This window comes from Gymnoscopelus microlampas, assembly GCF_963454915.1.
Source record: "Gymnoscopelus microlampas genome assembly, chromosome: 15".
Lineage (NCBI taxonomy): Eukaryota > Metazoa > Chordata > Actinopteri > Myctophiformes > Myctophidae > Gymnoscopelus > Gymnoscopelus microlampas.
Window position 1 is genome coordinate 17445105 of NC_139952.1, and position 72089 is coordinate 17517193.

The following is a 72089-nucleotide window of genomic DNA, read 5'->3' on the forward strand; positions in this document are numbered from 1 at the left end:
GTAACCTATATATACACAGGTCGGACAAATCATTATTAGATCTGGAAATTATAGAAATATCGGAAGCAGTCTTCCTGCCAGCTCATTCAGATTGATTCAGCCTGACATGGCTGGTTGGGAAGTGACTGAAGGTGAAGGTCAGTGTCTCTGATTCTGTCCACACAACATAATCACATTATTTCTGCAGGCCACATTTTTCAAATCGGCCTTATGATGACGCTATAGAGCCACCGTTTTGGCCAAAACAATATAATAATAAAGAAATAACTGTATTGTATTGTTGTTTTTTCTAAATTACTATTACATTTTTCTAGTTGGTAGTGTAACTTGCTGCTCAGAAGGGGAACAAGTAGCCTAAATGTATTGGATTGTCTATTAAATCTACGAAGTGACTAGTAACTAAAGTTTTCAAATAATTGTAGTGGAGTAACAGTATAATATTTGCCTCTGAGATATAGTGGAGTAGAAGTAAAAGTACTGAACATTGGAAATACTCCAATACTCCTTTAAGTTGATCAACCTGCCGTCCCTATTTTGAGCATGTAAATAAATAATAACATATAAAAAAATAAAAAAATAAAAACAATAAAAAAAACGAACGTAGGGAGCAACAATGATATGAACCCTTCCGTTTCCAACTGGAATGCATCTCACCATGAGGGACACCCAGACAGCGTAGAAGTCTTTGTAGAGCTCGGTGTCTAGGTGAGCTACCTTACGCAGATATGGGCCTCCCCACTGATGGTCCCAGCCACTGCAGTTAGTAGGTTCTGGTGTCTGCTCAGGGATAGAAGTGGAGCTAAGGTTTGTCAGGAGATTCTCCATCGTATACGTAGGATGACCAATGGTTTCTGAATGGGAGAGAGGAGGGGAGGCGAGTTATTGATCCAGTCCACAGCTTTTCCTTAACTGTTCCACGTCTCTCAGCTACCCTATAAATGCTGAGTGAGAACCTCTTAGACCAGTGGTTCTCAACCTTTTCAGGCCGCGACCCCCCAAAATATTTGAACTGGGGACTCCCCACCCTGATAAGCACTTGGAATTGTAGGGGTTGGGGCATTCAATTTAGTTTGACTCGGTTCCACAAATAGCAGAGATCGTTTGCCTATCTATTATCATTTGACAATTTGGCCAACGTTTGAACAGTATTATGTTGATTACTTTTGATGGTCTTTTTTCTTTTCTTCCTTTTTTTTTTAGGTATTAAAAGGGTATTAAAAGTCCTTAAATTGTCATCTGGGGACCCCCCCAAAATAAAAAATCATGTGGGGACCCCCCTGGGGGTCCTGACCCACAGGTTGAGAACCACTGTGTTAGAGTACCTGCAAAGAAATGTGCCCTATTTGGTATACATATAGCTCTGTATGGAAAGCACACTGAATCCCTGTGCATATACTATATGCAGATGTTTGACTGCAATTGACTCAAACATTTAACATTGAATCACGCTGAATAACAGCTTCCGTCAGATAAAGGTGAGGTAATGTTTAGAAATCTCTCAAATCTAAAGTGTGGAGTAAGTCCCAAATACACACACACACACACACACACACACACACACACACACACACACACACACACACACACACACACACACACACACACACACACACACACACACACACACACACACACACACACACACACACACACACACACACACACACACACACACACACACACACACACACACACACACACACAAAGAGGAAGAGTAATGACCCACAAGGATGAAAAATGGTCAACATCAGCACAAGTTAATCCAGAGAGGGAGACTTACAAAGTCTCTCTCTGTCTTATATACACTCTTATAAACACTGTTTTCTTCTACTGTACGCTTCCATTGGACGCGAGAAAATACACACTCAGAAAGGATGTGACATTTTCAACAAACCCGCGCACCGACTGAGTAAGGGGCAAGATACTTTATTCTACATGGTATAGTGTGTGACATGTCAATGTGTGTCTGTATTTAACACACCTTTCACAGTTGACGTAAGACTTGTTGCTGCCTAGACATTTGAATGTGATAAACATGGCACATGCTGTTAATTGTGTAGGATCTAAAACACAAATTTGTTTAAATATGTTCCATGACGGTAGGTTGGGGGGAAAGACAAAGAGAATGAAAGAAACAGAGAGAAGTTGAGCAAGGAGGTGGTAGAACTGCTCAAATATATCTGAATATTAACACTGTTTCTACTCAACACCTGAAAGTGATCATTCAGCTCTCTGTCTGTCAGTTAGTCCAGCATTGTAAGATGTTAGAACCTTTAGCTGCATGCACACAGGCCTGAAGACCAGCCACTCAATGGAGCAACTTAAATCATTAATTATAACTGTATATCCAACATTAGAAGTAACTACGAATAATAACAGACTAATAGTTCAGGTTGTTAGTGTACCAGTTTACACTAACTAATGTCAAAGAAAATGTGGAATAGGCTATTGGCTAGATTTACACAATCTTATTTCAAACTACTACTACTACTACTACTACTACTACTACTACTACTACTACTACTAATATATTATTATTATTATTACTATTATTATTATCATGTATTTTCCTAACTCTTTAAAATGATTTCACCAAAATCAAAGCAGCAAACCTCAAATGTGATTATTCTGCTAAATTTGCAGCTGGTTAAGGGAAACAGACTCATTGGTTATGAGGGAAGTGTCTTCCTCCTTACAAAAACCAGACGGATGAGTTCCTATCTGTTAACATGTCCTGCTGAAGAAGGTCTTAACACTCTTCATCATCACACAGACAGCTGGATATAACATGGCCAGGGTCCTACAGTAGATTCACATCAACATCTTCTTATAGCACTAAGATAAGATCATATAAATCCAAGTTATGCCATTAACATGGATGGATGATCCATAACAGTTGTATACCGACCATAGAGATTTACTGTATGTCATGTTATGTGGCTGATGCATCCTGTTTTTCCATTCGTCATCACGCCATTTTAGATTTAACACTCACAGTATATGATGATGAGATGGATCTGTATCCTAAAAGTCAAAGGAAGGGTGACAGTTCAGATCTTTGGAATAGCTAGGAAAGTTTGGTATGGAAATTGATAAATCAGTAACCTTCACCCCCTCCCTTTGATTTGTCAAGTGAACATCTCAGTAGTCAATTGTCTATGTTATCGCCCAAATGCTGGAGAAAGACGATGCACTTAGATCTATCGTGCACACTACATAAAGGTAAAACACATCTAAATAAATAAGTAAATATGCATTTCAGTCATCTTTTCACCACAGTCTAAGTAAACTGGAAAAAACATCAAACCAGCTTTAAAGTCTGTTTTCTTTCCTTTTCGTTTTCTGAAACCTACCTAGTGAAGAAAATTAGGCAGATTTTCTCAGCAGAACTTGAAATGTTATCGGTCTTCTTCTGTATCCCTTTTGTTTCACTCCCTGCCACTCTCTCTGTTCCCCTCTGTTCCGTAGCCTAGCGTAGTGGTTGTTCAAATGATTGGAGAGGAGTGAGTTGCGTTGAGAACCCATGTAGCCTACTCACAGTAACTGAACAGTTATCTTTCTGGAAGGACAGAAGAGCAGCGGTTTTAAGCCACTACTACAGTCATTACCCTCTGCTTCACTCTTTTTCTTTCTCTGTTTCACTCATATCACACCCAGCCCCTCAGTGACACAACATAGTACATCAGAATTAGCAGAGTAGAGTACACTATAGAGCATAATAGAAAAGGCATAAAGCAACTTTGTTTTTCTTGCTTCTTTTCAAATTAGTTTTTTGCCACTTTTTCACTCCCGCTCCCCTCTTCTCCCCCTTTCCTCTCATCTGCCCCCCAAGAACCCTTCATCCTCTCTCGCCTCCCTCCCTATAACCCCCTCCTGCCCTCTTACCTCCTTTTCCTCTCATCTGCCTCCCAAGAACCCTTCAGCCACTCTCCCTCCCTCCGACCCCCTCCTGCCCTTCTCATTATTTACCACTCTCTTCTTCTCTTTATGTCAACACTGTCAATCTAGGTTCTCCCTGGTTCTGTGAAGTCTCTCTGTCTCTCGTTCGCTCCATTATTTTCTTTCAGACTCGCCTCTCCCGCCTTTTCTGCCTGCTCTCTCTTTCTGAGGCTTGGACACTTGATTTATAATCTGTGCAGACTGTCCAAGGGCCTCGTGTATAAAATATTGATACATGAAGGCAGGAAGGAGATGAACCGAAGAAAAGCAGGCAACCACAAAGAGGCGAGGAAAGCAAAAATTAAAAGAAGGTGAGGAATAATAGGAAGGAAAGGAAGGACAGAAGAAGGGAGTGGGAATAAAGAACTGAATAGAAAGGTTCAGCCACAGAGTCTAATGTAAAGGTTTGCTCAGAGCATAAATGAAACCTTGAAAGAACAGTTTCACTCAAGTGGGTTTTCAATAAAGTCTATTTAAAGTTGTCTCTGGGGTGGTCCCATTATATGGGTCTGAGGAAAGATATCCCACAGCACTTCTGTTTGTATCCATATAAATACTGTCTCATTAGGTGAGAGAGAGAGAGACAGACAGACAGACAGACAGACAGACAGACAGACAGACAAAGAGAGGGAATCACAAAGAGACATGAATAGTCCCCCAGCTTTACATAAACATGTTTTTGTAGAAAGAAACAGAGAGCAAAAGAGATGGAACAGAGAGAGGCCTACACGTGGAGCGAGAAACAAAAAGTAAAACATGGAGATAGAAAATGAGAAAAAGAGAAAGACAGATGTAGGCAGAGAGACACTTCTTTTGCACTTTTCCTAACAGAGAATCTATTCGGAGTGAAGCAGCACCTCATAAAACACTGTGATATAAACAACTTGAAGAATGGGTCCCTCTCATGGAATCTGCATGAGTGAGTGAGTGAGTGAGTGAGTGAGTGAGTGCTCCGCGCGTGCGTGCATGTGTGTGTGCGCGCGCGCGCGCGTGTGCGTGCGTGCGTGCGTGCGTGCGTGTGTGTGTGTGTGTGTGTGTGTGTGTGTGTGTGTGTGTGTGTGTGTGTGTGTGTCAAACAAACTACTGTGCAGCACAGATTTAGCCAAACTAGTTGTGAATTTTCTTAACTAATAATTAATATCATATAATTGCTTACTGTATCTTTGATGTATGTGATATCAGCACATTTAAAGCCACACAAGAGTCTGGCTAATGTTTAATTCAAATCCCCCTTACTTGATCCAAAACATTTGAAACTGATTTTGCCCAGGTTCTATTAGCTCCATTGAGAAAAAGGATGGGATCTTTCACTTTACTTGACACTTTGGGCATTTAGTGAATATTCCACAGAAGTTGAGTGTGCACTCAAATCTCAGCTACAACATAGTTGCAGCTTTTTCAACACTATGATCTCATCTGCATTCTGTTGCCACGCGGCACCAGAGATTCAGATTCGTCAACACTGTCTGCATGTAACTCTATCCATATCCACACAGAGCTCTGAGTGGGTGTGAGCTCAGGACGCATTCCGTCTCCTAGCAACACAAGGAGCTGAGACAGTGTTGCCACGTCCGCTTATTATAAGCGACTTTGGGCTTGTTTTTCTGTGAAGTTGCTTGTAGTTGCAGTTTTTTGGGCTGGTTTCTAAAGTGTAGTTGCTTATTTAGGCTTACTTCCACATTTTTAAATTATTATTTAAACCAGTGGTTCTCAATTATTTTCATGAAAATGTGTTGTGCCCACTGCCCATGGAGCAATTTGTGTTGTTAGAATGTTTCAAAAAATATTCCAAATATTCCAATTTTTTTTGAAAATGTCCGATCTACGAGTAGATCGGCTATTTTCAAACAGGTTCAAAGGGCTCATGTGTTGTTAGTCGCTTCTTTTGGGCTTGTTTTCTTAGACCTGGTTGCTTATTTCTATTGCAAAACCTGGTAATACTGGAGCTGAGAGCCAGCGCAGCCATATCTATGAGCGCAGCTATCATTGCAGAAAGAATAATCACCACCATATTTGTTAATGATCCTCTTCCTCTCTGAGGAAGCGTGTAGGTGATTCCACGATACAACACCGTGCTTTAGAGAAATATATGGTTGCAAACATTTAGATATTTCCCCTCCCTGTAAAAACGGCGTAACAACAGTATAACTAAAGCTGGAACGAGGAGAGTTATTTTGTTTCACACGGAACCTTTGAGGGGCAGATACCAGGGTTGCCATGTCCGCGTATTATCAGCGACTGTGGGCTTATTTTTCTATATATTTTTTTTTCTATAAAGTATTGTAAAAATTGGTAGTTGCGGGTTGCGTTTTGGGGCTGCTTGTTTAGTGTAGTTGCTTATTTTGGGCTTGTTTACTAATGTTGTTTAAAACAGTGTTTCTCAAACATTTTCATATCAAGAGGACACACAAACTATCTGAAAAGATTTTTTGTGCCAGGCCAGGGACCCGCCATATCAACTTTGTGTTAAAAAGATATTAAAAATTTGACATTTCCCAAGATTGTTTTGAAAATAGCAGAACTATAAGCTCACAACGGGTTGCATCGCGACGCGTTGGGAGTTTGTAGATCTGCTATTTTCAAATAGCCGATGCTGCGATGCAAGTGCTCATGTGGTCGCTTCTTTTTGGGGCTTGTTTTCCTAGACCTGGTTGCTTATTTCTCTCGCAGAATCTGGCAACAATGGGGCAGCTACCAATAACGTAAACAAACGTAACGTTAGCAACAGTTGGCTCTTCGACCCAAACAACACATGTGCATATAGGACCATACTAAACACACATATAGGACATATATTAAACACCATAGAACATGTTTAAGAACACGTTTCAAAGCGGATTCTTGTCCATCTTGTACAGCATCGGCAGCAAACCTCTTCAGATCTGGGATAAAAAGGTAAAGCGACACTTTGTAGCTGCTAGCTAAGCTAATATGCTAACTACAGACAAACCACCCCACCTGACAACCATTCATTTATTTAGACAATGATTTGATGTCTGTTAATAATATCTCAGTGTTTAGTTTGTACTAAAGTTACCAGGTCATGGTACTGAACTGAAATTGTGACCTCTGGTGCTATTAGCTAATGTCCACACTTAACTTGGGCTTAAGCCTAAGTTTTATAGTGCAAGTCAGATGGAATACAATCTCAAATCTGTAATTGAAGTGTCTTTAATATGCTTTTTTAACAAAGAAAACCATTTGCTAACGTAAACATAGTATATTTCATCATGTAAACTGTCCTTCTGTTCCCATTGCTAGTATAATATAGCAACACGTCAGTAAAACATTAGATTAAAACTCAATATGCACACAATATGCATGTTGATGAATTGAATACCTAGGACCCCAATGGAAACAAGACCGCAAGGACTTTTTTGGTGTTCTTTGGTATCCTTTTAGACCAAGTGTTTGACTGTAGTACCCGTGCTGTTTTTTACATTTCTGTCTAATACAATATTCAATCAATCAACGCAAAAACTAGCAACTGCTGTATCTCTGAGCCGAGACAGAGAGAGGAGAAACGGTGATCAGCCTAATCAAACCAACAGTTAATTGTCATTTACTGAGCTTTGAACTTATCCATGGAAGTTCCTACTTCATAAAAGCAAATGGTCTATATGCAGGCAGTTTCATTGCTTCTTCTAGCGTTGTTCAGCAGAAATGAATGATTGCAAACCATCAGAACATTGTGTGTGTGTGTGTGTGTGTGTGTGTGTGTGTGTGTGTGTGTGTGTGTGTGTGTGTGTGTGTGTGTGTGGTCACAGGTCAGGAATGGTCACATCAAGAGAATCACAGACAATGACATCCAGTCACTGGTGTTGGAGGTAGAGGGGACCAATGTCAGGTGATATCATTTATGTCCGTCTGCCATTGATTCAGGTCACATCACTAATCACTTCACTCAATGATTCTCATCATCATACCTTTTCCTCAACTCCTCTTGTCCGCCTCATCTCCTCCTCAACGTGTCATTTCCTCCCTACAGTACCACATACATAACATGTCCTGCGGACCCCAAAAAGACACTGGGCATCAAACTTCCATTTCTGGTCATGATCATCAAGAATCTCAAGAAGTATTTCACCTTTGAAGTCCAGGTACGCCATAGGATACTTATGATTACTGAAACACAAGCCAGTCACACATTCACACTTATGACGCTCCTATACGTACGCACACGGACATAATAAACACTGTCTGCCTTCCAATGGTACGGTAACTCTGGGATGTCATCACATATCATGCTCTCTCTCCCCCCGTTTTCCTCATCCTTTTTTTAGGTATTAGACGATAAAAATGTGCGTCGTCGGTTTCGGGCGAGCAACTATCAGAGCATGACGCGGGTGAAGCCATTCATCTGCACCATGCCCATGAGGCTGGACGACGGCTGGAACCAGATTCAGTTCAACCTGACGGACTTCACCCGGAGAGCCTACGGAACCAACTACATTGAAACGCTACGCGTGCAGGTTAACGCTACACACTCTTAACATAGACAAATTACACTTGTCAGATAGAGCAGTGGTTCCCATTCCCAACCTGGGGGCCGGAACCCCCAGGGGGTCCCGGTCCCCAGATGATTAGCGCAATGTGCAACATTGTTTTCTCACTCAACAGTAAACAAGCCAAGTGTATACAGGGTATCTGCACATTTCTATTTTCACAATTTAACGACTTAAGACCTTTTTAATACCAAATTGGCCATATTGTCAAATATTACGTAAGAAAGAGGCAAACTTTTAGCCGATCTACAAACTCACTGCGAGGCGTTGTGAGCTTGTAGTTCGGCTATTTTCACAATATTTATCTGTGGAACTTAGTCAAACTAAATGTAATGCCTACAATTCCAAGTGTTTGTCAGGGTGGGGGGTCCCCAGTTCAAATATGATTATTTTGGTGGGCTGCGGCCTGAAAAGTTTGGGAACCCTTGAGATAGAGGCCAGTTATGTATTGGTTTGCACTGTGCAGTATTTGTTGTCGTAAGACACTGACCTTGATTGATGTAATCACCATCTGGAAGAACACCTGAGAAAGTGATCCAAGTGAGGATTTTAGTACCCGAGGGGCGTGTTGTCTCAACATGCACGGCGTCTTTGCCATCCTTTAGTGTGCAAGAGCCGTATTAAATAGTCACATATACACACATCCCCAACTATGTGTCAGATATGACGAGCCTTATTTTATTTAGCACATGCACAAGAGCATTTGCTTACACATCAGCCCTGTTCTTCCTCCATTGCCGAGACTGTGCAACAGGTTGTCTGTCATTTCAATTAAATCTATCGGTATGGATCTCAAAATATGCTATGTGTCTCTATGGTCTATTTCTGTTCTCAGATCCATGCCAACTGTCGCATAAGGAGGGTGTATTTCTCAGACAGACTGTACTCAGAAGATGAGCTCCCAGCAGAGTTTAAACTATATCTGCCTGTTCAAAACAAGGCTAAGGTGAGGGACACGCAATCACATACACACACTGTCGGGCAGAAACTTTGCAAAAATGTTACTTATCAGGAAATGGGAAAATGACCTGTGTCCCAATTAATTGGATGTACCCGTAGTTGTTATTTCACAACCTCTTGTTAAAAGTTGTCATTGGTTACATTTCATGAAATCAACTGACAGACGTAACCACTTTCAACATGTCCGTATTTTGGGCATGACGAAGTATAAAATTGGACATTCATTTTTAACCCCCCCCCCCCCCCCCCCATGAAATATGGAGATACAAGGTTTGTGCCCGACGATATGCTTGTATATACACACATTAACAGGGGTGCACATAACTGGTGCGCAGGTGCGCATGCGCACCCAAAATAAAAAATGCGCACCACATCAGGCGACGCGAGGCGCTTTTGCGCACCAACAGCTGGGACAGGAATTTCCAAGCTTTTATTTTTTAGCAAAACTAAAAAATAAAAGCCTGGAGATCGAGGCTAGGAATTTACTTCCTGAAGCCACACTCACACAATCACTCTAAAGCACCCGTCGGCCCCATGTACAGCCATTAGGCGGAGGGGTAGAGATATGACTCGCGTCGCCTCGCATCGCCTCGCATTGCCTGGCTGCGTGCACGCAGCCAGCAGCGGCTGTTAGAGGCACTCGTCACCGATGATGAACGCACCGTAATGGTGCAAAATATGCCGTGAACGTCCCAATCTGGTGGATAAAATCAGTGCAGCAGCACAGGGCACCAACCTTGGGGGCTTTATATAACAGCATGAGAAAAGAAAAACGGCGAAAATCGGCGGAATTTAGAAGCAGAGCGTCCTTTTTTTCTCGCCCCCCCCCCCCCCCCCCCCCCCCCCCGTTGACAAAACTGTCCGGCGGGCACCGTGCTGAACCCCCCCCCCCCCGTTGACAAAACTGTCCGGGCTGAACCCCCCCCCCCCCCCGTTGACAAAACGGGACGGGCGCCATGCGCACCAAGTCACATGTCCAGGTGCTCTTCTGCGTACCAGACCTAAAAAGTTATGTGCACCCCTGCACATTAATATGAAATGATGTGGACATGGGATTTTGAAACTGTCACTGTGTGTTTCTTACAGCAGTAACCTTTCCCAGACCCCATCTCATTCCAGACGTGAAGTGCATCTGTAAGATTCCCGCAGCTGAATATGTATATGAGAGGAATTAGAAAACTTTGTATTTTGTAATGTTTTGGTGTGGTTGTGGAGCCATGATTTCTTGTGTCACACAGCACAATAAAAGATTTTTTATGCACTAATCACTGTTTTGGTTTATGCATAGCATAGTTGGGGAAACATGTTTATCTTATGGATGCAAAGGTGTCTTTTTAACCACTTGAACTCTAGTATCCCTTGTAAGCTTGTAGATATGCTATTTTCCGCTAAGAGATTTGGTGTAAAGGGAAACGAGCAGACCAAGAACAGAGCCACGTCAAGTTTACGTGGTTAAAGGAACCAAGATGGAGGTTCTTTACAGATGATCTTGTGAAACAGCACTGGTTTCACAAGATCAGAATTGGTGTTATATCTGGTAATACAATGTTGCTTGTCCACAGGGGGAGAAAAGAGCCAAGTCCATTTATTTGTAGGATATAAACAATGTTTATCAAACATCAAATTATTCAATTTGAAAAGCTTCTAAAAAATAATTTCCATCTGTCAAAACATTTGTTTCAGTTCTTCACTTTCTTTATACAACAGATGAACAAATAAGATGAATACATTTGTCAAGGTCACATGAGGAATTTGAGAGAGCTAAAAAACATTGTACAATAGACAGACTTCCCTGAAAGACAAATGTAAAGCTTCATTTCAAACAGCATCAAAGCCAGTGCTTCTCATACCTTGTGCAACAGCACAGACTCATGGTGCAGCCATAAGGGAAGTCTCTGATCCACAAATGTGGACAGTTCCCATGACAGACCTGCACGCTTATTCTTTCAGTTCAGGCTCTGGCGACACCTCCCTGTCCGTCTAGCTTGGAGGTCATTTCCCAGGTGTCTAATTCACTTAAGTACAGACTCAGAGAATAAAGGCAGGGTAGGGGTCAAATTAACATCCAATTTACCAAATGTAGTGCCTGCTGAAAAAAGGATTGCACATATCAAAGTAATGAAGAAAATAAATGAAATGCTCTGTTGAGTAGGCAATGAGCTGATGCGGTAAATACCCTTATGTGGTCAGCACACATACAGTACATGGCAGCATGATGAAGTATACTGTTCTAGAATATACTGTAGGCTGAATACCACTTAGAAGTAATCAGCTCTTTGCACCATTACATACAGTAGGTGGGGTAGGCAGAAGCAGCATCTAACATTTGAACTCGTTAGAGCTATCAAATGGCTTTACAGTTTGAAAAGCCTTTCTAGCTAAGAAACATTTCATAGTGGATAAAATTGTTATGCCAACCTATACTGAACATGCCATGGGAACAGTTTTTGGTACTAAGAACAAATTCATAAGTGTTGAATTAAATAATAGTAAACAATAGTAATAACAGTAAACGCACAGCTACACAATTGCTGCCATGAAGCTGCAGTAGGTCAACAAACATTTCTATGCACAGATGCTTGCTTCTGAATTCATGTTCTGTACTAGAGGACTGGAACCACCAAGAGTGATTTAAACACTCTTGCAGATTACACAGCTGACACTTCAGTTGGCCGATGTTTGGGTCAGATACTTGCACTGCTTGCAATAAAATGGCATACCAATGGAAATGAAAAGCGTTTACAAACTGAGATTAAGCCATGAAGACCAATGGAGAAGATTGCTTTAGTGTTGCCAAGCATTTGACTATACAACCCCAGGTGGAATGGTACATTGGGTCAATTGATAAAGAAAAGTCTCGGAAAAAATACTTTTATCTTCCTATATGCATTTCTCTCAATCATTGACAATCAATTGACAAAAGGGATGACGTCAACATACAGTATCAGGAAGTGGATTCGCAAAAAATCTAACTGATTATTAGACTTTCACTTGACAAAATCTCAGTCATATCCAACTTATTTGGAAACAGTTGAAAAGGAATGCTTTATCATTTGTAGTTATTTGCAGAATATGACAAAAGCAGCAACATACAAGTAAAATACAGAAGACAACTCATGCCAAAAAAAATAAAGTTTCTTAACATGACTTACAGAATATATTAATAGAAATATTCTATTGCTTGTGTCAAGAGCATGCATGATGTTTAAAGTGCATAAACAAATATTCTTACAGACTCAAATCAGTAAATCAACACTAATGATACCCTGGCACAAATCACAAGTTTTGGCTTAAATTAAATAATTGAACAAACATACAATATATATATATAAGACATACGGTATAATCATTCAAGGACAGCTGAATATTACCACAGCCATAGCAGCAAAAACAAAACCATACAAAGCTGAAAATAAAATCAATCTGGTAAGTCAAAGGCAACACAATAAAAGGGACAGTAATGAAAAGGTAGGTAACACCTATATTGTGAGTCACGAGACAGGTGGTTGCATTGATAATTTTCAAGGTTTAACCACATGAACCCTAGTGTCCCTATTCTGGGCATGACATAACGAGCAAACAGTCACCAAAAATAGGCGATCATAGAGACTATTCTCGGTGAAGAGATTTGGTGTTGAGGGGAAAAAGGGAGGGGGCCAAGTGCAGACCCCTGGGTGACCCCAGTCAATGAAGTATAAGGGTTTAAGTGGTTAAGAAACAAGAACAGTTTCCTGTATACCTGGGACCTGTACAAATACTTTAAAATTTTCATTTTTCCTTCATTTGTCCCCCCCATTCCTTACTTCCTAAATATTTCAGTCATAGCAGGCGGCAATCACACAGTCAGGGCTGGGCGGGCTGTTAAAGAAAGTATTTTTGGAGATTCCAGCACTACCGCTTTATTTGGCGCTCTTGGTTAAAGCTCTGTGATGAGTGGCTCAACTGTGCGGCTTGCACTAAAAATGTCAGAATATTGAAACTTTTATGCACTTTTAAAAACGTCTAGAAAAATGTGAAGAGGAGTGTACGAAAACAATGGTTTAGCTGGTGACGTGTTTCTAGTGTCTGTGTGATCACCCCCATAAGTCTGTCTTTCTAGTTTATCATATTTTTCCTTCCTTGTTTTTAACGGAATGAAGGAAATTCAAGTGTCACAAGGTACAACTGTTTATCCAGAAGAAACGTAAGGAATTAAAGAAGGGAAAAAGGAGATAGATAGATATGTATAGATAATGTAAACAAATATTGGGGATGTTCATCACAGCTGGAGATAGCCTCAACACATTATTATTGACATTAATTCTCCACTTCTAAAAATGTTTTGGGGTTTACAGCTAAGGTGGTTCCTCCTACCTTGACTCCATTTCTAAATCTGTCATCTGCAAGGAAGGAAGCGTCACACGTCTTCCATCTCTAAACACGTTTACAGTAGAATCATATATATAGACTTTATATTCACTCTACTCATTTATTCATAACCACAGTCAGTTGCTTTGAGTAGAACATTTTCATCTTTTTAGCGCACAGAAAGATTCAAGAATGGTATGTCACCAACATTGGCTTCTCTTGGGATCCTTAGTCAGCCATTCAATAATTAGTACCAAAAGTCTTTGCTTCTTGCAAATCAAAATGGCTAATGACAAGAGTCTGTGTCCACCAGGATCTCTTTCCAGTGGTTAAAGAGGTGGCTCAAAGCCTACTTGCTGGTGCCAGAGGATCCTCAGATCGGCTAATGACTAACTTATACTCCATCCTATGTCGAAAATAGCAGATCTGCTTGTAGATCGGCTATTTTTAGGCGCGGAACACCATTGAACAACTAAGTATAAATCAGACTTAACGCTGGAGATTTACTACTCCTGAACTTCCACAGCAGTTCTTTAATGAATTATGAAGAAAATTGTTCTTCTGTACATCGAAATATATTCAATCAAGTGCTTCTTGCGGGAAGCCATTTTGGAAATTGTTCCGGTCCAGTTCTTAATAGTGCAAACATGATTAGGTCTCTGAAGTTCTGCTCCTGGGTTTTCCCTTTTCCATAATTTAAATTTATACATTCATTAATTTGCATTGTCCTGCATCTGCGTGTGTGTGTGTGTGTGTGTGTGTGTGTGTGTGTGTGTGTGTGTGTGTAGTTTTGTGCATGTGTCTCATGTACTGTTCATCTCTTCAGGAGTATGCTGCTCTGTTTTGTAGCTTGGTATGTGTGTATGCATGTGTGTGCTTTCCAGTATTACGTAGTTGTCTCATAAAGTAGTATATAGTAGTCGTGGACATACATTAAGATGGCAACTGGCTGGCCAATAATAAGCGAGATCCATACAGCAGCATTGCCATAGTTACCAGTCAGGAAGCGACCCACAAACCAGGCCAGAGGAACCTGCAGAGATAAAAGCGATTAGAGATCAAAGTGTGTGTATGCACAGCAAAATCCTGTGTTAAATATAACTTGGAGCATAAAAAATGAAACCGTTTAGGGTCCATTTGTGTAAATCCTGTGCATACAGTACATGCACGAGGGATGTGAGAGTAGAGGTGTGTTTGAATGAATGTGAGACAGTGTATAATAAACAAGTTAAGAGAGAGAGATGGCATCAAAGAACAGATATGATATGATTGTGTATACAGTATATGCTCAACATGACTCACCTGAGCCATCATACCCATGAAGGCCCACAATCTGAACATCTTCAGAGGAATGCTTACCAAGTACTGAGGAACAAACAGACAGAAAATAGGTTTTAATCTCAATGATAATTTTACCTGGTTAAATAAAGGATATGACGAGAAAGAAAGAGAGAGAAGATTAAATGGATGTAAAGCGGGGACAGAGGGAAGAGACAGAGGGATAGGAGGAGAAAGTGAGACAAATATATACGTACAGAGTTTACGATAGGATACAATGAACAAATATATGAATGTGTGCATAAAATAATCCATTGGGACTTGCTGTCAGTGTACCTCATGGAAGAATGCAGAAACCAGGAAGACGCAAGTTTGTGCCAGAAACTTGTTCACTCCATTCCTCAACATGGGCTTATAGAAGTGCCTGTAACACACACACACACACACACACACACACACACACACACACACGTGTGACTCTCTCCTTTAACACATTGTCCTTAACTGATGACTTTGATTTGTAACTGTTCAGGTTGTGGTTAAAAACACCAGGTTAAAAGGCACATTGACCTGTCATACCATACCATTTACAATCCACAGTAACAACATTATAGAACCTGGTACTCACCGCAGACACCACTTGTGAACTGGAATATTCCAGTTGGACCAGAAATAGGTGATAGACTCAGAGTTCCTGAATCAAAGACAGAAAACAAGTCAGGGGTTTAAAGACAACTTTGTGATTATCATATTTTTTTACTACTGTTCCTACTTCTTAAAAAACTAAACACTACTTACAGTATAGATGTACACTTATACAGATTTGTGTGTGTGGATATGCATTTGTGTGTTTTCAATATGGATGTGTGTGTGTGTGTGTGTATGTGTGAGGGAGTGAGAGAGAAAATGTGTGTTTGTGTGTTATGAGTCTCCACTCACCACCAGTCCCTGTAGAACTCCCTGTCTCCAAACTGCATCAGCTCTGCCACAAAATTCATGGAAGAGTGAAAGAACCAATAGAAGAATATTAACCATATCAAATGGTTAGGGACCTAGGAGAGGAGAGGAGGGAGACAAAGGGGAAGAGAAGAGAGGAGTGAAGAGGATCGGAGGAGAGGAGAGGAAGGGGCAAGGTAAAACGGCAGAAATAAAAAGGCAGAAAGGCAGAAATAAAGAATGGAGAATATGGTAAATGACAGGAGAGGAAATTAGGTGTACAGTAGTGCATGATTTGCAGGTGGAGGAGAGGAGAGAGAGAGAGAAGAGCAGGGGGTGAAATGAGAGAGGAGGTAGAGGAGGAGTAGGAGGGATGGAAGGGAGGAATTTATTTCTTTATTTATACTCTGTCTTATGACGTATGCAACACGTGAGCTTGTAGAGTGGCTATATTCGTCAATCGACACCGTCGTATGATGAAGTATACATCTGGCTTCATAGGGTTTAAGGGGTTTAAGTTGTACATCAGAGCCACAATGTTGGAACTACTGTAGATGGAGATGTGATCTGGTGGTGTTAACAGCATCAAGTTGCTGCCACTTATCATGCATTAACACCAGAAAGCATGTGGATGTCTTTGAGAACACATTTCTCTGTGCTCACTCTTGAATAACTCAAGTCACTGGTTTCGCAGTTCTTAATTGTTTAAAGGAGAATTCCTGTCATTTTAAGTGTTATGTTTGATGTGTGTCAAATCACTTACCAACGTAGGAATGAAAATCGCGTAACTCCACAGAGCCCCCTATCGACCCCCACCGTTGTCATTATAGGAGGATATAGGATAGCCCAAATTCGCCTATTTTAACCAATGCAAAGTCTGTTTTTTTGCTTCTAGTACTCATTGTTGAGTCCCATGATAATGTAACAGGCGCTAAAACTCCCGACAAGCTAACGGCTAATAACAGAACGAGCTAATGCTGGTTGCTGGTTTCTCTCCCGACCTGGCAACCTGGGGCTGCCATGCAGAGAGATAAGCAGCCCCAGCGTTAGCTCGTTTGTTATTAGCCGTTAGCTTGTCGGGAGTTTTAGCGCCTGTTACATTATCATGGGACTCAACAATGAGTACTAGAAGCAAAAAAACAGACTTTGCATTGGTTAAAATAGGCGAATTTGGGCTATCCTATATCCTCCTATAATGACAACGGTGGGGGTCGATAGGGGGCTCTGTGGAGTTACGCGATTTTCATTCCTACGTTGGTAAGTGATTTGACACACATCAAACATAACACTTAAAATGACCGGAATTCTCCTTTAATGTGATCTGTAGTCATATAATTCTACACATATAACCCACTGTTAAAGTCATACTGTGTAACTATTTCAATTAAATAGGTTATTTGTGATATAATCTTTCACGTATATATTTTTCACAATAACCATTCCATATAAATGTGTTCTTCTCTAAACACTATTTTTAGTCAGTGTCACGCGCACGCCAACATGATGCAGGCCATCGGAAATGTACCAGAAATGGAAATGTATTTATTTGAAAGTTAATACATTAACACATTGTTGTCGTATTCCAAAATGACCCCACAAGATTCTTTTCGGAGCGGTACGTCCGCGTTTTTGTTTTGAACAGAATTCCAGGAATCGTTCTAACAGACAATGGAGCATTCAGAATAAAAAAGATTACTAAAATGGACGTTACACAGTGGGACTTTAACCTGAACTATCTTTAAAATGTGGGCTAGTCCAAACTCTTAATTAGAGTAGAGCAAATGTAAAGTGCGTTATAAATAAAATCCATTATTATTATTATTATTATTAATTAATATGACCACAATTGTCTTCATCCTGATTTTGACATCTTTACACCTATATTTTAGCCATCATGGTTACTCACAGCTAGCTTCAGCAGGCGTTCCACCATCCTGGAAAAGTCCATTTCCTGTCAGAGATGGAGGATGAGACAAACATGTTTCAATTAAAGAACATAACATGATTATTAACAGACTAGATATTGTCTGAGATTTTGTATATTGTAGTATCGTGATATGGCATAAGTGTTATCTTTTCCTGGTTCCAGGCTACATTACAGTAAAGTGATGTCATTTTCTGAACATACTGACTGTTCTAGCTGTTCCATTATTTGACGTGACCCACGTATAAGGTATTAGTGATGATTATTCATCAAAAATGTCATTGTGTAAATATTTTGTGAAAGCACCAATAGTCATCATGCCCACAATATAGATAGAGGTATGAGGTCAAATATATATATTGAAGTTTTGTCCATATCGCCCAACTCTATAACAGATGAATCTATGATTAGTGTATGAACATGACATGAAAACAACATTAGGTCATTGTACTGTACGTGGGAATACAATGCATAAATAAATAAAAATCCGAAACAGTGTGTGCATATGTGTGAGAGAATACCTGGAATGGCTTCATAGAATTCTGTATGGTAGGCACCATCCACTGGAAAAGACATACAAATAATGTCATCAGCACCTAGTAGTTTGCTGGTATTGTAATCAGACCGACATTGATACAGAAATTAAAATGCGTTGTATGAACTGACTTTTTGTGCATTATTTATTCATTCAACATACCTGCTGTATTAAACCCACCAGCAACTGTGTGAAGAAAAGCTGCAACAGAGAGCAAGTCATGATAAAGACACGTGGGTGCGTTTATATTTATGTGTGTGCAATTCTGTGCATTCTCACCATTTCTAATAGTCTTCTTATGAGGAATCTCTTGCGTACTCGACGTGACCGAGGGAAATTGAGCTGGTAGCAGAGAGTAGGGGCAAAGACAAAGTAGTACATGTCTGCACACACACACACACACACACACACACACACACACACACACACACACGAAAGTTAACATGTGTCATATTGGTGCGGTGAATACATAAAGTAGGTACAGTAGGTCTCTTTCTGGGTTGAAACCCCATATATTTAAAAAGGTACCGTACATTCCCTGGTTCCCCTACATATTGCACACTCTTGCACTTGTGTACTGTATGTATGTTGCTGGTCCTTGTCTCCAAAACAAATTTCTCGCAAGGGAGACAAAATAAAGTAACCTTGAACACACTACACTAGCAAAGTATATAGGGTTTAAGTGGTTAAAATCTTCTGATTGTGATGTAGATCGTTGACGAAGCAAAGGTTGTCCTACAGCTGTGCTTAAGTGTCGCTGTGTAAGTTGTTCTGGGTAACAGTGTCACCTTAATGCCTGCAATGTAAATACAACTTAAGGTTTATTTAAAACATTGATATGTTATGCTGTCACCGTTGCTGCTGTGGGTGAGTTTGTCTAGGTCTGCTGGAGAATTATGTTGGTCCATGATACATATGCCAGCAAACACACCACCATGATAAAAAGGGAAGAGGGAATGTTGACATGGCTATAGTTCATTTATTTTTATGCTGTACCTCTGTTAAGCACCTTGACATATCTGATATGAATCACTAAAAAGTTGTATAATTAATACAACCTTTTATTAGTGATAACTCAGAAAGGATAATTCACCAAATCTTCGTCTGTCACACTGTGATCCTCATAACATGTATGATGACCAGTGACCACGTATTCCTGACTTCGGACGCTGCTTTCCCGAAGGGCACCAGTCTAGTTATCTTTAACACAAAGGTTAGATCTAATAATCATGTGTTTTTTTGTGGGTGACAGACTTCATGTAGTCAGTCTATGAAGTCAGTATTATTACATCAGAACTATTATGTCAGTCATCTCCATATTTGGGAAAGGTTTGAGCCCGATTAAACCGCCATTGACTTCTGTTATGAACTTAAAGTTAAGTAGGTACTTATTTTTAAAACCTTATAAAGTCAATGCAAGCGTCCACATCAGTTTCGCGAAGCGAAAAAGCATCTTTTAATTATTCGGAACAAGTCCGAATTTTGCGTATATTTGCATATTCGCCGGTGTGTAAGGACCTTTAGGCCTTCTGGCAGCATGCACAAGAAATGCGGTGCTGATCGGTCCAGCGGTTTGCAAGATTATCTCACGGCACAATAGCATAGTGAATGTGTTGTGAATGTGTTGGTCTGTCAGACTGTTGTCATGGTTACCTCTGTGGGTGAGGTTGCCCGGGTAGGAGACATGAGTGTGCACTGTAGAACCATTGAGCATATTGTGAGCTACAGTTGGACCTGGAAAACAACACACGCACACTTAAGACGGCATCACTTCTACTCTGTGTGCTTACATCAGTTCAGAACCAATATATTAAGTAAAACAAATACTTAAAGCCACGTTGAGCATTGGTAGAACCTGTACATGATATAAGTCCAAATATTGTCAATCATCTTCATCTGTTGCTTGTGTGCTCCAAGATCTTGAATCTTGATTGATTTTGAAACCTGGTTTGCCATGCAATGACAGTGAATGGAATCACTACCACTCGTTACACGATCACAGAGCACAGACGCGACAAAGAAAATTGACAATATTTGGACAGATACGATTGATTTGTGTGAGGTGTGCTACACCTCATGGTGTCTAGGCCACAGACAAAGTTATTTACTTCTATTACACTCAGGTAGCTATACAACCCTATGTTCTACCAAAGTTGATCAATTTAAATATTGTACTTTTGTCTATACCAAACCACTGTTTTAGAAACGGTACTGAGCTGCTGGATCTACAGTAACGAACATATTCAAGTGTTGGTGTTCACTAAGAGGCGTTTGTGATCAGACTCAAAATATATAATAAATATATATAATACATAATAATGCTCATTGTGACTAGTGTTACAACTTGTAACGCTTTTTATCTGGACCATTGGACTTCTAGCAGGTTTGAGTGCATGAGCCATTGAGTGCATGTAGCATTTCCACCACAAGGTGGCAGTAGCAACACTGTGGACTGCAGTTAAATGTGACAAATCTGTGCTAGAGCTAGACTGACCTGTGCAGGTCAATCTGTCAATCAATATATCGTAATACAAGTGGTTGCATGTGTTTCCAAGTAGAAAGTTGTTGATTTGCATCTGCTAGGTTAATTGTGTGTGTGTGTGTGTGTGTGTGTGTGTGTGTGTGTGTGTGTGTGTGTGTGTGTGTGTGTGTGTGTGTGTGTGTGTCTGCGTGCGTGGGTATACTTACATGAGTTGGAGCGTGTCAGTTTCCTGGCCTTGGCATGTCTGACTTCTCTGCACCACCTGTTGGTGTCTTTGTAGGAATACAGCTTGAGAAACAGCACAGTGTAGACACCTAGAGACAACACACCACCCACTGACACACACACACACACACACACACACACACACACACACATTTCAAATACTTGAACCTGTGTACATGCACAAGATAGCATCATGCATCTTGTCAAATATTTGAACTTGCACTTCATGTGCCATATCCTAAAAGTGTGTGTGCACCGAGAGTACTCAGATCTACAAGCTCACAATGTGTCGTGAGCTTTTAGATCAGCTATTTTTGGCTTTAGAGTTAGGATTAAAAAATGCAAAAAAATGCAAAAACAAAATTCTAGCAAAACATTGATGTCTCATAAGTATAGTAATACAAACGTGTGTGTGTACCTGGGGTCATGGATGTCAATATGAGTATAGTAGCTGCTGGAAATATTAGTATGGTAGCCAGGTTAATGATGTGCAACACCAATCCTGTTCTTTCTGAGATGGTACCCTGGAAAGATAGCACAAATAAAGAGAGATGGAGGGCACAGATCAAAATAATATATCATTGCTGTCGGATGGAAACCTTGTATGTTGTCCCTTTTTTATTATTATAATTCTTTAAAAGAATAAAGAAAATAGCCGATAGGTAGGGGTGTGCCGATAAACTAATTTCACGAAACGATACGATACGATATTGGGCTCACAACGTCGATACGATACGCACATTTTTTATTATGAAAATATATGGGGGAGAAAAAGCAAATGCAAACAAATAATTCTGTTTTTGCATTATTCAGACATGCAAACTTGTAGCTTTTCACACACCCCTACCGATAGGCTATTTTCACTACTTTTGTGCAACACTCTTGTATGATGAAGTAGGGCAGTCATTTACGAAAATGTTTTGACATTGAAGGCTGTAAGGCACTTCGCAGTTATAAAACCTGCGAGATGTCAGCTACTATACTCCATGCTGTATAGCAGCCTACAATAAGAGACATTGACAATGACATTAAATTGCATGTTTTCACCTCATTAATAAGGAATCGGCACTTGATTCCACGGATATAGTTTGATGTGCTTTGTGCTGCGCTCTCGGCTCTCACTTTAACTGACGAGGGAACATCTTTGTTCCCCCATACATTGCCCAGCAGTAATCTGATCCCTGGTCAGTCAGTATATCATAGCAGCACTTGATTCCTGGAGCCTGAGCCCCCCTTCTTTCACACCCACAGCCAGTTTACGAAGAACAACTATTTGTTGTGTATTAGCTTGTTTGGCACCTAGTTGATCCGAGTTGAGAGAGCAACTGCATGTAGCCAGTAAAACAGAACGGTCATTGCGGCAAGAGGCAAGCATGCAGCCAATACACAACGACGATTGCACAACACAATGGGAAACGGTGGGGTGCTAGACCAGCGCCAGTCGGGAAAAATAAATTAATAAATAGACCAGTCGACCGCTGCTCAATGGTTCTACAGTGCACACTCATGTCTCCTACCCGGGCAACCTCACCCACAGAGGTAACCATGCGGTCCCCCCAATATCGGGGGGACATTCAGGCCCTTGACTCCCCCCCACGGCGCCTATGCACTCTTGGAATGAATAAATCACATCGCAACGCGTTGTGAGATATCTTTTATGCATGACAACATCGTACAATGGAAGTAAAAAATCATTATTTAGAAATGTTACCACAGCCAGACGTCTCTCTGTGTACAAAGATGCCATGATGAACGCATTAGACCCTAGAGACATAAAGAGAAGAGAAAAGAATAACATTAATCAGCATAGACCATAACAGGTTCACTGAAATCATATCTTAAGCATTCAGCTGATGCCTTTATTGAAAGCATGACGTGACTTAAAGCTGCAATACGGAACTTATTTTAATGAATAATCAATCTTTTTATGGTAGAGTATGTTAATACAATACTATGTATGCTCTTTCATAGAGAAATTTTGATCCTGGTGCCCTAGGTAGTACTGCCTGAAGCGCATAAGTGCACAATCTACCATGGACAAGTGGGCATTACATCTTGGAAATTTGGTCTCTCATGCAGGAAACCCGGGTTCAAATCCAGAGAACGTCATAAAAGTTATGGACTACAGCATTAAACACATTAAAGGGTAAGACCACTTTGGTAGAGGTTTGGGTTGTGTATTTACCTTGCCATGATGTGACTCCAAAGGTGGGCAAGAAATCAAAAATAATTGCTCCATTGATTAGAAATTGATAATTATAAATATGCTCCTCATTGACTTACATTGTACAGTGAAACAGCTCTCAAAGTCACTCTTTTAGCACGTAAATTAACCCAAACAAAGTTGATTCAGACAATATAGAACATCACCAAACCCAGTACTGTTTTTTTTTTTTTATAAAAATGTCAACTTCCTGTTGATTTTACTATTTGAAGATCTGGATCCGCGGATCCAGTCCGGGTTTTCTACTTATTAAAAATGGCAAAATCAACAGGAAGTTGACATTTCTATTAAAAAAAAAAAACAGTACTGGGTTTGGTGATGTTCTATATTGTCTGAATCAACTTTGTTTGCGTTCGTTTTTGTGCTAAAAGAGTGACTTTTAAAGATGTTCTACCGTACAATGTAAGTCAATGAGGAGCATATTTTGAATTATCAATTTCTAATCAATGGAGCAATTATTTTTGATTTCTTGCACACCTTTGGAGTTACATCATGGCAAGTTAACTACACAACCCAAACCTCTACCAAAGTGGTCTTGCCCTTTAAGCATTGGTAATGACATTGTCTGGGTTAGGAGCTACCCATTAAAGACGTATAGTATGCACTACACAGTAAAATCATCAGTGTTAATTTAACTCAAAAAGTGTACAAATGTAACCATTTGGTTACTATTTGCTACACATTTGGGAATTACAAATGGAAAATGAATACTAAGGACTTGTGTAATGCTACTGTATGGCTTTTTGGTTAAAGAGAAAGAAGTTATGTAAAGTTGCTGTAGTGAACACCCACAGAGCACTGTGACACAAACAATTAAAATGCAGACATTTAAAAACTTCATCTTAAGAAAAGATAATGCAACGATCCTCCCGGTTGTGTGGGGTTTGTTGCTGAACAACTGTGTCCTTATTCGACCTTATACATTATGGGAAATCAAGTTGATTAATAACTAACCTAGTGGGAGGGAACCAGATGGTAGAAAAAGATAAAGATAGTGAGACAAGTGGTGGAGGATAGCTGCAGAGCGTGGGAGAACAAATGTACTTATGTGCTTGGATGTCAAAATCTACAGGCAACATTCTTAGCCAGTGTAACTACCCAGTATTTTCACCAGTACGTTAAAAGTATTTGGTCCTAATTATGAGTATATATTCATTCCATATTAACACTCAATATTATCCAGTGCTCTTGCCCACCTTATCGATTCCAGTTTTTCTATGAGAGGCGAGTGGGAAAGTAGGGAGGCGGAGTGACAAGCGGGCGCAATTACGTGAAACTGTCATGTTCGTGACTTCGTGCTCATCTCACCCACACGCCCGCCGCCAAGTTGAATTGTGTTTTCTACGTGAAGCGTATTAACGCATCTATTCATATGATCCCATGGACCAAAGCGGGTATGCAGGCTTAATGCCCATGTGAATAGACTGTATGAATGTTGCTATGCATCATCTAACTTTGGTACCGTTTTAGGCACATTTATGGTTGGCATTGTGTATACTGTAAAGGGCTGTCCAGTCCACACCAAGAACGATAACTATAACTACATTTTACAAATCGTTCGAACTTAAATGGATGGTCTTAAATGGAGTCCACACCACAACTATAATGACAACAACATTGGCAAATGATACTGTATCATGGGGATCACTTTCAGAAAAATGTGATGAACGATAGAAACAGTCAGCCAATCAAAATCCCTCGAATTGTACAGGGCTTCACGTTCACCGCAACACTCACATTCATGTTTACACGTTATCGTTCATCAGTGTGGATTCTCACATTATCATCATTCTTGGTGTGGACGGCCCAGAAGTGAGAACTGTGGGTAAACGAAGATCGTCACTGAGATACAGCCCTCAGCCAGCCTTCCTTGAATAAATACAGATTGAACAAACACTAGCTGAGATTAAACACCAATTTCTGTACATGTTTCTATGCTTTAAGCATCGGTTCAATTCAGTGTACTGCAGACCATGCATTGTGTGGACTCAAGGCAGAACCTGATGAAAGTTGCACTCTTTGACTTAAAGGGGAAATAGACAACACCTCTGTTGCATAAAGTTTACCATTTCCCTGTCATCCTCCTATAATTCTACAAAGCTCTGTGAGGGTGGTGAGCCCAAAATCGTGGTGAGACCAAAATCTCTTCTGTCCGGTTCTCCTCGGTGCCTGGAGCAATTGATCTGAATTTGCACACAGCCATTGACCATTACCATGTTCACGGAACAGCGAAGCCCGTTTTCGCGGGGGCAGAATCGCGAGGGGGGGGGGGGGGGGCTGATGGGGTCGCCAAAACAAATCCCTCATAATATGGGGTTGTGGTATAAAAAAAGTTTGAGAACCCCTGGTGTAGTGTCTATAAGGCAGCAATCATGTAGTTTCCAACCTTGAATGTGATGGCTGCCTCAAAGGATTTTTTAGTTTTGCTGGACCGACAAAATTATTAAACGTATTATTTCACAACCATAATGTTTTTTACTATATATAACTATACTCTGATTCCACTTTTTTTTAAAAAGCTCTGTGGGTGTATTATTTTCTTTTTATTATTCATTTAAAAAAATAAAATCTTTCCACCCTTTAAACCTCAGCAGAAGTTGTCACACATGGACCTAGAGATGTACATCATGCCTTATGAAACATCGTTCATTTGGGAAATACACAGGCATCAAAGCGAGTGTTCCATACCAATGATCAGGCAAGCTGCTGGCCAGCTATAGGGGTCCTTTAAGAAGAGAGACACCACTTGGATGGGGTCAACCAAGATCCCATACCTGGGAGGAGAGAGGGCAAAGGGAGAACATTTTACAATGAAAGTGTCGTTAAGGGAGCTTCACAGAAAGACAGATTTAAGTATAGAATTTGACTTTAAGGTATATGACACCATATACAATATTATAAGTGGTCTGCGAGAGGAGTTTAGATGAATAGGGTGGGGAGAGTGATGAGAAGAAAGATTAGAGATAAACATATAGCTTTGACCTTAAACACAGGTGAAATGTACCTTCTGTGTGTACAATATACTCACTTTATAAGGTTCTCCAAGAAGAGGCGTGCATTGCTGAGCAGCTGAGACAAAACCACAACAAAGCATAAAGTTCAGGACTAGATTGTATACCAAAGTTCAAAGTCTAGACTCTAGTTTTATCATTTAGGAGACTCAAGAGTGTGATTGTGAAAATCAATTATCAAGGTCACGCATAGATAAAAACCAACCAACCAACCATACACTACAGAAAGGTTCCCTAGATTATGTTTATGGCACTTCTGCACTGTGGAGACATATGAAAGAGAGAGTAAAGCGGACACATTATAGACTACTAGTCACCCACAATGTCACAACCATTTGGCTTGTTACTTCTCAGGTTACTGAAACACAAACATATTGTACTCGATGTGGTCCTGAGAAAGCAAATGTTTCCACATGGCAATTTTTTCCTTAAATAAATGTAATAGATGCTTTTGATGTAGGGCTCCAGAGTACACCCGTTTTGGGTGCACATGCACCCAAAAATCTGTCCGGTGCATTTAACAATTGTCATTGGTCGGTCTCACCAGTGCACCTTATTTAGCAGGTCTGTCTATGTGTACACACATAGACAGACCTGCTATGTGTGGATACATCTAAATTGTATGCCAGTGCACCTGTATGAAAAAGTTAGCCACACCAGTGCAACCAATTAAAACATTTGTCTGGAGCCATGTGATGTGCATTACAGTTAACTGTTGATGATTATTATCTATAGAAACTACAATATCTAGAATACAGCCTATATTGACAGACATTTGTGTTTTGGTCTTTCACTGCGTTCCCATGATGCATTTCACAGGCAAGTGCCAGCCTTGCATTACATCAACATGATTCACATTTTCACTATTGTGCTGTAAACAGTGAACGAGGATGATGTGCCACCGAGGGCACCAGCTAAAGAAAAAGGAACTAAGGGCTGTAGTTTACATTCACTTTTACTCCAGTAACATCAATGGAGTAAAGGTTTCAATACAAATCCAGCTCTCATACAGGAGGCTGATTAGATCTATGGCTACTAATGGAACATCAGTACTACAAATAAATATACAGATAATGTTGAAACTAAATGATCAACCGTGTAATAATTTGAGGTTGCTCTTTCACTGATATACCAGCTCAGTGGCCTTGCGGTTAAAGTGTCCGGCTGTCCGCCCTGAGATTGGGAGGTCGAGGTTTGATCCCTGGTTGGGTCATACCAAAGACCATAAAATTGGGACCCAATGCCTCCCTGCTTGGCATTTAGCATCAAGGGTTGGATTGGGGCGTAAGTCCCTGCGACATACCAGCGTCATGTCCAGGGCGTGTACATGTACATCAAGCTGCCTCACGCTACAGAAACAGGAGATAGGCTCCTACCCTATGGGATACATAGCTCGGCAAGGCTTACTTACTTACTTTTCACTGATCCCTAATTCCTGATGCTCTTCATCTTGTTTTTAGATTATACAGTACAGTGTACACTATGCGTTTTCATTCCCGGTTATATTAGCAATAAACATTGCGAAATGTCATTTTACCCCTTAGTGGCTAGGAAGATGAGGTTATGGAACATAACTCATGACATATGCAAGCAGATAAAGGAACACAAGCCAGTAATGCAGTGTATTTTGCTTGGGACCCTTATTTTAGCTCCTGCAGAGGACTGTCCAGCTTAACCCCTGTCCCAGTGTCCTTAGGCCGGGACAGAAGAATTACAAAACTCTTGGTAGAGATCCAGATCTGCTTGGCAATAGGCCACTGAAGCTGCATGCCCATCACCAACCACAAAGTCTGAATAGATAGATATTGACAGTAGCTTTAAAATGTTTCAGCGAAGAGCTCCGGGAGAAATCGGTGAGTGTGCGGTACTTCCCACTTAACAGACATGGGGAATAACTAGGGAATTACTCTGCTCCATACTTTGCAGTCAGCTCTTAATTTCTCAGCATTTTGACATTTTGGTTCTCTCCATCCATGTTGGTAGGCTCAACTTGGCTGTGCTGCGTTTCTCATGCCACAACAAAGCCCACATTCTATATTCAGGAAAAAACAAGGCCCTGCATCTTGCTGTATGGATAGATGTATATTTTAACTGGCAGTTACAGTGTAAGTGTAAGTGAGATGTTAATAATTCAAATCTAGACTGGATACAAGACCCATGTTAATGAACAGTGTTTTAGCCACCATGTTTATGAAACCTACATTTCAATGGATTAATACAGATCGTAAACAGAGCAATTGAAAGGGTTACCAGTAATATTATCTACTGAAATCTAGAGCCCAATTTATTTTGGATTACTAAATGAATTATTTAGACCCACTGAATAGTAATAATATATCTGCACTGACACAGTACAGCTAAACAGAGGGGTTCACTTTAGACAATGTACAAAGTACATTTATCAAGGTGAAAATGTGACAACTCTGTCAAACCTTATCTGAAATGGTAGAAACAGGAACTTAACACGAATGGTAATGCAGCGTTTTAACAACTGTTGTTAACTGCCCCAATGCGAAAAGATATTATGATAGTAAATTATCAGACCTCTCACAGCGCCAGGATGGATAAGTGATAAGATGGACACAACGGTTCATTTGTGTGTGTGTGTGTGTGTGTGTGTGTGTGTGTGTGTGTGTGTGTGTGTGTGTGTGGGGGGGGGGGGGGGGGGAGTAGCAGGCTATCAATATCAGATTAAACGTTAAACACAGCATGTTGCACCACAACTTCACCGACACTAGTGAAACCAAGAAACTGTGTGTGTGTGCGCGTGTCTGTGGGAAGGAGACGATGTATGAGTCACTATTCCTGTTCGTTTGTCTGTATTGGTTTGTGAGTCATATTACTCAATCACACACACTCCATGGAATACAGTGTAAGAATGGGGGTAAATGGCAGAGGAGAAAGGTTTCAACATCTCATAGAATTCACAGTTTTGGCACATCTGCGACTCATCAGGGGTGTGAAAGAAGAGCCAACGTCAACGTGCCGCAGTGGTGGGTGGTTGTACTCACCAGCATAACAACACACCAGTTGAGGATCCCTCTGTAATTGCTGTAACCACTGGCAGAGCTGAGGAGGGACTCTTGAAGGACATGACAGCTACACACACACAGACACACAGTTAGTAAACTTTTCAGAACATTGTATTGGCTTACATTCATTCCATGAGGTAAAATCAATTTGTAGACCAATTCTGTCCCCAATTGTCATTGGCCTATCACACACACACACACACACACACACACACACACACACACACACACACACACACACACACACACACACACACACACACACACACACACACACACACACACACACACACACACGGCATGTCTCTGTATGGATTCTGAACCTTCAACCTTGGAGGCCAATAGATTGTTTTTCTCTGTGTACTAAATCTCTCCACTGAACTGACTGTGTGAACTTTGGCACAGCCTGGCAGCAAGGTAAACTACAGTGTTAGACTAGCAACTGACTGGAGCATGCCAGCAGATGAACGGATACTGCGTTGACCCCATAATCTTCAGTTTGATTATGGCTGGACTCTGGAGACCTGAGTTTCATGCCCTCAGCTTCCCGTCTCTCCATTATTGTGTCACTTTTTTCTAATGTGTAGACAAATAACAGAAAGAAGATGGGATAGAAGGAGTATAGGAGGAGACGGAAGGAAAAAGTTGGTGGAGGAGCAATGAGGTCGAGATAGAAGGTTGGGTCAAAGGAAGGAGGGGAGGTGCAATGAGGAGAGCATGGGATGTGAAAATGAAAATGAGGGGATAAATGGAAGCTCAGATGAGAGACACACAGACAAAGACAAAGGAGACAGGACTCAGGAGTTCTGATTATGTGTAATCTTTGAAACCTATCTTATACTTTGTCGTACAACGGTCTGCTATTTTATTGCTTTTTTAAATTTAGAGTAGCCAATTATTTGTACCCCTTTTTTCTTACAGTTTAGTAATTATGCCAATCAAGCCTCTCAGCGCCAGATCAGCTATTTTCATATTAAAACTTGTTTTTTGTATTGTGTTCAGCTGTTCACCTTTAACAACCAACATAGGGACACCGGGGTTAATGTGGTAAAGATTTCATGTGGCTTCTCTCCACTTGACAGCTGTTAGGCGAGGAGCCTCAGAGACGTGCCAACAGAAATGTAGGCAACAACCGAGAAATTATGAAATATGACACTGCTGTTTCACAACCTGTTGTACACAGGTCAGGAGGGTGGGGCAGGACAATTTTGCATTCGCAAAGGGTTTGGACATTACAAAGTCTGACCAACCTATTTGCATCCATAGCCAGCCTGCATAAAGTGTTTTTAAATCTGATCACCTCAGTGGCAGGGTGAAATACTCTAATGTTGGGACATTCTGACAAGAAACCGTATTGCATTTATGCATTACATTTCTGACAGTAAGTTCAAGTTGTAGACTTATCATCCCTGTATCTAAATAAAGATCTACACTGTTGGTTACAATGTCTAGTACGCATTATGACCCTGTTTTGGCTGGGGTGTGTGATTTCTTGTCACTGTATCTCCTTTAGAAACAAAGTCAGTATTTGTGCTGACAGTTTCTAGATGAGACTACATTACTCTGTACTGTTAATCCTGATTCCTGTACATGGACTTATGTTGAGCTATTGAACATTAGCCAGCAAATCAAGGATTTCATTAGCTTCCGTCAAGGGACCTAGAATGGTGTATTTTACAGATTACTGGACAGTGGACACCTCAGTAATCCATTTTGATATTTTTTGTGTGTTTTAATTTGATGATTTTGTGTGTAGTAATCTTCTTGCTGTGCAGCACTTTGGTTGTATTTAAATGTGCTTTCTAAATAAAATTGGATTGTGTAATTATTTGAGCTCGAATTTATTTAATTATCAAGAAAAAACAAAACATGGATGACTTTTCCATAACTGCAATACAACTATGGCAGAGAGACGGATGCTATGTTCAACACACACATCTGATTTAAGAGCACATAGCGGTCCACTCACTTATTTAAACATCCTGGTGCAGTAGGGTTGAGTCAGGACACAACACGCACAACACAGTGCCCACAACACAGACAGGGAGGTGTGGTGTTATTGACATGGGAGGCTGCAGGTTCAAATCAGGACTGGGATCTAGGCTCCAATTGACCTCAATTCAATCAACCTGACCTCAGGTTAATTATAGGGCCCCCAAGGTCCAGAAATAACCCTCACATGTAACAGTATTGAAGAACAACTCAATCAGACACAACTCACAGCAACCAAGGTGTTCTTGACTGTCAAGACTGTCTCAGTTCTGCTTCCAACACATCTTCACACACTATTAGGCCAGACTACATTATATTTGGACACTAAATGGCTTTGGATTTCAAAAGGACGAGCCCTAATAAAGTGTTAAGTTACCACAGTTTAGGGAAAGATTTGCTCACTATCAAAGTGGAAGCCTAGTTTATGAAACCGTGATATAGGTTCAGATTAAGAGATCAGGTCCAGATTAAAAGATCAGCTACTATATGATCTTATCAAACATTCTCTGGCAGCACAAATAAACTCTTGTCTTGACTCCAGTAGCCTTGATTGACAAAACTTAATTATCACCTATGTTAATGGGCACCAAGAGAGAAGCAAAACTCTGAAAACGGCCATATAGTAACTTCATTGGTATCTACGTTTAGGGTGAATTTACAAGCTTGGTCAAAGCACAAGCTTATTTACAGAGCTCCATTCATGCTCATCTAAGTGCCTTTTTAACTTGTACTATTATTGATAATTTGCTTGACTATTTGAGTTGTCTCTCTTTTTTGTCTAACTGTTGCTGTTATATGTTACAGTTTGTATTGCAATTCATTTGTTTTGGTTTCAAAATATATTTTATAACTAATGCGATCATGTCACTATTGTTCATGTATGTGATACAATACAATACAACACAACACAACACAACTGACAATAACAAAAAGAGTTAAAAAAAAAAAGCTGACCAAATATAACTGTAATAATAGCCTAGGCTACATAAAACAAAAGAATCAATTATGCTATGTTTAACTAGCCCCTATGTTTGAGCCATATTGTTGATTTATGATGAACATGTTTTCTTGACATAAATGTTCCGTCGTACAACTGTGTCTCACGCCGAAATAAATAGCTGATCTACAAGCCGCGTTGTGGGCTTGTAGATCAGCTGTTTTCGGTAGCAGTGGCCGCTCACCCTAGTCTCTCGCTGATCGCTTCCACTTTGCTCCTCTCCTTCGGACTGCGTGGTGAGGTGGGACTGGGATGCTCTCTCTCCGCCACCTTCCCATTGCTGCTCTGCATGGAGGACACCTCCTCGGCTGTGATCACTCCAGCGGCCGCCTCGGCGTGCGATCTGCTCCCGTTCATTTGTTTCACATGTGTCGCTGATCCTCCGCCGACGGTGGTGGTTCTCCTCCGGCGGGAGGACATCTCGGCTCTGTCGCCCATTTCAGCCGGTTTGCCGTGGTCAGTTTTTACCTGGTGGTGGACATCGCTGCTTGCTGTTAAAACTGCTGTGAGTGAGTGTGACCTGAAGCTTGTCTGTGTCTCACGTCTGTGCTGTGCTGTGTCTGAGCGACTGTGATTGAATGATTTGACGCCGCCACGCACGACGAGTTGTTGCCAGATTGTGGGAAAAATAACGCGATATAAACACGCCTAGGTGAAGCCGTGCAGTTCAGTTGTAAAACTGGGTTGCCAGGTTTTGGGAGAAAACCGATATCCCCTGTAGGCCGCACTATTCAGGAGACCAAGGTTGTGCATGCATGCATGTTGGATGTTGCAGACTCAGAGCCCAGGACCTCAAAGTGGGGTCCTTGAGGAGGTATAGTATTCTACTATTATACTAGAAATAGCCAATCTACAAGCTCACTACATGTCGCAGCATACGTGTTGATATATATAAATATTTGAATAATGTAGAACGTTTGTAAATTGTAACACAAAGCTTATTTTATTGTCGTCCCTGGCACAATTTCTTTTTTTTTCAAATGGGGGGAGGGGTTCCTGACATTGACATGAAAATATTAGAACCACTGCTCTAGGGCAGTGGTTCTCAACCTGTGGGTCGGGAGTCTCCAGACCCCCACATGGTCCCTAGATGACAGTTAAGTTACAATTTAAGGACTTTTAAGGACTTTTTTAAAAAGCTTGTAGATCAGCTATTTTCACAATATTTATGTGGAACCGAGTCAAACTAAATGTAATGCCTCAACTCCTACAGTTCCAAGTGCTTGTCGGGGTGGGGGGTCCCTAGTTCAAATATGATTATTTTGGGCGGTAACGGCCTGAAGTGGTTGAAAACCACTGCTGCAGATCCAGGGCATGGAAAACTCAAAGGGTGGAAACTCAGTGGTAGCCAGGGCTGGCTTACAAACTAGACTGGTCTGGGACAGATAGTTAATTCCAAGCCTCGCCAATGGTATGAAATGATATACACTGTGTCAGATCTCACGAATGTCTAGTGATCAATGTTACCAGATCCTGTGAAAGTGTGCTGCTGACACAAGTCTTCTTGAACAAAGAAAATGTTATCCCTATTTGTCTGCCATGACAGAAGCACTGTGCGTTGACCCGACTTGACAGCCATTTCACGTGTAGTTTTTTTTCAGTGAGCCATCACTCCAACATAAATAAAACAAACTACACACCGGAACACCAGCACTCATGTCGACACTGCCCTCAGCCTGGCAAAATGACATGGGAAACGGACATATCTGACTCATCAACTTGCTTTTCAGAGGCACAATGCATTTGAAGTGCATGTGTGAGTGCAGGCACCCATGTGACACAGACACAGGAAATCAATCGAAGTTGGGCTGTCTCGGTATCATCCTACTATCTCTGACTGGGATCAATTGCCAGTTTGCATATCCGTCCTAGAGAGAATCAGCGGATATAGAAACCGTCTGTGTACGTGCATGTATGTGTGTGTGTTTTGAGTTTGAGTTTATTAGGTTCCCCATTAGCTGATGCATAATGTCATCAGCTAATCGACATAAAAACATGTCAACAGTTAAGACATTAACAAAAAAACAAAACTGGAAAATTACATATCCAGTTTTTAAGTACACGCAGGCTTTGGACTGGATGGCACTGGTTAGAAATGAACTGGAAACGACCAGGCTTTCCACAGGTATTGTGGAAAGCTTGGTGGCACAAGGTCACCCTCATTTACAAATTATGGTTATATGAATATTCAAACTTGCAAATATCACAGGCCTCACATCCACCCACCACGCTGTTAAACAAAATGCAAGTGGCTAATTTGTATATTGAACCATTAGGTTCATAAGATCGGTGCCATAACCTGTCGTTCATTCTCAACCCAATCGGCAGAGAGTACGTTGCATCTTTATGTTTCTACTATGCCATCAGCAGTGGGCTTGAACCTCAAGTTGCAACCAAGTGAGGGGCTAGCCTAGCAAGTGCCCACACAGAGAGCTGCATACCGGCCAATACACACACAGAAAGAATAGTAAATAATACATTCTCACTTATAATGTAATTTGAAATTTAACAGTGTAGGATTGAGTTCACATGCATGGTCCACAACTGGAAACGTTGATATGCTGTAGGTTTGGATTAAGAAACTCTGGCTGTCATACTAAAAGATGATGTACAGCTGGTAATCACATGCTGAGCTACTCTTTCATAGAAATTTCACAGCATACATTATAGGGCAGGCTGGCAGAGATTTGCACCATTGTAATTAACCGTTTGCGTTTGTCTCATCTATTTATATTTTGTACTTCATCCTGACATAATACTGTACACAATTCTTTACACTAGCCATAGGAGCCGATCTATCATCAGCATGTTTGAGGGCCACTTCTTTTATTCCAAATGAATCCAGCCCTAATTCTCAGGGAGCTGAAGTGTGATACACAATCACATTATTGATCTCATAATTGGTCCTCACTTATAATATGTTCATAATAATATGGTACCATTTTAATCTACTCACCCTGTGTCTCAGAGGAGGGCTGTGGACAGTTCAGAAACCCGCCTACCAGTGACATCATCGATTGGGAATCCAAGCTAATAGAAATGGCAGGATTTCTATTCCTGGAAAGTTAGCATGCTATAATAGAAGCTATTGTTCTCACGTTAATAAAAATCTAAGTAAAAAAAATGCAATCTTGTTTGAAAAAAGAAAAATCATTCTATCATGAGCATTAGTGAAGAGCTGAGGACCATATGAAGATAGGTTGAAAATGGGTGAAGTCGTCCTTTAAATAAACCTCACAAATAAGTAAAGAGTAGTCAATATTATCTCACCAGTCAGTGCTGTTAGCAGATCATGGAAATCAGAATCAGCTTTATTGTCACATCACAGGTTTACAGAAGTGAGTGAAATAGAAAAAACGAAAGGTTTTTATTAAAACCAAATACACTTTTTAGAACACTGTCACAGTGAAATGTTGATCCACAACCTTTTAAATAAAACAAAAAACGTTTTTTAAACTATTTGAAAGTTTTCAAACACTGAAACAACTGCCTGAAATGTTTAAACTGTTTTTACAATATTTATACTGCATTTTACATTTTTTTAACAGAGCAGATAGTGCACATTTGTCAGTTGACACGTTGACGCCGACTGCGTTGCGCCCTCACAGACCACTCTACTGTGTTACCGTTACGGCTTGTGGATTGTGGGACTTGTAGTTTTTCGAAAGATTAGCTACGGTAAGTGGACCTTGCGTTTGGTTATGAACCGCTGTCTGTAGGTATAGAACACTGCAACCTAGTGGATTAACTGCTACACTGCTCGTGCTGTCCTGTAGTGTAGAGTGGGATCAACCGCTCAACTCACTTTTGTTTACAGATCCGGTCTAGAGCAGATACGGAAATAGTTTGAGACGAGTGCGTGAATTTGAGTGTGGAAAACAGAGCTGGAAATGAACGGATACAGTAGGCGGGCCCAAGACCGGATCTGACCACTGAGCATTAAATAGAAACCATACTTTACACGCACAAACACGATTCACCCCCGAAACAGAACTTCAAACAAGGTAGATTGATCCACACATCGAGCAGAACCAATAGCATGCGTGGGTTTGGTGAACCTCAAATTTCTAAACCAATCAGAGAGCAGTAGCAGACCTGCCTTCAGTTCATGCTAGATTGCGCTTGTCAAAGTCCCAGCTGTTCTTTGCGGTTCTTCGTGTGTCTGTAACTATTTGAAACCTTGTTGTATCGTTGTTCCAATCCGTTTAGAAACGGTGCCTCTTTCTATGGCACGACAGCGTCAACACTGTGGTTGATACGGGCTGTTTGTTGGTGATGAAAAAGTCGAGGAGACATAAAATAAAGACAAACGCAGGAGGAGGTAGCGACCGTAGCGTTAAGGAGAATGGCAATGACGGACCTCCTGTCACAAGAGGTAAGACAACAAGTCTAACAGCAGTTAAAATGACACAGATCCAGCTGTAGTCAGTGGTGGAAAAAGTACTCAAATGTTTTACTTAAGTAAAAGTATCGAGAATACTAGAAATACTCTGTTACAAGTAAAAGTCTGGAATTCAAAATGTAAAATCTTTTGAAAATAGCAGATCTACAAGCAGATCCTCAAAACTGTACTTAAGTATAGTACTTGAGTACATTTACTTAATTACTTTAGACCACTGTCTACAATACAACACAAACTAAATCATTGTGCACGGTTTCTTTATTCGCAATCACACTGCTTAAATTGTAAGCACTTATAAGATGTGCAGAAACGTCTTTATCTTGCTATGATTTGTTTGGCGAAATAACAATAAAGATGTGTTGATCATCTTAACATTACAACAGAACTGAGTCAACAAACGTCATATTTGGAAAATAAAAAAAAATATTTTGTCAAACTTCCTCTAAGTCTAGACATGCTCTCTCTTGTCTTCATAATATAGGCTACACACTAGTAGTAATACACTATAGTATAAGGTTCAAGTTCAAGTGCTTGCGTGGCGAAATGTCGGCCAACTTGGAAGTTGCAATTTGAACTGGCAGATAATAACTGAAGTTATCTGGAACTTTTTCAACCTCTGGGAAAAGTTCCATGCAATTTCAGTTATCTGCTACTGCCAGGCCTACACACACAAATCCTCAGTGTTCATTTAACTCCATGAGTGTACAACATGGAACCCAAATAACCATGGCCCCATCCATTTGGTTCCAGTGACCATATGGTTCCAGAATCCAGGCAGTGACTTGAATCCAGTGACCATAGTCAATGGATTCTTATTAAGCTGTTTTAATATTTAATTGTTTTATTCATTCCGACCTACATTTGCAAATGTAGTGCACAATATGGTTTCATAGGAGTGCAGCTGGACAATGTTTTACTGTCACATCATGTATGTAATTGATTTGTTAGCCAGGAAGTTCGCAATTATGAAATTCCAGGCAGTCAGTATTGATATTCACACAAATTCTTCAGATTTATGGTGCAACCCTATACTTTACTAATTATTGGGCCTGATTTTGGATACTAACACTGAATTGATGTAATGTTGCTACTACCATGGAAGACATAGCTAATATGTGTGTGTGTGTGTGTGTGTGTGTGTGTGTGTGTGTGTGTGTGTGTGTGTGTGTGTGTGTGTGTGTGTGTGTGTGTGTGTGTGTGTGTGTGATGACTTACTGGTCTACGTCTACATGTGTGTGCTTGCTCAGTTCAGATGATTAACAGTTTCTATTTATAACTTATGTGTGATCTCTCCTGCTGTCCCTCTCACTCTCCCATTTCCATTTTTTCTTTGTTCACCTGCGCTCCTCCATATATCATTCTCTCTGTCTTTACACCCCCTTCTGCTCTCCTTCCTCCACAGAAAATGAGTCTTGGAAGACCCAAAAGTTGGTTGAGATCCACCAGGCTTTAAACAGGTTGGCATCAATGTTCATATTGTGGACAAAAACATAGTTACTGTATAGTGTATGCTATACCTGTATTATTATGTAGGTATAATATTTACACTAATGGTATTATAATTTCAATATTATAGTAATATTGTTATCAATATTATCATTTCCATGGTTATATATAACTATGGCAAATAGTCTGTGTATGAATGCATACACAGTATGCTGTAACTTAAGTGTTAATGGTAAATGGTGTCCATATATTTGTCCATCACTTTACCCAAAGTGACATTATTTACATTACATTAACCCATTCACACACTGGTGGCAGAGGCAACCATGCCAGACACCAACCTGCTTATTAGGAGTAGCTCTTGCTCAAGGACACTTCAGCACAAAGCCAGGAGGGAGAAGAAGCCAGTCGGGAATTGAACCAGGACCCTTCCTGTTCCCAGACTCTCCCTCCTGAGACACTTTAATCTATTGCTTCCTCTACAGAGTACAGTACTTTTTCTACTGTATATTTTGAGGACATATTTTCTATAGCTATACTTATGCTGGGCTTTCACTACAGAAGTTTCATCCAGATTTATCCCAGGTTCACTCCCCTGACATTCTGAGGAGAAATCTAGTCTGTACAGATGTTTGGCCCAGATTATCTGGTAATGTGAGGGGTTTACAGATCCATCTTAAACCTCCTGATCTGTTCAAAGACTATTCGAAGGCAGCCACAATAATATCAAACATGTTTGAAACTCGTGTAGTATAAGCTCAGCTTTAGATATACTGTAATACAGCTTACCCCCATCTAGAACTCGTCCCTCATTAAAAATAATTGGTGTGGTATAATGAGCTAGTGTGTCTACTGTCTAGCATCACACTCCCACTGATGCTAACAGGAATATTAACTAGCTGTTTTTTGGTGCAAATGCAGAAACGGCTTTTTTCACTACTGTGCATTGTTATAGGACAAGAGTTATCTCACAGTCTCCTCCAACATTGTCTCAGGGTACAATCTTCAGGAAGCAGTCCAAATTGAAATTCTGTGCAGACGCCTCTGCAATAGCCAAGTCTTACAATGTTTTAACTTCTGTATGGGTGCACAGTAATACAAAAAAAACCTAGTCTTAAAGGAGGAGTTACTTATTTTCTATTAATTACACACCCCATGAATTTGATGACTGTGTGTATTTCCGGTAGGAGACACAAATAATCTACTTTGTGTCTCCTACCGGATACATTAGCCGGTAGGAGATGGGAATCAAATTATTAGCTTAGGAATGCGACAAAAACAAAAAAGAATCCATGGATTCGAGGCTTCATAGGGTGTGCAATTGATAGAAAATAAGTCATGTTTTGGGTGAACTCCTCCTTTAACTTAACTCTGAAGAGTGTACCAATGGAACCAAAAAGAAACCAATTTAGACCTGAGGCCGATTCTAAAAATGCCTTCTAAACCCTGAGTTTCTGAAAAACTTCAGATTTTATGTTGATATATATATATATATATATTATTTTATTTTTTTCCCCGGATTGAAAGGTAGGTGTTCCAGGTCTAAATGGGTTAATTGAACACAAAAGACACTTTGAAGAGTGACACACTGATGATTTTCATTTTTAGTGATCCAGTGGACATAGAGGCCCTCAGAAGAGCAGCATCCAGTGAGGGAGGATTGCTTGCTGATGACCTGAGGCGGAGAGTGTGGCCCAAACTACTCAACATCAATGTATATGATCTACCATATAAACCAGGTTAGTAATATAAGCTACCGTATAAAACAGGATAGTAATATATGCTTACAGTATGTTGTTGTTACTGGTATGTTTTTTTATGTATTGTCTAGTGCCATTTGAAATATAATGTATATAATATAAAATAATTACATCATTAATAAGAACAAAGAAATCAATCAAATAAATGATTTAAATATGTATTTGCCATAGCTCGAGATGTGCGGGAGAACCACAAGGACTACAACCAGGTTCTCCTGGATGTCAGGAGGTCAACAAAGAGGTTCCCCAAAGGTAACAAAGAAACAAACAAAGGCTGTGCCTGAACAGAACAAGCTGTCTAACACGTGTGAATGGTAAAAGTTGCTCCAAACACTGCTCAGACTACAGCTGACGGTTAGCTGATGGCACTGTTCTGTGCCTGCATGAGAGTAAATAACTGACTCCTTACCATAATGAGTAACGTTATACCCCTTTTAAATTACATCAAAAGTATATACAAATGTTTTAAATGTGAGAAAACGTGCAAAAAAGGCAATTGACTCTTTCCCCACTGGCAGTAGACCAGTCTGTAGGTTTTTGTTTCTGGTGTGTCACATTCAACCTACGCCATTATGCGGCACAATTACAAGTGTCAATCGTTATATTCCTTTGCCATAAATGAGTGTGTTTGAAGAGTGCAAGTCACTCACTCACTCACTCACTCACTCACTCACTCACTCACTCACTCACTCTCTTTATCTTTCTCTGCTTGCTGTCGAAACTTCTCTGAGATGTCATAGATATGTGCGAACCAGACACAGATTCAACATACTGAATCGGGTGATCGGGTCCAGCTAATGCCTGGCTGGTTGCCCGACAACACCTTGTTGTGTTCAGACCTTAAAATGCAGACGTCTGCTAGGGTGTAAAAATATACAGTATTCACATTATTACTGATTATTTACTAATCTGAATATCCAGAACTGACAGAGCAAATGATACTTGATCAGATATATGTTCTATTTCTCTGACCATGGAGGTACAGTTAGCACCAGTGCATCTGAAACAGTTATTTTTATTCCTTACTTAAAGCTCTGTATGTGTCTCTCTGTCCTACCTAAGGTATGCCAGCATCAGAGAGGGCAGTGCTTCAGGAGCAGCTCATTGACTTCATGCTGGAGATTTTAAAAAACAACCCTCAGCTCCACTACTACCAAGGCTACCACGATGTAGCCGTTACGCTTCTATTGGTGGTTGGGGTCAGGCCAGCGGTCGCCATGTTGCACACACTGTCCAATCACCACCTCAGGTTTGGTGGAGTATTGTTCTCTGTGCATATTATGTCCATGCCGCTTTGTTGTAGACATTTCAAACCAAACAAAACGTAATCGTATCTCTTCTTGTGTTCAATCTCGTGTTGCGTGCGATGTGCAGGTGTTGCTGATCTACAAGCCCACAACACGTTGTGGTGCGATGCGTTGTGAGCTTGTAGATCTGCTATTTTCAGCAAGTGACAAAAACCTGTTTTAGTCTCAAAGTGAGTGACATATCACATGTTAGTCTCTCACGCTGACTGCCTTTTTTCTCAATGCCTCTCTAGAGATTTCATGGATCCTACTATGGACAGTACTAAACATATTCTAAACTACCTGATGCCTATACTGGAACAGGTGGACACAGAACTGCACGACTTCATGGTCAGGTACATGCATGACGGACAAATGAACCGTTATGTGAAAAGTTGTTATTGCTGACCACTAGATGGCATCAAAGTTCTTTTATTTGTGTGAGTCTGTGTTTAATTTTATTATCTCTGAGAGCATAAAAGTAATTTTTCTGCTCCCCATGAGGATTTCATTTTTATGGATAAGAAAGATTTGGAGTTAGGATTACAATTGGGAAAAGATTTTGGTTATTTGGGGGTTTGTTTTACGGATAGTGATTCATTTTAGGGTTAGGTGTGGTTAAGGTTATTGTTAGGATGGGCAATAATTGCTTCCCAGTTCCCACAAAGACAATAATTGTATATGTGTACACGTTACCTTAATGCCTATTGATAACTGAGCTGTTGGTTGTAGTGATGATGAATTAGGAGCCGAAGTTAATTCTATGTATAACTTCATTTTAGAGCGGAGGTGGGAACTATCTTCGCCCTGTCCTGGCTGATCACATGGTACGGCCACGTTTTATCAGAGTTCAGACACACTCTGAGACTCTACGACTTCTTCCTAGCTTCACATCCCCTCATGCCCATCTACCTCGCCGCAACGGTAAGACTTGTGTGTGTCTGTGTGTGCGCATCACAGGTCAGATGCAGTCAGGGTCTCTGTGACTTCTATCTGGTCTCACAGGCCCAAGTTAAGCCCTATTGTGAAAATAACCTACTGTATACAAGCTCACAACGCTTTACGTTGCAACATGTTGTGAGCTTGAAGAACTGCTGTTTTAGCTTTTTTTTTTTAAATTTCTGATTCTTTTTTAAATGTTGATTTAAACAAAAGAAAATTACACTTAAAATGACATGTCATAGTGGGTTCGAATCCACCGTGGTGCATCCGGCTATGTCGAGCGTCTACACGAACACAATTGGCCCGTGTTCGGGGGAGGGAAGCCGGACGGGGAGGGTGATAATGGTCATTGCACGTACTCCTACGGCACCTGTCAGCGGGGAGTGTTGGGCCGGAGGAATAGGACGAAGGCTCTGCGTCCTCCTGGTGGGGGCTCCTCACTGGGAGGAATCAATTGGCACAACGACTAAATTGGGGAGAAAAAGGGGTAAAAAAATAATTGGCTACTCTAAAATGTATTTTTTTTAAATGACATGCCATAAATAAGGATGCCATGTTAAAGTGTTTAATCAACTGACACAAAATCCAGTTGTCTCAGTAACAGAATAACACATTTAGTTTTTATTCTGTGAGAGAGGAAAGAAAGTGCTAACCTATGTTGGTTAATTGAACACATGTTATTAGATAGATACTGTATGTTGTCTGCTTGTCTACAGATGCCAAATATGTTATTTAGACATGCTATGTTATAGATTTACCTGCTAAGCTACAGGTGCTGCAAAGTGTTACTCTGTAGCACTCTATTTACTTGATCATTTACCCTATCATTTGTTGACTAGGGTTCATGCTGCTTGCTCTGATCTTGTACTTTTTAAGTCAGTCTGGATAACAACAACTAATTGAAAGAGAGAAGGGGGGGGGAGGGTAGGGAAACAAGGAGAGGCATTGGCCTTTGTTGTATGACTGTGGGGCTCACTTAAAATACGTTAAGTATTTGGCCATACAAAAGAAACAGGCTGCAAGAGATGTTTTGTTTTGTCAGTAATCGAGGATTTATGTACTGTATATGTATGTATGTATGTATGTACACACACACACACACACACACACACACATGAGCTCTTTGCTAAAGCCCTTGGGGGACAAACATAGGCATACATATGTATACAGTTTGTACAGTATGCACAATACATGCTCTCTCTCTTTCTCACACACACACACACACACACACACACACACACACACACACACACACACACACACACACACACACACACACACACACACACACACACACACACACACACACACACACACACACACACACACACACACACACACACAGTAAGGCAGAGCATTGTGAGGTCACAGGGTTAATTAGATCCGTTCTAATGAAGAGCGGGAAAAAGGGGGATAGGGAAAGAATGGAGAAAGGGAAGGTCAGTGAAAGTAAAGAGAAGGACATAAAGAGAGAGGGGCGAGGTTAGCGCTAGAGGAAAGCAGAGAAAGGAATTAAAGGCGCTTTGGGTTTTTATTTCTCTTTCCTATCCTGGATTGGTCTCCTTCTCCTCGCCTCTCTGACACAGACTGTGTTGGCAATTTCACAGCTGGAGACTTAAGTGTGTGTGCGCGTGTGTATGTGCGTGCATGTGTTTACGCATCCCTTTGTTGTGTGTGTGTGTGTGTGTGTGTATGTGTGTCCAATTATGTGCACGCAACTGATGTGTGTGTGTGTGTGTGTGTGTGTGTGTGTGTGCTTGCGTTGAGGGGCTGGGCAGAGGCAGAGTTCTGTTTGAAGTGTGTGAAACACCAAAGGAGAAGAATGTAGTTCATGTCTCCTTCAAGGTTGGCACTTCACACAGCGTGAGGGTTAACTCTTCATCTGCCTGTTGTTGGGGCTGCTTAGCTGTCACTGGTGAAACTGAACACAAGAGGCAGTAGAATCTACTTCATATTTACTCCATGCTTCATTACAACACACATCGTGGGGGTAGGCCTAATATATATATTTCTAACTTTCCTTCACTTCTATAAAATCTTCCTCTCCACTCCTCCTTTCCTGCCCTCTCCTTTCCTTGGCTCCTCTCCTCAACACAGATCGTCCTGTACAGGGAAAAAGAGGTGAAACAGACAGAGTGTGACATGGCCATGGTCCACCATCTTCTCTCTCGCATCCCTCAGGATCTCCCATACGAACTCCTGATTGGTCGATCGCAGGCCCTGTTTGACCAATACCCTCCCTCCTTACTCGCCAGGCAGGCAGCGCTGCAGTCTCGCAAGAGGTGGGTGTGTGGATCAACACTTATGAACTGCTTAACTTGTCAACTAACAGGGCACTTGCTTTAATGATGCTAGACTTGACTGGGAATTATGATTTAACATGATTTAGAACATTAAAATGTTATTACACACTTTATTATCTCCACTAGGCAGGCAGAGATTATTGCATTCACCCCTGTGAACAGCTAATCTTGCAAACGACTAGGCAGATCAACGTCATATTTCTTGTGCACGCTGCCAGCAGCCTAAGGATCTCTACCTTCCATATTGTTGGGAAGGACCCTTCCCAACAATAAAAAAAACAAAAACATTTACTGTTGTGTCATTTAATTGTTGTGAATTAAAAATTGCAGGGATATATCAACAATTTTGCAGCTGATGAGAGACGGAGAGAGACATTCTGTTATCTGTTTAAGATCGTGCTTGCGTGCTGCAGGCAACACTCACTGCCCTTATCTACTTCCTTTTTAGAATGCCTAGTCATTCTTTTGCGGCTATTTTAGTGAAAGTAACGCAACTAAAGGGACACCAGCATGCTGTGTTGAACTTGCAAGAAAATATTTATTTTTAACGTTTCGGTCCTCAAACCTTCGTCAGGACATACACACAATCAGTGACAAGTAATGCAAAATCTAATAAGTAATACATGACTCTACACTGACAGTAATATTGTAACTTATTACATTACAATATAACTCTATATAATTCTAGTTTAACGTAATTTCCCTACTGACCATGGGGGGCTGCTGTAGAATCTATAAAACCAGATATATACTCACACATTCTCTCTCTCTGCTTCTCTAACACACACACACACACACACACACACACACACACACACACACACACACACACACACACACACACACACACACACACACACACACACACACACACACACACACACACACACACACACACACAGTACATATACATAGTACATATACACACATGATCTAAACAGGTTTTCTGTTCTTGTGGGAAACCATCTCTTTATCAACATCTACAGTATATCTACATTTTTCAGTCTTATTGTTCTGTCTCGCTCAGTGTCCTTCCTTCTGTGCACTTCAAAGTCATTGCTCAGGGCAGGATGTGACATCACTGACAGGAGGCCTTGACTGACAAACGAATGCCAGCGTCCCATAATGCATCACTCTATACTTCCTGTACAAAGGAACTGCTGAGTCAGCAGTTCACTCTCTCTCTCTCTCTCTCTCTCTCCTCTCAAATGTCTGTTAACTCGCTGTTAGCGCCCCTTCTAGCTCTCCACCCTCCACCAGGCACTATCACTCTCCCTCTCCTCTTCAGTCTCACTGTCTCCGTCTGCCTATACCAGTGGTTCTCAAAGTGGGGTCCGGGGACCCGCAGGGATCCTTGAGGGGGCTCCAGGGGGTCCCCAGCTAAATTAGTTAATAGAGCATCAAAATCTGTTTAGCCACTTTGACCCCTATATTTGCATCTCCCAACAAGGTCATTATAGTGAGAAAATGTAGAACAACCAGGTGCTCACAGGAGATATATAAAAAGATAACAATAGTTAAGTGTCAATGGTGATCACGGATCAAACGGGATCAAACATGTGAAAAAACAACAGATGATCCGGGCACTCAGGAGTAAAAAGGAGGAACAGCCTTTATTTAAAAGACAACTTCCAACATGTTTCGAACTCGGGAGGTCTTGAAAATGAAACGTACAGACAGACAAACTAATTAAATGGTACTGGAACACATACTACCTATCAGGTAATTACACAGGCATGCACGGTGTGTGACAGCCCAGAGGAGAAGAACTATTAGGCATGAAAGCTACTATAATCTAAACATCAAAAACAACAAATATATGTATTACCCAAATATAAAAAGACAATGTATTACAACCAATAATAACAAATAAACAGAGTAATAACCAAATAAAATCTACTAGAAAATAATCAATGTCCTCATTGGAGGGTTGAGTGCATCAAGGGAATGAATCCAGAAAGTTTCCCTCTGGTTCAATTTCCTGAGGCGTTCACCACCTCTTGTGAAGGACTTGATGTGTTCTATACCTGTAATCTTGAGTGTCATTGCTGTTGGGACATTGGCTGAAGTGTCTGACTATGGGGTAGTTAGTGTTGTTAGTGCGAGTAGCATATTTGTGTTCAGCCAAGCGGTATAAGGTTATTATAGTTAATATAGGTAATTTCAGTTAGTTTTAATTAGTTTTTAAAGTGTGTTTTCCAAGTTTAGTTTAATTAATTTCTTTAAATTAGTTTTAGTGGTAGTTATTTTTTTTATATATATGGGGAATTTGTTGTGGGTAAGATAAAAAAGTTCAGAAAAATAGCTACAATAGGCGATCCATCTCATTGTGACACGTCATGAGCTTGTAGATCAGCTTTACTTTTAAATTGTTTTGGTAAAACTAAGGACATTTTCTCTAGATTGTATACAGTTGAAGTCAGTTATGTTTTTTTTGTAAAGCCTCATTTATAAACTAAAATGTTGTTAATTTTAGTTTTCGTTATTTCTAGTTAACTATTTTACCTTGCTCTCTCCAGTCTATCCATCAGCACCTTCCAGTCGTTCCAGCTCTCCACTCTCCATCAGAGACCAGACTCTGTTCTCCGACGGCAAAGGGAGGCCCAAAGCACCAGGAATGGTAATATCACAACTGGAGTCTTTGTTAAAGCGATGCCATTCAATGTTGTTTTGAAGTGTGTAGTTGCCCAATTTATATACATAAAATCGTATTTTAAAAGTGTCACCCTCATAGCCGAGAATATTCAATGTCACATTTCTGATCAACTGTGCCAACAGTGGTGTTTATATTTTGAGGATCCCTTGTTTCGGAAGGTGCTGCCATCGGACTGTCTGGATGAAAATTATTATTTTTTTCACTCTGGAATTAGTAATTACACTAATTATCCAAAACCTTAATAAAACATAGATATGGCTGTAGCATAACGGAGACAAATGAAGGTGCACTGTATGTAAGTTTATTCTAACTATTACAATAAGCCTCAATTTTCATACTGGCAGCAGCACAAGTTCCACTGCATTCAGATGTCAGATATCGCTGTTGTCGGGCAGAAAAGTCTTATCTCCATATTCGATTTTCTTTTTTTGGTAAATTAACACCTTTACTTAATCATACTACAGCGTCACTCAAAAGTAGCAGATCTGCAAGCTTGAGACACGAGGCAAAGCGACACGTTTTGAGCTTGTAATGTAGATCTGCTACTTTTGCTATTTTTGAATCCTGAACAGTAACAGTTTTCACCAGGTTTCCACCTGACAGAGACTATATGTTTGCTGCTCCATGAGATCGTAATAATGTGTCTTTTATCGTTTATACTGGTTGACCCCTCCTTCGCTCCTTGCTTCCTGTTCCTAGCCTCCAGACGCCCAGGCCTGCAGCCAGCTTTACCGAGGGACGTGGGTCCCATGTGGGGGCAGGGAAGCCGCATAGTGAGGATGGCAGTGTGGGGGTTGTCGGCGACCCTCGGGGCAGCCGTGTTCGCTGTGGCTCAAACCGCCATGGACTGGGGACCGGAGGCACTGCTGCAACTGTTCTGATGGGAGCTTGGATGTAAACAGAATGACAGACAACACACACACACACACACACACACACACACACACACACACACACACACACACACACACACACACACACACACACACACACACACACACACACACACACACACACACACACACACACCTGTTCCTCTGATACATAAATATTTACATACACAAAGGCTTGAAGTTCCTCTCATTGGTGAGAAGAAAGGAGAGGGGGGGGGGCAGGTTAGTTGACTTAGTGCCAAACAGGTTGTTGTCACTTATCCAGACCGAACATATGGAGACCACTACTCAGCCTCAGGACGTGTGTGTGTGTATGTGTGCATCAGACCTCGAAAACGCCTGTCTGACAGACATCCGTTCCACATTCAGGTTAATGTAACCGACATGGTTCTGATTATGGTTGCATGCGTGCCTGCATGTGCTGACATACATGCACCATCATACAGGTACCATAATTAACTTGCATTTTGTGTTTTATGTTCATGACTAGGCACTAGTTTTTCTTTATCTACTTTAGTTTTTTTTGTATGTGCATCTTTTATCGACTGTTTTTAGGTGCGCATGTTTAGTCTGAGAACACTACGTACCTACAGTACCCATAGCCAGCACGATTACACCGGAACACAAATTATTCAGGAGCAGGGCTTTCCCGCTGAAAGCTTTCAGTTGGGGGGAGAAAGGATAACAATGTAAGAATGAGAGAGAGAGGAAAATAAAGGCTAGATATGTTGACTGTGGACCACAAGCATAACTTGATTCGGACAATTTATCAATTGAGTCACTTACACATTCGTACATTCTGACTCAGAAAACAATCCGTTGGCCATCCCACCCAGTTGGGGTGGGGTTTCCCCACTCCCAGAGTATGATGAAAAAGCTGTATGAATATGTTCAATTGTCCCTATTTCACTACTGAAACATTACACACACCCACCAAACCAACCATGTAGTACATGTTTTGCATTGGGTTGAGTTATGCAGGGAATGCATTTTCAGATATCAGATTTGTCATGTTTTCTGCGGCACTGGTGGCAGTCTTCTAGCCTGCCACTGCTGAATGCATGTATGGGAAACGCTGGACTTTCTGAAATATTTAGCAGTTGGTGCACGACATCCTCCCTTAACAACCGTCAACAGAGTTATGTGCACTCAATTTTGCATACGTTTCCCTGACTTTTCTATGATGGCATTAGAAAACATGTCCTTATAGAATAGTCTAACAATTTTGATATGTCACGAATTATATCTGAAGACAGGTCATTTTAAACAGAATATACTGTATGGCACAGCAGCTTAGTATGTGTGCAACCTCAATGTCATGTGGAAAGTGGAAATTCTTAATGCATGGTACCAGCTCAACTTGACTTGACTCTGCTCGCTTTACTTCATTTTCCACTGCAGATCAGACCCCATCAATGTTAGCTGGTCATCGTATCGGCGGTGAACCCTCAGTGTAGGAGGGTGCTAAACAATGCTAAAGTTAAAGCTAATACTAACACTGTTAGAAACGATAATTTTCACCTGCACAGTCCAACAAAAATATTTTTCTGTGATGGGTCAATCTAAACAGGTAATACCTCATTTTATAGCTCTAATTCTCTACTTTAATAAGGGGAAACACTTTATATTTTGATGATAATGTTGGGTCACAACGGCTAATTTATAAGTTTTGCCATCTTGATGCAAATACGTACAGCAGTACCACTAGTGACGATTATCTCTTACCAATCACTATTCTGCAGTGTTGCATGTCACCTTTTGGCATGCAGCGGAAAAGTGCCTTATATATAAGACAACACTTTTGAAAATGGAGTATACAGTAGATGTATCCCAAACGAGTTACACAATGAGTTACGAATAACTGGTGTGGTGCTCCCCTCTCCCTATGGCAATGTGTCTACCCTGTGTACCCTTGTGTACACTTAAATTATGAAAAATGTATAAGTTTCCATTGGCGTCTAGCAACAGCCGCTGTCAACATGGGTTTCATGGCTTCACGGCTTCTTCTCCTTCCTATGTCATCAGAATGACGGAGCAGGCTGTATTGCATTTACACTCTATTTGCATTATGTTAGCGTGTACAATTTCTGTAATTTCTAATTCATGCTAAAGACTGCATGTGGCCACATGCACTGTTTATGCAGAATTACTTATTAAGTGGGATACTCTTCATTCTCCAACAGGACAACTCATCTTAGGACAGTATGTGAATTGTCAAGGGTATTGACTTAGATGTAAGAATTTGGTTATTGTGTTGTATGCCAGTAAAAAAGAAAAGCCAGTCAAACTATTTGGTCAGTCAACTATTAAATTAGTCGGTTACTGTAGTTGTATGGTTTCTAAGAATTCTGAGGGTTAATCAGTCAGTCAGCTTATTAGGCTGTAAAAGAAGCGCTGGCACTGTTTTGTCCTACATTTCCTATGGAAAGGTATCTCTGTCAGCACTCATGACCAAAAACCAGGGACTTCACCTCTTCTTAGCGGAAAGCTCCAACCTTTTCTTAAGTTGAAACAATTACTACTTTGAAAATCAGCACTCATCAATGTCACTTAAGGGCTTCAACAAACAATAGGAATGAAGCAGAGGTGGACTTATGCTTGATGCAGATAATTACAGGCCAGTATTGGGCACTGAAAAGTTGTAGGTACTTTTAGCCTCTAAAGCAAGTAAGTCAGTGACCAAGTCAGATGACTTGAAACCTGCATAGGGAGCTTTTTTAAGGCTTACTGCTCTGTTGTGTATATTTGCTTAGATTGTATTGTTTGTTTATTGGGATATATGGGCAACAATCTGATTGGCTATTTATTTGATTGTCAAAGATAATCATTTATACTATTTATGTCAAATAAATGATATTATGGGTAACATTGTGATTGAAACTCTGAAAATGGTAAAAGAAACAAATAATTAATTCTACTGTCAGTATGACAGCCTGGTACATTTAAAAATGCACTTACTCACTGAGAATGTGGTGCATGGGCCTAGCACAAAACCATATGCTGTTAATTCTCCAATACTAGTTTAAAATGTTTGTATCCGATTGCCTGCACGTGTTTTGCTATAAAAATCTGATTTCTTATAAGGAATGCCTTTTCATTGTATCTTGTGCTTGCAAATCTTCTCGGTCAAAGATTTACTGTAAGTTGTACATCCAAAACTTAAATATGCAGGGAACAGATATGAATGACGGTGGTAAATACAATTTAAGGTGCTACTGTGTAGCCGTTTTAATGCCATGTAGTAGACACATACACACTGACACTACAAGTGCAAAATAGCCTAATATTGGTTTATTAGTTCTTGAGGTTTTTAACAAGAGAAAATTAGCAAACTAGCTATTTATCATTATTTGACCATTGTTTTGCGGTCCTTGTGTATGAATAATTGAAAAAACTAAATTGACGTTACTGGGATTTCATGAAACAATTTCTCCTTTCTCCTGGCTTTCTTTTTTTCAGATTTCTTTCTTTTTGGCATTTTCATGCTACATTTCAGATAGGTCAGTGTAGAGAAACAGGAAACCAGTGGCGGAGAGAGAGGAGAGATGATGGGGGGGATGATTCAAACTCCAGTCCTTGCGCTCACAAGGAGCATATCGTCTCTGTTACTTCCAAAACTGTAACTTTTCAGAACTCAAATTCAAAAGTAGCAAAAGTAGGATCTGCTACTTTTGATGCTTTTGTGTGACGCTGTAGTATGATCAAGTCATAACATATAAGGATTTCCCAATGCAGCTACGCCCAAATATGGAGTGTGTTGTCTAACCTCAATGTGTCGTCATGGCATCAGAAAACAAATCAGTCAGCTCCACATGGGCAAAAAAGGGCTATGCCCATATATGAGCATATACTGATGTCATCAGGGATCTCCATGTATGGGCATAAAGGGACTTCATATATGGGCATAAAAGGGACAAGGCCTGACAGATACAGAGATCTCCATATACATATAGGCATATCAGCCTGCCCATATATGGGCATATACTGATGACATCAGGGATCTCCATATATGGGCATAAAAAGGACAAGGACTGATAGATACAGAGATCTCCATATATGGGCATATCAGTCAGATCAGTGGTGCGACGTAGGTGTGAGGGCCGCGTAGCGGCCCGAACCTCGAGTTTACGAAAAATCACAAAAAGTAAAAATATGGAGATTGGGAGGTTTCTGCGCGACACTGACGATATGTTCCATGTACAAACCGGGCCGAGTCTAAAGGCACCCCTCCTTTGCCTTTTGAAAACAGGGTTTAAGTCCAGGGTGACCAGGGAGGTTTCTAGCTGGAGTCAAAATGTATTGCAAATTGCTTTGCTGCCTTGTAGAAAACATCACCTCAGGTGTGTTGTTCATACCAAAATAATTTTAATGTAAGGCCTTTCATTTTGTACCTGTAAGATTGTATGGGCATTTAATGCATGTTTCTCATCATTGTGATGACAATGGTAATGACACATTTGGAACAAACATCTTTCAACATATGAGTTTTTTCTTTTGCACAGTACACTTGCTGTAAAAATCCTATGGTTTTACTGAATTGTGTATTTAAGATGTAGGCTAGATGAATCTATTGTCTATTACAGAGTGGTAATAAATTCACGATGAAGGAACTTGGCTCTTGTGCTTGTCTTTGTATTGTCTTTGTATTTTTTTTAGTGTATCGAACAGTACAGTGTCCTGAACGTAAGGACTGCTAGTAACACACACACACACACACACACACACACACACACACACACACACACACACACACACACACACACACACACACACACACACACACACACACACACACACACACACACACACACACACATCAAATTAGGGATTGGCTAGCTGTCCAATTTTTGGAGGGGTTTCCTCTTGTGAGTACATTTTGGTCTGAGGGTTGTCATGATAGAAAAGAAAACCCAAACTCTGCCCCCCCCCCCCCCCCCCCCCCCCCCCCCCCCCCAGTGAACAAGCCTTTGAATTCTAAGATGCATGTGTCTGCATGCGTATTATGTAGCTGTCAGTTGTTTCTCAATTGCAATTTGCCACTATAGCAGACCCCTTGGAGACCTGGGGTTAGAAATGTGTCATCTGTGCACAGTATGTGTACATGTGATCATACTGTGTGTGTGTGTGTGTGTGAGTGTGTGTGTGTGTGTGTGTGTGTGTGTGTGCGTGCGAGAGACGGGGAGAGAGAGAAGTGGGCTGCACATCTGTCTCTCTAACCTCCAGGGAGGTTAGAAGACGAAGTGAACGAAGAAGGCGAGCGGGAGATGTGAAGCAGAAAGTCCAGGGTTAAACAGACAGATGAGACAGAGAGGAAGTGATGGAGGAATAGAGCGAGGGAAGGCGGAAGAGAGCGAGCGAAGGAGGAATAGAGGGAGCAATGGCGATGCAGAGGGGAAGCGTTGTAGAATATGCTGTACATCTGGAGGACAAGTTTAAGAAGAGAGCCGAGATCATCAGAAACTCTACTCCTGTCCAGTAACTTGAGTATTTATAATGAGCTCTAATTAGGGTTGAGAGCAGGTGTAGTGGGGGTGGTTCAGGGATGCCAGAATTTACCCCCGAGCCTTATGAAGGTGTCATGGGTCAAAATTAACAGAACATCTGCAGTGGTTACCCTGTTAAAAAAAAGAACACATGCCCCACTTACACCTGCTCAGCTTCCCTTTAAATCTCAGTTAGACTAGGAAATAATTTTACTACTTTGGAAACGGTTGCTCTGGCATGTTTAGTCCATTGACAACTCTCACTATTATACTTGACATAACTGGCAACGATATTAGAGGAAGGATTATTTAATAATTGCAATAGTAATAATAATGATGTATCCGCTTTAGTTCTCATTTAAACTACTTTTGATACTGCTGCTTCTGGCCCTCTGGATCTATGGATCTAACCTCATTGTATCTTAATCTATAATACATCCTAATTTATTTGTTGATTTATATTTTATAAGTTTATTCTCAATCTGCAAATAAATAATGGTATCAACTAAATGTACTGGAGTAAAACGTACATTTGTCTCCAAAATGTAGCAGCGTAAAAGTTAAAGTAAATACTAGTACCTCAAAAGTGTACTGAAGAACAGTACTTGAGTTAATGTACAGTACTTAGTTACTTTCCACCTCTGCTTGAGATACAGTAGGTAGTCCAGCACATGAAACATATTTTTTTAATCTATAAAGATATAGTTTTAAAAGTTGTTCTTAACTCATTGGATGTCACAGTCCCCACCAGAACCATAGCAAAGACAATGGTGAACGATATAGTTACCATATAGTGCTTGATATGAACAGCCTTTAACTTAGCCATTTATAGGAAAATGGTCTATGTTTATGTGTGAAATATGACTGAACCTGTGAACAGGCAATGACGTATACCGTTGGTATGGTCCTTTAACTACTGTGTATTGCTAAACAACCCACCTCTTCCCTTAAGCATAATGCTCTGCATGAGGCATTTAATGACAACACTGCATGAGACGTGTGTGTGTGTGTGTGTGTGTGTGTGTGTGTGTGTGTGTGTGTGTGTGTGTGCGCGTGTGTGCGTGTGCGTGTGCGTGTGTGTGTGTGCACCATCTGTTATATACCATGTGACCAATGTGTATGTATCTATAGAATATAGTGTTTGTGGATGACAGTAGAGCTTAGTATTAAATACAGTGCTGTATATGTATTGTATGGTTAGTATTGTGTACAGTGCTGTATGTATATCATATAATTACTCTGTAAGAAATGTACAATGCTGCGTAGTGAGGACCAAATACTATCTGTGTGTTTAAGGCAGAGAGCTGCTTCAGGGGTATGTCTCCCTTTTTTAATCAGAGCAGTCCCTAATGCGCCCACTCATGAATGTGCGCACGCACACACGTTCATGTTGCTATACTGCAGTGGTTCTCAAACCTTTTCATGTCAAGGACCCCCAAAATGTATGTATTTGACTCCCCTTCACAAAAATATTTTGTGCCAGGGATTTTTCAAAAATAGCAGATCTACAAGCTCTTAGCGCGGCACTCTGTGCCGTGCATGAGCTTGTATATCTGCTGTATATCTGCTATCCAAGACAATTATCCAAGACAATTAATATCAAAGAAGTATTTTTTTTGTCATCATAAAACAACAATTTGTCCTCACAATATCTATTTCTCAGATTCTACTATATTTGTGGGGACATTTGGCCTATAGTATTGTAGTATAGTATAACAAGTACATACACGAGGCCTGGACCGTTGGTGTAGCGGTCCAGGCACCTAGGCTCCAAAGTAGCTTGGCAGCGCGTCGCGGGTTCGAGTCCCGATCCCGACCGCCTTTGCTGCATGTCACCCTCCATCTCTCTCCCCATTTCCTGTAAGCCTACTATCCTATCAATAAAGGCATAAAAGCCAAAAAATCTAAAATCTATTATAAAGAAAAGTACACAAAAACACACAAACACGGCACTAAGGACACTCTACCTAGAGGAATTCCTAATCCATAAAATACACCCACGGCCACTGAATTGACCCCACTTAATGAACTTAATCGAATGTCTCATAGGACATATCTTTGCAAACCTCTTACATCCAACATTATCTGTTTAATTATTTCCCATTCTTTAATACCCCAGGATTAATGCAGTGTTCAGCCAAAAAAAAAGAAAAGAACCCATTTCAAAAAATGACTGCATTTTCCTGTCTACAGCAGGTGTAGCTAATTAATGTTTGTGACCGTTGACTATTACTACACTTGACAGTATTGTGATTATCTTTGCATTTCTCTCCTTCACATTTTCGCAGGGCATAATAATTGCAAGACAATGGTGTGAAAGGCCTGTCTTTGTTTCTTCAAAGAAATTATGTCTGTGTGACTGTTGTAGTCCTTTATGGGGGGAGCTGTCTGGATTGTGGCTGCAAGACAATTAATCAAACATAAAGGCTTATGAACCTGGATGAACTCTCTCTCTCTCTCTCTCTCTCTCTCTCTCTCTCTCTCTCTCTCTCTCTCTCTCTCTCTCTCTCTCTCTCTCTCCCACCCCCCTTCTCTCTCTTTCTCTGACTCTCTCAATCTATTTTCCAACCACTTGCTGATAAGGATCAGAGAACATACCCCACTACGTTTAACAGGCACCACACGTATGTTCCTACGGTACATGCTGACTTTGCTGCCCCTGCTGTGTGCAGGTGTGTGTGCAGGTGTGTGTGTGTGTGTGTGTGTGTGTGTGTGTGTGTGTGTGTGTGTGTGTTATGGGCTTAAATTAGTGCCAATAATATTTTGTATTTGTAAACACATTTTGCATTTGTAAAAAAAATATTTGTACTCGTAAAAATAATATGTACTCGTAAAAATATTTTTTGCATTCGTAAAGAAAATATTTGTACTCGTAAAAATAATATGTACTCGTAAATAAAATATTTGTCTTCGTAAATAAAATATTTGTATTCGTAAATAAAATATTTGTATTCGTAAATAAAATATTTGTCTTCGTAAAACAAAGTTTTGTATTCGTAAGATAAAAATGTGTGTTGTAATTGTAGAATTACATTTACAATGAACATTGTGACCAGAAAAAAACAACAGCTTGCTCGCTCGAAGATCTGTTCTACGGATTGCAAAACTTTATTTTTGGCACTCTGCACTTCCGGGTCTGAGCCAATCACGTGAGGCCTTTTCCACTACCCAATCATAAAGCTCCATAGGTCTCCATGGCAACATGGCAAACGGGGTTGCCATGTTGCAACCCCAAGAGTTTTAACTGCAACATAATTCCATTGCTCAGGAAATAAACAACGGATTACAATAATATAACATTCCCTTTAATCAGTAACATGTAGGTGATACCTATGTCTATCAAATATGGTTTTATTGAAAGGCAATCAAAGGCTAGATCGAGTTTAGAAAGCAAACAGGTCATGTCTGGGGGCCTCAGTGCGGCTGCAGAGTTTGATTGAGTGTGAGACTAGGACCCACATGCCATATGTCAAAATGTGCGGCTTCATCGGGAATCGTGCGCATGTATTTTGCTAAGAGATTGGTTACATAATTTAATTGATATTAATTTATTAGTGCATTACATTTCCCCATCCACTTTGATGGGAAAATTAAAAAACTTGATTTCAAGTATTTTTTTTTCAGAAACTGTAAGGGCTAGAGTTACAAGACTTGGAGGGGAGGTTCATAATTTAATCCGAAATTAACTAAAAAAGAAATACACCAGTCAGCCTCATGGTGGCGCTATAAAAGCCCCCTTTACGTTTTGGCCTATAACTTTTGAACCGTAGGTCGTAAAATAAAAATCTAACTCCCCATATAGGCCACGCCCATTTGCGTCAGGATAATTTCCCGCCATTTTGAATTTTCTTCAAAACACACTTTTAGCTCCTCCTACCACATATTTTGTCCAAATTTCACAAAAATCGGTACACATGATCTCTGGGCCCATGCGATAAACATATCCAAACAGCATTTTGATAATCCTTTCTGTTCGTCCGTAAATGGCTTCCAAAGTTAGTGGGAGGGGCCTGTTTTACCAAAAATGCCAGAAATCACGAACGAAACGTCCGGTCAATCCCAAATTTAAATCACATGTCGAGGGTGGTTTACTCAACAAATCCCCAAAAGCATTTCCACTTTGACCCATAGGGGGCCACAAATGCACAAAACGTAACCGTTTGATGCAAAAACATGATTTTTGGGGGGAACAATCCTTTCAAAATGTGATAAAAGCGATATCAGGAGTGACGTAACAATATGATTGGCCCGTTACATTGTGGGAGGGGCCTATTTATTTAGTTGGAGGGGCCTATTTCTTAAAATCAAAACAGCACGTATCACGAAGGCAGGATCCGACCGGCACCCGATTCGAATGGCACGTCGTGCGGCCTGCGACGGTATTCCTCCCGGCGTATCCCTCGAGTCCCGGCGGCCGAGACCCGCGACCGGCGTCGGCGCAACCACACTTTGCAATTTCCCAGAATTGCTACGCGTCTAGTTTTTATTAAAGTTGGAGACCTCGCACGGTAGTGGAATGTTCGGTCTATGAGCAGAGCAGCCCGCGTGTCAAATCGTTAGAGAGGGGAAAAAAAGTCACTTAACACTCTGGACCACCCTATAGTTGCATTACCTAGTTACTTTTAGTTAGCAGAAACAAAATAGCAGTTTCATGTTTTTGGTAAAAATGTACCTTTGAGAAAATGACGTGAACAAACACGGCTGTATTTGGGTAGGTTCTTGAACGTTAAATCTTTGTGTGGTACAGCTGAGATCCAAGCCATACTACGTCTCTTGAATAGCCTACATTGTTAGCCTCAAACTGTATTCAATCTTGAAGAGGAGAGCTGCGACAGCTTTCTCATAGACCAGCCACACATGTGCAGTGTGCAATGATCACTATGTAGTCGGCAAAGAAGTTAATGTTTACAAACACAAACCACCGTCACTCTCTAGTCTTAAGCGTGTCTCTATGTACAGTCTGACCCCTCAAGGGCTGCAGCATCGAAAAGGTGGGCGTGGCGAACTTTTGGTGACAAGACGTTGGTACACCCTATAGGTCAGTAGCAGTGCTGTCAAGCCTATAATGCTGGAGGAGGAGGGGGGGTGGGGGCTTTTTTGTAAAACAGGCCCCTCCCGCAAATTTTGGAAGCCATTTATGGAAGAACCGTATGGACTATCAAAATTCGGTTTGGAGATGTTTATCGCATGGGTCCAGAGATCATGTGTACCGATTTTTGTGATATGTGGACAAAATATGTGGGAGGAGGAGCTAAAAGTGTGTTTTGAAGCAAATTCAAAATGGCGGAAAATCTATCCTGGCGCAAATGGGCGTGGCCTATATGCGGAGTTGCGTCATGACCAAAGGAATCTAGGGAAAAAAATATTTTTATTTTACGACCTACGGTTCAAGAGTTATAGGCCAAAACGTAAAGGGGGCTTTTATAGCGCCACCATGGGGCTGACTGGTGTATTTCTTTTTTTTGATAATTTTGGAATAAATTATGAACCTCCCCTCCAAGTCTTGTAACTCTAGCCCTTACAGTTTCTGAAAAAACAAATACTTGAAATCGAGTTTTTTAATTTTCCCATCAAAGTGGATGGGGAAATTTAATGCACTAATAAATTAATATCAATTAAACCATGTAACCAATCTCTTAGCAAAATACACGCACACGATTCCCGATGAAGCCGCTCATTTTGACATATGGCATGTGGGTCCTAGTCTCACACTCAATCAAACTCTGCAGCCGCACTGAGGCCCCCAGACATGACCTGTTTGCTTTCTAAACTCGATCTAGCCTTTGATTGCCTTTCAATAAAACCATATTTGATAGACATAGGTATCACCTACATGTTACTGATTACAGGGAATGTTATATTATTGTAATCCGTTGTTTATTTCCTGAGCAATGGAATTATGTTGCAGTTAAAACTCTTGGGGTTGCAACATGGCAACCCCGTTTGCCATGTTGCCATGGAGACCTATGGAGCTTTATGATTGGGTAGTGGAAAAGGCCTCACGTGATTGGCTCAGATCCGGAAGTGCAGAGTGCCAAAAATAAAGTTTTGCAATCCGTAGAACAGATCTTCGAGCGAGCAAGCTGTTGTTTTTTTCTGGTCACAATGTTCATTGTAAATGTAATTCTAAAATTACAACACACATTTTTATCTTACGAATACAAAACTTTGTTTTACGAAGACAAATATTTTATTTACGAATACAAATATTTTATTTACGAATACAAATATTTTATTTACGAAGACAAATATTTTATTTACGAGTACATATTATTTTTACGAGTACAAATATTTTCTTTACGAATGCAAAAAATATTTTTACGAGTACATATTATTTTTACGAGTACAAATATTTTTTTTACAAATGCAAAATGTGTTTACAAATACAAATTATTTTTACAAGTACAAAATATTATTGGCACTAATTTAAGCCCATAGTGTGTGTGTGTGTGTGTGTGTGTGTGTGTGTGTGTGTGTGTGTGTGTGTGTGTGTGTGTGTGTGTGTGTGTGTGTGTGTGTGTGTGTGTGTTTGTGCACTGTAAAATCCTGGGTGATAATTTCACTCAAATAATTAAATTAACACTCAAAAGGTTTATGCCATGTGACCGCAAAATCTTGAACAATTGTTGCTATTGTTTCAAAAGCTTTATAACAAGTTATCTTTGCTTACATACTATAACAGCAAATGCACTAATTGTCATCATGGTTTCATTGCTAGTTTTCCTAAGTTGCAATCTGACACATGACACAGCTCTGTTTACTCATTCCTTCATTGTTCCCTTTTAATTGTACATACATTTCTTAGTTTTGATTGTCTTATTTAACACTTGCCTTGGCATTGTAAACAATTATGTTTTCTCATGCAAACAAAGCCCCTTTGAAATTAATTGACTTGCGTGAACAAATGGAACCAAATTAACCCTTTCTCTCTGACTGAGGATTTTGTGTGTGTGTGTGCGTGCGTGCGTGCGTGCGTGCGTGCGTGCGTGCGTGTACTGTAGCATTGCACCTGTGAGTGAGCTGAGCAGACAGACTTGAGGGCATTAAGGTAACAGAGACAGCTTCTTGTATGTATGTATGTATGTATGTATGTATGTATGTATGTATGTACCAGTATTCTGTATACTATGTTATGTATGAGTTTACTGTATGTCCACGTGTGCATACATATAACTGTATCAGAAAGTGCTTACTGTTACAAATGCAACAGTCTCTGCTGTTACCTCAAATAACACAGTGACTGAGATGTACGTTCACATGAATACTTGGGCAAGGTCTAAGCCTGATCAGAGCCCTATTGACTTCTCATATTATGAAATATTTTATGTAACACACACACAGACACACAGAACCTTTTCCTAGACGGCTAGTCTCCTGCAGAGCCTGGCCGTGGGGAAAAAAGGAATAATCTCTTAGATTACCCCAAAACCACTTTCAAGAAAGAAATAATTTTAAAACAATTGTTTGTACTTCATATTTCTTGTACATGAATGTTAGAGGTAAAGTAATACAGTGGTATACAAAGTGATGTTAAGTGAAACGTTTAAGTGTAAAGAGTTGAGATTACATTCCTGTATGAGTCTTTGGAGAACCCTGGGGCCTCATTAGTAGCAGCTCAAATGGAGCCTGGTCCATACAGCATAATGGCTTCTTCAACATTAATGTGTGAATTTGTGTGTGTGTGTGTGTGTGTGTGTGTGTGTGTGTGTGTGTGTGTGTGTGTGTGTGTGTGTGTGTGTGTGTGTGTGTGTGTGTGTGTGTGTGTGTGTGTGTGTGTGTGTGCGTGTGCATGTGTGCCTGTGCTTGTTCACGAGTGCATGGACACACAGGGGACTGACCTCCTGTCCCTTCCGACATGCCCTTTCCTCCCTCCCTCTTTGTCCCTGAGCTCTCACTGTTCCCAACCACTTCTGACCCAACCTCTGGACATTCCCCTAAAGACTCATTTCTGTTTGTGGCCCTCTGATGCGTTTCAAGGTGGCCTGGGGTCTTGGGTCATTTATACTCTGTCTGAGGACAAGTACTTTTCTTTCTTTTTTGGGGACAAATTAATATGTTAGATTTAAAAATAACATGTTGTAGGTGATTTGATTGGGACATCCCTACTTAGTTTAACGTTACACTGTGTGGCCATCCATAAAGAGTACGCTACATGAAAAGTGCCTTGAGATAACTTCAAAGTGTGATTTGCTTCTATACAAATACAATTGCCTTGACTATACTAAATAATTCACAAATTCTACCATTTATTACTGCATGTCATTTGCTTCATTATAATTCTCTCTCAAGTCAAACATCTGCTTTTGCGCTGTAACAACCTCGCACTGTAACAAACAAGTAGGAGAGCAAACAGCTCTCCATGTGCCGAGAGGCATGAGGGAGAGTCAGTTAAATCACCCAAAATAATAATCTGACAATCAACACACCCAATACAGTCTGAGTCTTAGAAAAACAACACACATCCTGTAAAGGACTGGCCCAATAAGCGGCTGGAAACAGCACAGAGTAAGGAGGTAAATTGCAACCAAAGGTGCTTTTATTCATCCAAATTTCACAGACAGGATAAAGGCATCAGCAGCAAAAGGTGGCATGGTGGTCGGCAGCTCAACCATGTCCTAATACTTAACTAAACTGAATGTGTTTGTTTCTGGCAGCATTTTATACTCAGCTGAGCCAATCAAGTGTGAGTCAATCAAGTGTGGGTTCAACCATGTTGCAGGTTACCTCAAACATGCAACAAATCTAAACCACACATTCCATTAAACATCTGAATCAATACTCCTGGTAAATAACTTATGCACCCTATTGCAAAACAAACCATATCACATTATTAGCAGCTTCTCACAATCCAACATCACATATATATATTGCCAAATATTATATTGCAATGAACATATTGCACATTCCTCTTATGTTATTGCACTGACTATATTGCACTTGCCCATCATAATCAAACATCTTTGTGTGCAAATATACTGTGCAAAAGAGTAAAGTGCATAATGCCGTGCAAATATAAATAATTCAATAAATACTGGTTGTGTGCAAAATAGTGCCAAATATAAGTAACAGAGGACCTCTTCGTTCATCCGCAGATAGAAACAAAATAACAAAGAGCAAGGGGAGTCATCCGATAATTACAATAGTTGCATTCAGTTAATAACTTCTCTTTCAAATAACATCCCAACACGGAAAGTATTGTCCTTGCAACTACATTTATAAACCTTTCTTTTAAAATCAACATAGCTTAACCATGTTATGTGATATGCTATTTACACAGGAACAACAAATATTACTGGGAGTGGGACCACTAACGATTTGAACATTTCATCAGTGGTGTAAAGTATCTAAGTACATTTACTTAGGTACTGTACTTATTGAGGTATTTGTTACTTTAGTGGAGTATTTCCAATTTTTAATACCTTCTACTCCACTGCATCTCTGAGGACGATATTGTACTTTTACTCCACTACAATTATTTGAAAACTTCAGTTACTAGTTACTTTGTAGATATCAATTATTACATTATAAAACATACATTAACCACTCTAGCCCTACTTTATACCTAGGCTATTTGAAAATAGCCGATATCCAAGCTCTCAACGCGTCGCGAGTTGTGAGCTACTCATGTAACATTTTGAACACAGGCCTTTTACTTGTAACAGAGTATTTTTATATTGTGGTATTGCTACATTTACTTAAGTAAAATATCTCAGTACTTCTTCCACCACTGCATTTCATATCCATACACTCACACCATCTACAATGACATCATTTCAGGCACTAATATGGTATGACATTTGTTCAGGGACATACTGTATTATATTATGACATTTTTTCAGGGTCATAGAATAGCGTAACATGACGCTCGGGTGTCACAGTGGTAAAGTGCCTACCCACCACTGCGGAGGTTTTGGGTTCAAATCCACCGCGATGCATCGTGCTTTGTCGAGCACCTAAGGAACACAATAGGCTCTGTGCACAGCAGCCATATTGGGAATGAATTGGGCCCCTTCCTTACTTCCTTCGCAGGTGTTACCAGTGATAGTAATTAAGGCTCTGTTCCATTTAGTGTGGCATAGTGGTTGTCTTATTTTCAAGGACCCCCCATAACTCTGAGAGTGTACACTCTCAGAGTTACACACCCACCATAAGGGGCCATTTGGGAACCAAAATGGAGTGTTTCTAGTGAGCCAACATGCACGATATCAGCACCCTGACCAGAATGGAACAGAGCCTTAATTAGTACATTGGTAACACCTGTGAAGGAAGTAAGAAGAGGCCCAATTTCTTTCCTATGGCTGCTGTGCATAGAGCCTATTGGCCCGTGATCGGGGCAGGGAAGCTGGGCGGGGAGGGTGAAAATGTTTTGGTGGGAGGAGTAGGACGAAGACTCTACGTCCTCCCGGTGGGGGCTCCTCACTGGTAGGTCAGTCAGTAGATTGCAACGGCAGTGACAACACACAAATGTGTGTGGGGAGGAATCAATTGACATAACGACTACATTGGGGAGAAAAAGGGGGTAAAAAGCACACAAAAAAAGAAAGAATAGTATGACATTTGTTGAAGGACAGGTATATCGTTGCTTTCGGGCAGAAACCCCATATCTCCATGTTCTAACTGGCACGAAGCGACGCATTTTGCGCCTGTAGATCTGCTATTTTTTAATCCTTACAGTTTTGGACATATGAGGTTTCCACCCGACAGAGATGATATAATAGTATGACATTGTTTCAGGGACATATAGCTTGACATCATTTCTGTGACCGTATAGTAGGACTTTTTTCAGGGACATAGTATGACATTTGTTTCAGGGACATAGCATAGTATGACAACCACCGCTTCCATTATCTGAAATCATTATCGTCACATAATCTAACACGCACACGCGCACACACACACGCGTGTGTGCACACATGCACGCACGCACGCACACGCACACACACAGGGGAGTCTAACAGGAGCCTCCAAGCAAATTTTACGGTCGGATGGGATCTGTTTAAGTCGAGTCACACCACACACACGCACACGCATACGCACGCACGCACACACGCACGCATTATAGAGAACAGTATCTTCGGCGGCTGTGAGCAATTTTTATGATCGGATCACATCTATCTGTCTAAAGTCTCTCTCTCTCTCTCTCTCTCTCTCTCTCTCTCTCTCTCTCTCTCTCGGATCTATCTGTCTTAAGTCTTGTCCTTCACTTTAAATTGCCTAGCGGAAAATATATGAAGTACAGGCAAATGTCAACACCCATTCAATGTGTGACTGGGAGTGTGTGTTCTTGTTCTCCTGTTTGTGAGAACCAAAAGGTCCTCACAAGTATTGTCCAATTACGATGTAATTTGTGAGGACATTTTGTGGGAGTATGTCTTGTGAGTGTGTATATGTGAATGTGTGAGTCTAATTTTCGTCTGTGTGTGTGTGTGTGTGTGTGTGTGTGTGTGTGTGTGTGTGTGTGTGTGTGTGTGCGTGCGTGCGTGCGCGTGCGTGCGTGTGCGTGCGCGTGAGTGTGTATGTATGAAATATGAATTCGCTGGTAAATGTCAAGAAGTTGGCAGCCTAATGGCCAAGCTGACAGATGATCCAGAACGCTGTGAAGTGATTGGTTGAGAGTGTCTCATTCATTCTTATATGTCTATCATAGCGAGACCGGGTAGCGGAAGAGAGAAAAAGTGTGTGTGTGTGTGTGTGTGAGAGAGAGAGAGCGAGAGAGAGAGCGATAGAGTCACAGTAGAAGTACAGGGTATTTAGTTGACATGCGTGCCCTTGTTGTCGGCTGGTTTTGTTACTTCCTGTTTCCGCCCACAGCTATAGGTGTCGAGCAGTGAGTGACCTCCATAATTTCCTCTCTTGTCTAAAATAACTGATCTTCAAGCTGTCAGCTTGAAGATCAGTCCTTTTAGGCAAGCGACACTGTCCCCTGATGGAATATAAGTCAAGTTTATCCACATTCAACCTGGTGTCCCTATTTTGGGCATGTCATTACAGGCAAAAAGTTCACCAAATATCCCCAAAAAACGTAAAACTATTTGGCGACCTCACAAGTCGGGAACGATGCAATGTAAGTTACCTTGAAGCGAGGCATGGGTGTTCCCTCCTCCTCCTTCTACCGTGCTTGTTATACACCTGCACATATAAGCATGTTCATATTTCGTTTGATATATAATCCATGGAAATATGTATTTATCACCTTGACAGTCATTATCCAAACTTTGGGAGGGTTTCATCAGCGCCAGTCCTTGTTTGGATAACCTCAGGCCACAACTACGTGCCATTAATTTGTTTATCCGGGCCCTGAGCAATTTGATGCCATAGGCAGGATCATTACCCCAAACCAGCCTATTATTTTATAATAATATAGCCTAAAAAATGCTATTCCACAAATACAAAAAACTAGGATATCGTGCACAAAACAAAATTATTATATATTAATATGAATGAATTTGCATTGGGTTAGCTAAGTAGATAGCATGGTGTTTTATTCTCAATCAGAGTAATCTCCTGGGAATGGGAGAGTATCTACAATTTTTACTATTACTTCTACCTCATTACATCATAGAGGCAAATATTGTACTTTACTCAACTACAATTATTTGAAAACTTTATTTACTAGTTACTTTCTAGATTTCGATTATTATAAAAAAAAAGAAACGCATACACTAACCACTTCAGCCCTATACTTTGGTTATTTGAAAATAGCCGATCTACAAGCTCACAAGGCGCCACAAAGCGACGCCTTGTGAGCTTGTAGATATGCTATTTTCAAAAGATTTTTATATATATTAAAACTTGTGAAATGGGACATTCTGCATAATGAGTAATTTTACTTTTGGTACTTTGAGTATATTTTGATGCCAATACTTTTATACTTTTACTCAAGTAAATCTTTAATACAGGACTTTTATTTGTTAGAGTATTTCATTGCAGTATTGATACTTTTACTTAAGTAACAAATGTGAGTACTTCCACCACTGCATGTACAGTATGTTATACACCTAACTTTTAGTTTTTCCAAATACTTAAAATGTACAAATTTTAATATTTTGTGTTGAAAAAATATTTAAATATGATTTTCAATTCTTAAAAAAAAAAGAATCTAGGCTTGGGAGGCTTGATTCATACAATGGGAAATTCCAGTGTTTCTCTTCAAAGATAATTCCAGCTATGTTGATGAGTCCAGTATTTGTTTGCATAATGAGCTAGTTTGTAATGTAAGTTTTATAGTAATCTTGGTTCTCTGTATACGTTTCAGACAATAGACAGCAACACAAGGCACTAGATCTTTATTTTCCTCCATTGCTTCATGTTCCATCACAATCATAATTGTATGAATATAAAAATAATTGTAAATTAAAAGTAGTTCATGAACAGGTAAAATAATTTAGACAGTGGATATTGATCCGTCAGACAGCATTGGTAAAGGAAATGCTATTAACTGGTGTCAGAGGGGTGCAGCTAACCCTAACCGCACGCGGATGCCACATAGTCGGAGAAAAGGTCTGTCGGATTAACGCATGCCTCCCGTGTCAGAGCATGTCTTGGTGGACACCCTTCCCAGATCCTGTTCCAAACTAACCCTTAAATAAATTGAAGAAATTAAACCACATCAAACCCATATCTAAACTTAATCACCTGCAAACTATAAACATTAATAGAGATTTGATCACACACCTGATGAATGAATGAATGAATGAATGAATGGTTTCTTTTCGGTCTTTGTTTACAATGAATCAAAACACACTTGTGTGGATCATCATAAATGTACATATCCAACCAACTCACACATAAAATCCAAATTCAATGACCAAAAAAAAAAATATTCTGTTGCTCAATGCTTATTCTTTGCCTATCATTTACAATCCATAAAAAAAACATAATATCTGCTGCAATATAAAGAGAAAAAATAAAGAGAAGAATTTACTAACATTTTTAATCCTGAAAATGGCTTTTTTAAATCTCCCCTGAGATCTACACAATTTCAACTCATCACTAAGGCTATTCCATAGTTTAACTCCCAAAACTTTACATTAGTACTTGCTTTTTTACGTGTTTAAAAAATACATGACTCTCTTTCCTTCTCTTAGTTTAAAAAAGACGTTGAATACAAACTAGAAGGCTTTTCCACAAAAATAATTCTAATGTTTTTATATACACCATATCTACACATTTTTATGTGCAGGACTTTATGAATAATGGATTAATCGATTCAAGGTAACTGAACTGATCAAATAGAACACATGCTTAAATATTCAAAACCAATCATTTCAGATAAAGTGGTATCAAATCACCTGCGATAAGCGTCAGCTTGAGGAGTAATCATTTCAGCTTTTGTACACTTTTAATTTGAATTAATAGATACACATGCATTTAGCCTGAGAAACATTATTTCATGATAAAAAACGACTTATGATGAACAATAATATATAATTACATTGTAATTTTCTAAATACAGGTTTCTCTACCATGAGTATTTCAATAAACAACAACATTGCTGAATGATTTAAATAAGTTTCTCTGACTCAGTGGAAGATTTAGATTAGGCTTAAAACATAATGTTACACACAGGTCTGGTAAGGGATGTATTCCAGTTCAGAGCCCCTTGAACCAAGGCAGTTTTCCTGCTTTGTGGATGTAGAGCAAAGGATGAACAAACACTGACATCATGGTTATTGTATATGTAATGGTCTCAGGAACTGAGAAGATGGAATAATGCAGTAGTGCAGACAGACAATAGGGAATATAACTCATTGCAGTCAGTAGCATTACTACCAAGCTGATCAGAATAATTCTAAAAGCCCTGCTCTTCGTGTCTTTTCCCTCCCCACTGTGCCTCTGTCCTTCTCCTGGTCCAGGCTGTTTCAGAGCTCTGAGGACCGAAAGGCAGCAGAAAGACACCACAGAAATGCACACAACGGAAAAGCCCAGAAAAATGTAAATCAACACAGTTTTTGACCAAAAATATAACAAGCTGAATATAAGCACCATCAGCCAGACAACGCAGCAACAGACCACCCTATACCGAAGAGCTTTGTACCTGATAAACACCACAGGGTGAACCACGGCTATGTAACGCTCCACACAGATACAACACTGGAACGATGGAATAGAGAAGAGGAACCAAAAAAGACCAATGGAACAAATACCGACAAAAATAATGTTGCCTGTGAAGAGGAATGCAATGAAAAAGACAGAGTTCAGGGAAATAAAGACAATAACAGATGCAGTCAGGTTGAGATAGAAGAACTCTGAGGCTATCGTCCCACCAGCTCCACTCAGTATCAGCCACAGAACGTAGCTGTTGATGGGGAGACCCGGGATGATCTGGATAGAGTTGATAGCAGTGTTTATCGCCAGAATGGTGTCGTCTATGGGGATGGAGGAGTTGGTGTCATTCATCTTAAGACTCTGTGTTTGCCCTGCCACTGGTACAGAAGAGCAAAGCATGATGGCTGGATTTGAATGCAGTTAAGTGAATATAACAATCAATGACAGACACAACAAAACATTTTAAACAACTCTTCTCAACATTCTTCTGAAAATAACAACTATTCTAATGAACAATGAACACAAGGTTAAAGTGATCTCACGTTTTGGTGTCTCAGGTCTCTGAGTTGGGTGTTTTGGTGAAGTTCCTTCTGCAGAAAGTCACTTTCTTCCTGTTAGTAAATCCTCAAAATTATCTGCTCTCTGCTTTGCCTCCTCTAACCATTCCCATCCCTCCTCTTCTTTCCACTGTATTGCTTGTTGTACGCCTGCACATATAAGAATTTTCATATTTATTTGTCTTTATTACCCTGTCAACGTTTTGACAGGGTCTCATCAGCGCCGGCCCTTGGTTGGATAACCTCAGGCCACAGCAACGTGCCAATATTTGTTTATTCCATGTGGCTTTTATTTGCTCTGCCTGGGTTAAGAGTTGATGAATGAATCACCCCCACATTTGAATAGCATGGTGATAGGCCTCTATAAAGTGCACATCCAAAAGTGCTTTCACCACAAAGGCAAAAAGGTCAACCGTAAGTTGTACAAATGCTCCCCCACAGCTTCTTTGAATCCTGCTGGCTGCAACCCACGACTGACACAGACCTGGGTAGGCCACCCAGCCTGGTGAAGGTGTGCACTCCAAGGAGCAGCTTTTTCCAGTTTGATCTCTTTTGTTTTTTATCTTGGGTTAATATTGTTTATTTATTATCATTATTATTATTATTATTATTTTGTATGTCTTTCGTTTACTACTTGTTGTCACTTACAGTATGTTGTTTGTGTCAGAACATTGCAGACCTCTTTATTATACTGTCTTGACTACCTGCTGTCTTTTCTGTCTGCTTAAAAAATAATAAAGAGATTTGTAAAAAAAAAAACACTTCTCTAAATCCTAAGAGTTTTCTGAAAAACGTATGTTGCTACAGCTTAAGTCTAAAATGACACAGATGCTTAACCGGTTTTAATGGGTTAACCACGTTAACCTGGCGTCCCTATTTTGGGTATGTCGATCATTACAGGAGAAAAGTTCCCCGAATATTCCAAAATGTTTTACAACTATTCGGCGACCACAAAAGTCTGGAACGATGCAAGTTGGAAATGTATGCCACACCCAGTTACTGTATGCAATACCCGTTGTACTTATTGCACTTGTTGTCAGTGAGCCACTGTAGCCACTACCATACAACGGATAGAGAATATAGAGACGCGGTTGATCCCTGATGTTGTTGATGATATACAGTACATGGTCATACATGGGAGACAGATGGACCAACAGACAGACAGATATTGTTCTATTGTTATATTATTGCTGCACTAGTATTTCAATAAATAACAACATAACACATAGCTGAATGATTTAAATAAGTTTATCTGACTCAGTGGAAGATTTAGATTAGGTTTAAAACATAATGTTACACACAGGTCTGGTAAGGGATGTATTCTGCTTTCAGAACCCCTTGAAGCAAGGCAGTTTCCTTACTTTATGGATGTAGAGCAAAGGATGAACAAACAATGACATCATGGTTATTGTCTCCGCCAAGCCGAAGGCATGGCGAGAGAGTATGTTTTACCCTCCGTCCGTCCGTCCGCCCGTCCTTCTGTCTGTGACCAGCTAATTTCCGCCACTGTTGGCCCGGTCGCTGTGAAACTGCTCACACACACACTCCCTGCATGCCACAGCAGAACCTCTGCCCCACATTTTTCAGATCAGCCTGTCATAGCGCCACCATGAGGCCGACTTTTGCAAAACACATTTTTTGCTATTACTACTACAGATTTTGTCCAAAAAAACACGCAAATCGGTACACACTATCTCTATCGTCATGTGATCAACACGGATCTGTCTGATTTTCCATATTCCATCCTGATTGGCTAAAATTGGCTTCCAAAGTTTGCAGGATTGGTTCATTTTGAACAAAATGCCTCAAATCATGAACGCAGTGTGCGATTTCCATGAAATTTTCCACAGACATTCCCACTTGGCCCAGGAAGAAATGCCACCCTTTTCACATTGGCCTGTTATAGCGCCACCAGCAGGTCTAATTTAGCAAACCACATTTTTGGAACACAATGCCTCAAATCATGAATGCAGTGTCTGATTGTCGTGCAAGGCCTAAGAAGAAATGCCACCCTTTTCACATTAGCCTATTATAGCTAGGGATGGAGCTCGAAAACCGGGTCCATTATATACCCGGGCATGAATTTATCGAGACCCGGTTTTCGATAAGCTTTAGGCTTGTCGAGCCTGTTATCGAGTGTAGCGGCCCATGACGTCATGTCTAAACTATCAAAACAAGAGGCGATCAAGAAATAAATCTAATCACCCACGCTAAACACCCAAGTTGTGCCAAACAGCGCTGTCCGTCCCTCAGTCTATCGTTGCCGAAAATGGCAGATCTACAAGCTCACAACGTGGTGCGAACAGACGCAGTGTGAGCTTGGAGATCGGCCATGTTTGGTGCGTGACACCGTCGTACGATGAAGTATACATTGCGCTTTTAAAGTGACAGTACACACATTAACCGTTTCTTCAATATTATTTTCCAAAAGTAAAAAGGTCACTTGCCTTCTGTCTGTTAGAAAAGTACTGTATTTGAATGCCCTAGTAAAATGTAGTGCACGTGATATATTTTGGTTAAAACAAAGAAAAAAGAATAGAAAAAATAACTATGCATTTTTTGTTTATAAAAAGTTGAAGAGACATGGAGATTTTATAGTAATTATTACAGTACTATTCATAATATAAAGCCATTTAACACTTATTGCACATTATATGAACTAGAAGTTCGGGCCGCTGCGCGGCCCTCACATCTAGCGTCCGCGCGACGTCGCACTGTGTAGGTGTGTACATGTAGTGTGCAAGGAAGTAGTAGTGTTGAGTAATGTGATTGAGGCAAGAGAAGTATTGGGTATGAATGTAGGCGGGTTGTTGTTGATTGAAATGAGATTGCATTGTTTGTTAGATAGCATGGTTTATTGGCATGGTGTGATGTCGGACAGTGTTGGTGGCAACATGTAAATGTGAGAAAGGCAAAATAGCAGTGA

At 40.4% G+C, this 72089-nt stretch overlaps 4 protein-coding genes across 6 annotated transcripts in view; 2 read left to right on the forward strand and 2 right to left on the reverse strand.

Annotated features, from left to right (window-relative positions):
* LOC311061677 (G-protein coupled receptor 20-like) overlaps window positions 1-825 on the reverse strand; it is a gene marked incomplete at both ends in the record, with an annotated part of 7783 nt that extends 6958 nt beyond the window's left edge. The window contains one exon of the mRNA XM_084080366.1: window positions 655-825. Coding sequence (XP_083936492.1) covers window positions 655-825 — 171 coding nt within the window. The remainder of the gene's footprint in view (window positions 1-654) is intronic.
* A 5811-nt stretch (window positions 826-6636) lies between these two features.
* On the forward strand, window positions 6637-10669 carry cfap20 (cilia and flagella associated protein 20). Of its 2 annotated transcripts, none has more exons than XM_084080718.1 (6): window positions 6637-6834; window positions 7707-7786; window positions 7928-8039; window positions 8223-8411; window positions 9280-9390; window positions 10491-10669. In XM_084080718.1, the coding sequence occupies exons 1-6, from the start codon at window positions 6751-6753 to the stop codon at window positions 10494-10496; spliced, it is 582 nt and encodes a 193-aa protein (XP_083936844.1). In that variant the 5' UTR covers window positions 6637-6750; the 3' UTR covers window positions 10497-10669. The 2 variants fall into 2 exon arrangements, with proteins under 2 accessions (XP_083936844.1, XP_083936845.1); XM_084080719.1 differs by having other exon boundaries at window positions 10494-10669.
* Window positions 10670-10988: 319 nt separating this feature from the next.
* Window positions 10989-32911, reverse strand: dgat1a (diacylglycerol O-acyltransferase 1a). The gene is made up of 17 exons (XM_084079555.1): window positions 32572-32911; window positions 29378-29465; window positions 26384-26424; window positions 26044-26129; window positions 22843-22895; window positions 21550-21655; window positions 21113-21241; window positions 20078-20158; window positions 18704-18807; window positions 18587-18625; window positions 18411-18452; window positions 17872-17916; window positions 15969-16081; window positions 15658-15723; window positions 15366-15453; window positions 15054-15116; window positions 10989-14784 (listed from the first exon to the last, which is right to left on the reverse strand). The coding sequence occupies exons 1-17, from the start codon at window positions 32823-32825 to the stop codon at window positions 14638-14640; spliced, it is 1545 nt and encodes a 514-aa protein (XP_083935681.1). The 5' UTR covers window positions 32826-32911; the 3' UTR covers window positions 10989-14637.
* Window positions 32912-36528: 3617 nt separating this feature from the next.
* Window positions 36529-52679, forward strand: LOC311061565 (TBC1 domain family member 20). Of its 2 annotated transcripts, XR_014602416.1 has the most exons (11): window positions 36529-36762; window positions 38192-38246; window positions 39844-39974; window positions 40167-40247; window positions 41058-41244; window positions 41536-41637; window positions 42064-42205; window positions 44321-44505; window positions 47046-47146; window positions 47882-52143; window positions 52234-52679. XR_014602416.1 is itself a non-coding variant. In XM_084080242.1 (10 exons), the coding sequence occupies exons 1-10, from the start codon at window positions 36663-36665 to the stop codon at window positions 48061-48063; spliced, it is 1266 nt and encodes a 421-aa protein (XP_083936368.1). In that variant the 5' UTR covers window positions 36529-36662; the 3' UTR covers window positions 48064-52679. The 2 variants fall into 2 exon arrangements, 1 of the variants encoding a protein (XP_083936368.1); XM_084080242.1 differs by having other exon boundaries at window positions 47882-52679.
* The last annotated feature ends 19410 nt before the right edge of the window (window positions 52680-72089 follow it).

Coding starts and splice junctions, on each gene's coding strand:
- cfap20 (XM_084080718.1), top strand. CDS start 6,751: ATGTTTAAGAACACGTTTCAAAGCGGATTCTTGTCCATCTTGTACAGC. Junction 6,835..7,706: donor TTCAGATCTGGGATAAAAAG/GTAAAGCGACAC, acceptor GTGTGGTCACAG/GTCAGGAATGGTCACATCAA. Junction 8,412..9,279: donor TTGAAACGCTACGCGTGCAG/GTTAACGCTACA, acceptor TTCTGTTCTCAG/ATCCATGCCAACTGTCGCAT.
- dgat1a (XM_084079555.1), bottom strand. CDS start 32,825: ATGGGCGACAGAGCCGAGATGTCCTCCCGCCGGAGGAGAACCACCACC. Junction 18,808..20,077: donor GGGCAACCTCACCCACAGAG/GTAACCATGACA, acceptor GTGTGTGTGCAG/ACATGTACTACTTTGTCTTT. Junction 17,917..18,410: donor ATTCTATGAAGCCATTCCAG/GTATTCTCTCAC, acceptor CATCTCTGACAG/GAAATGGACTTTTCCAGGAT.
- LOC311061565 (XM_084080242.1), top strand. CDS start 36,663: ATGAAAAAGTCGAGGAGACATAAAATAAAGACAAACGCAGGAGGAGGT. Junction 36,763..38,191: donor CGGACCTCCTGTCACAAGAG/GTAAGACAACAA, acceptor CTTCCTCCACAG/AAAATGAGTCTTGGAAGACC. Junction 42,206..44,320: donor CCATCTACCTCGCCGCAACG/GTAAGACTTGTG, acceptor TCCTCAACACAG/ATCGTCCTGTACAGGGAAAA.